General features: G+C 35.0%; 4 protein-coding genes and 1 non-coding gene across 8 annotated transcripts; 3 read left to right on the top strand and 2 right to left on the bottom strand.

Annotated features, from left to right (window-relative positions):
* Window positions 1-28654: 28654 nt before the first annotated feature.
* On the bottom strand, window positions 28655-28727 carry TRNAR-CCU. The gene has a single exon. It is a non-coding gene; the product is annotated as a tRNA-Arg (tRNA).
* An 854-nt stretch (window positions 28728-29581) lies between these two features.
* On the top strand, window positions 29582-32969 carry LOC122020960 (transcription factor bHLH18-like). 2 transcript variants are annotated; one of them, XM_042579021.1, is made up of 5 exons: window positions 29582-29695; window positions 31453-31492; window positions 31569-31955; window positions 32254-32640; window positions 32732-32969. In XM_042579021.1, the coding sequence occupies exons 2-5, from the start codon at window positions 31457-31459 to the stop codon at window positions 32795-32797; spliced, it is 876 nt and encodes a 291-aa protein (XP_042434955.1). In that variant the 5' UTR covers window positions 29582-29695; window positions 31453-31456; the 3' UTR covers window positions 32798-32969. The 2 variants fall into 2 exon arrangements, with proteins under 2 accessions (XP_042434955.1, XP_042434956.1); XM_042579022.1 differs by having other exon boundaries at window positions 29601-29695; window positions 31448-31492.
* Window positions 32970-34846: 1877 nt separating this feature from the next.
* On the bottom strand, window positions 34847-38130 carry LOC122020481. Its single transcript, XM_042578426.1, has 7 exons — window positions 37512-38130; window positions 36106-36246; window positions 35904-36017; window positions 35613-35786; window positions 35424-35539; window positions 35244-35325; window positions 34847-35149 (listed from the first exon to the last, which is right to left on the bottom strand). Exons 1-7 carry the CDS (start codon window positions 38031-38033, stop codon window positions 35123-35125), a joined length of 1176 nt encoding a protein of 391 aa, XP_042434360.1. The 5' UTR covers window positions 38034-38130; the 3' UTR covers window positions 34847-35122.
* A 633-nt stretch (window positions 38131-38763) lies between these two features.
* On the top strand, window positions 38764-41731 carry LOC122020482. Of its 2 annotated transcripts, XM_042578428.1 has the most exons (3): window positions 38764-39334; window positions 40664-40780; window positions 41344-41731. In XM_042578428.1, the coding sequence occupies exons 1-2, from the start codon at window positions 39035-39037 to the stop codon at window positions 40730-40732; spliced, it is 369 nt and encodes a 122-aa protein (XP_042434362.1). In that variant the 5' UTR covers window positions 38764-39034; the 3' UTR covers window positions 40733-40780; window positions 41344-41731. The 2 variants fall into 2 exon arrangements, with proteins under 2 accessions (XP_042434362.1, XP_042434361.1); XM_042578427.1 differs by lacking the exon at window positions 40664-40780 and having other exon boundaries at window positions 38779-39334.
* A 7269-nt stretch (window positions 41732-49000) lies between these two features.
* LOC122019825 (vesicle-fusing ATPase-like) lies at window positions 49001-61818 on the top strand. 2 transcript variants are annotated; one of them, XM_042577370.1, is made up of 21 exons: window positions 49001-49290; window positions 49464-49559; window positions 49642-49726; window positions 49809-49859; window positions 56302-56472; window positions 56601-56755; window positions 56850-56958; window positions 57071-57170; window positions 57250-57305; window positions 58198-58263; window positions 58337-58419; window positions 58542-58675; window positions 59420-59630; window positions 59790-59918; window positions 59998-60058; window positions 60140-60199; window positions 60424-60482; window positions 60622-60709; window positions 60845-60967; window positions 61240-61305; window positions 61473-61818. In XM_042577370.1, the coding sequence occupies exons 1-21, from the start codon at window positions 49103-49105 to the stop codon at window positions 61632-61634; spliced, it is 2253 nt and encodes a 750-aa protein (XP_042433304.1). In that variant the 5' UTR covers window positions 49001-49102; the 3' UTR covers window positions 61635-61818. The 2 variants fall into 2 exon arrangements, with proteins under 2 accessions (XP_042433304.1, XP_042433305.1); XM_042577371.1 differs by lacking the exons at window positions 49001-49290; window positions 49642-49726.
* The last annotated feature ends 3101 nt before the right edge of the window (window positions 61819-64919 follow it).

Here is a 64919-nt window from a genome sequence, read left to right as displayed (position 1 = left end):
TATGATATACCGAATATCAAATTATTAAATTATTTAATATGATATAATATTATATTAAAATTTTTAATATATTAGATTTTTAATATAATTCGGTACATTTCTGTATGATATACTTGAGATATATTAAAAATTTTAATAGTTTCCCACGTTTACTATTTCATCTGTGATTCAGTCAATTTATTTTATTCTTAACTTCTTCTCCGAGGGCATCTCAAGTTTGGTCTTTAATAATTTTTTTTTTTTAAAACAAATTCCACATCTTTTGTCATTTGGACGTGGGATTGACGACTGATAATGATATTTATTTTTTTTTAAATAAAATATTAATTTAAAAGTATAATTTTATATAAAATTTATTTTTTTAAGGTCTTGAGATATAAAATTATTAATTAAAATTTTATATTCAAATTCTGATAATAATTTTTTTTTAATTGATAAAATTAATTATTTAATATTTTTTGAGACATTGTACAACGCATTTAAAATTTCATTAATTTTATTTTTAAAAAACTTCTTTATCTTGAAGTTAGAATAATAGGTATAATTTTTTTTTATAATGTTGAATATCTCAAATGTGATTTTTAATTCTGAATTTATTATTTATTTTAAAATTTTTAATTCTAAAAGTAAATCTAAATCTTATGATAACATGTCATATGTTAAAATGTTTTTGAGATTTAAACATTTTATTTTTAAAAAATCCTCATCAAGCAATTTTAATTTTTATAAGTTATATAAAAAATTAAAAATGTCTTCGTATACTTTAAATTGATCAAATCTATTTTAAAGTGACCAAATAATATGGTCACTAATATAATTAAATTTATTATTTTTAAACTATTCTTTTTTTAAAAATTTTGCCTCATTAATTTTATTCTCATTAAATTGTTTATTTCTTCTAATTACAAGTTTTTCACAAAATGTTAGTTCTATATTAATTTTATTTAAAATCTCTTTGATAAAAATCATAACAATCCATTTTCTCTATAATCATTAAAAAAAAAAACAAGCCCGAATTTAAGATGCTTTTACTTTATAGATCAAATTCTATTATCATTTAAATTAAATTTAAAAAATTTTCATTATTATCCTGATATATTTTCAGTGGTGGTAACTTTAGGTAGAATTATAGAAGAATATAATAATTATAAATAATATAGAATTAATTAAAATTACCATTGTAATGGATAAATGAGGACTACTGTTGTGTTAGAGCGAAAATTGAATAGTCATGCACCAAATAGAGGCATCAACAACTATTATGTCAAATGGTAAATTTTAGTTATTAAATATATTTAATTTTGTTTAATAATAGTATATTTTAATTTTATTAGGACCCTAAGTATAGGTCTTAACCTGTGTTTTAAGTCGGACTTGCTTCTATAATTATGGGGAGGAGACTACAATGAGGATGGGGTGGAAGTAGAGGAGACTACGACAGTGGAGATGGGATCAATAAGAGGAGGCGAGCGTCCACATGGAGTGATGAGCATGGAGATCAAGTTAATGCCGATTTCTGACAAGAGGAAGTGTCATAGGTGGCATATGTTGCCCGTGGTGAGTCCATCCTCGCCGGCCTCTCTAAGCGACCTTAAGTGCAATGTCATCTCCTGCTACTGCAGCGTTGGAAAAAAAAATATAAAAAACATAATGTGTGAACAAATTTAAAAATTCATCAATCTACCTATTTATCCAGACTTAGGACTATGTGGAGTTAATTTATGGCAGAGTTTTTTTTATTTTTTATTAGAGGCTGAATAATCTTGTATTTTTATAAAAATAATATTTTTTTTTACAAAAATATTACTTGTTTTCTAATAAATTTTAGCTTATTTATTATTATTTTACCCTGAATCCTAACAGGTCCTATTTATCACACTCGTTCGTTCAGCTTTGCGTGCCACCTCTTAATCTCTTAACTAAGTGAATATTTGATTAAAATTAAATTGATCAATCAAAACTAAATCCATTAAAGTTTTCAAACTAACAAAGTCGATAGAATTTTCAATAAAAGTAAAATAAATCGAATCAATAAAATATTAATAAATTTAATTGAAAACTGAATTAAGTAAAAAACATAGAATCACAAGAGATTTAATTTAAGGATTTATAGGTTCATTTATTTAAGAATTTAATTATTAGTTTTTTATTTTAGTTTATTTAATTTAATTGAATATGAGATTTAAAAATCGAAATTGAATCAAATTAATCTATATAATTAATTTTTAAAAAAAATTGAAATTTTAAAATAACTAAACTAAAATTTTAAATTTGAAGAATATTTTATCTTTTTTTATAAAGTAAATCAATTCATTAAAATATTTGTCTTAGTTCATCTTTTCATAATTTTTATTTACATTCTCTCAAATAAACAGAGGCTTAATAATTTGTATTTTTTTATAAATATATATATTTTTAAAAATTACTTTTTAAAAATAAATTTTAGTTTATTTTTTATATATTATTATTTTTTACTCTAATTTGTAACGGTCTTATTTATAGCACTTCTATTCGTGTAACCATCCTAGTTCACTTTGATCACCTATTAATTCAGTTAAAAAAATTAAATTAACCTAAAAAAATAGATTTATAGGAGATTTATCAATTAATTAGGGATTGATAGACGTTTACTTAGGAATTTATGAATTAATTTTTATATTTCAATTTATTCAGTTTAATTGAATAAGAGATTTTAAAATTGGAACCGAATAGAATTAACTGATACAATCAAATATTTTAGGAAAAAAATTCAAAATTATGAAATAATATAACCAAATGTTTAAATTTAGTTGGTTCAATCGATTTGTTCAGTTTAATTGAACACATGCTCACCTCTAATCTTAACTATGGTGGACACTGACAGCGATGATCTTGCACTAGACATCTTCACCTATCGTGTATTTATTTCATATTTGATCGCTCGATTTGAGGATTAGGGGTGAGTAAAAGTTTAATTAAATTGAATAAATTAATTGAATTGATCAAATTTAAAATTTTAATTTATTTATTTATTTTAGAATTTTAATTTTTAATTAAGTTCGATTTTAACCAAATACAATCTTTATTTTCTGTGCTAGTTCTTGTTTATTTGTTTTTTTTATGTTTGCATTGCCAACTAGAAAATTTATTTTTATGTTTCTACAACTTATCATTAAATTTGTTAACAAAAGTTTTTTTTCAATTCCCCGTAATAATTTTCTCTTCTACCAAGAACAAAATATTATATTAATTTTTATGGTAGCCGAAATAACCTCATTTTCATTTTTTTTTATTTGTTAGCCATTAAGATAATACTATGTATCAATATTAAAAAATTGAATTAATTAATTAAATGATCGAATTTTTTAATTATTTTCAAATTTTATTAAAAAATATTTATTTGAAGAATTCAATTCAATTTTAAAACTACTCATTCAATTAAACCGAATAAATCGATATTATCAAACTAAAGTTGTACTACTGTGAAATTGATTTTCAAAAATACAACACTACTGATGATGATGTTGATTCTTGAAAATTAGTGAAAACCAACATAATAGTTTGATTTAATTTCTTCTATTTTTATTTGAAGGATGGGTTGGTTGATTTAATCGATTCAGTTATTTTGATTTTGAGTCTGATTACTCATCTCTATTCACTATAGGAACCTCTATCTTGATTCACCTAAATGAATTTTAAATCTCATTCATATTTATGCCTATCTTAATGGTTTACCTACTAATATTTTATAATAATTAAGAACAAAATTTATCTTTGTTGTGAAGAATTAGGCTTAAATTACTTTGTTTATTAGTTAGATGAACCTTTGTGTCCCTTATACTGAACATATCTAGTTAATAGATGATTCATTTTCTAGTTAGTTGAAACACTTATAATCTTCTGAAGTTTTCTTCCCTATTCTCACTTGTGGTTTTCTTATGCTTTGAATGTGGAAAGATTCTACCGTATGATAATGGTGAGTGGTGAGTAAAATTTCAGTTAAAATAACTGACCGGAACTAATTCAATATGATCAATTTATTTATTTTAAAAATATTAATTATTTTGATTAAATCAGATTTCAATTTTAAAATTTGAATTTTAAAAATTGATTAAAAAAACTAAACCAACTAATGTTTTCATTAAATAATAAATAATAATACCTTAAGATTTTAAATTTTTGCATTAAATTGATTAAGTTTTTATTTAAAAATCTTAATATTTTTTATTTTTTAAGAAAATTATTTAATTTTGTACCAACCGAATTAACTATTTTTAATCGATTCGTTTTTTGCAGTTTTAAAGAGTCGACATTCAAAACCCATCTAGTTAGTTAGAGAAATTGTGAGGGAAAAGGTAAACAATATGATACTTAAAACTTGATTTGGGTAGCAAATAAACATTTTCAAGTGGTGTGGAAGTGAGATTTTTTTTTCTATATGACCTCAGTAAAACCCAGATAGGATGGAAAACTTGGAAGCATCATTAGTTGTATTAATTGATGTGAAAATTTTCTATAATTATATTGACTATGTACATTGATAAATATCAACTAATTTTGAGTTGATTTTGGAGGTCGATTTTTAAATATTGTGTAAGCTATATTTTTGTTTTTTGTTTGATTGATATTGGCAATGATGCACGCTTGTACCCTCACTTGTTCATGATGTTTTATCTGATTCATCTTAATATAATTAAGGATTGGAGGCTTTAGGGCGCTATGAGGTGAGATAAACTCCTTAGCCAAGGAGAGTTTAAATTTTACCTAGTGTATATTACATATGGGAAGTTTGAAAAATTTATAATGTGGGATTATTCATCAGTATCCATATGTACTTTCTGATTTAATAGTTAATATAAATTTTTTGTTGGGTTAGATCAATCATTTTCAGAATTAGAATTAGTCAAATAAATTTAAAAAATTTGCACAGTGTAGTAGTAAGACATTGGCGACAAATAAGAGCATCACATCGGAAAGTATTTGCTTACTGTGGGATTATGAACCGTGAACGTCCAACAATGAGTGTTTGATGTGAGTGTTTTTTGAATTTACCCTAGAGTATTTTCATACAGGTGGTCGTCGATTTGATGAGCTCTATATTTGGATTAAAAAAAAAAAGAAAAAAAAAAGATGAAACAATTTCAGGGAAAAAAATTTGCATCGAATATATTGAGAATCTCAGTAAATCAAGTCATCTTCCAGGTGCTGCTCATCTACTAAGACATGTACCTAATGGAGACACCAAGCTGGTTCTGAATTCCTATAACCTTCTTCTGGCACGTGCCATTGAAATGAATAATTTCACTTTTCTTTTTTGAGCTCTTCAAGAGTATGCTGGTGTCTAAATTTTCTCTTGATATTATATCGTATAACAAAGTTGCAGATGTTGGTGCTGGAGTACACAACAAACCAATATTTTAACGGATTAAGTTTAAAGTTAGATTTGATTGTGATCAAGCAAGATTGTTAAATTTATAGGTTCAAATAACATAACCTGATACAAAGATTTTATTGGGAACTAGGGAATGATCAATACCTAGATTAATTAGATAATGAAAATCCTAATAGGACTAGATAATCTGGTTGTTGTGAATCAGATGGTGGAAGACCTAGTTAAAAAATGGATGGAAGACCTAATTGAAAACTATGTGAAAGTTCAAGAAAGAAGTTAAGGTCTTGTCAATGGAAATTTAGATAGATTAGTTGGGAACTGAAGTCTTAGTAATGGAAGTCCAAATAGACTAATTGGGAGTTTGTTCATATGGTAAAAGATGTTGAATTACATACTGATCCAGTGATAACCCAGGAGGGCCCATCTCCAAGGAAGTTCAACACTTGGGTGGTCGTCAAAGTCAAGAGATGATCAACTAAGAGACTAGCCGAGCCGAAGTCCCTACAATCCGATCGGCCGAGAGAGTTCGGAGAAGGTGGGCCAAGCCTACAACCCAATCGGCCGGCAAAGTTCAAAAAGGGTTGGCTGAGTCTACAACGCACCGAGACCAGGGGCACTCATGTCGATCGGTCTGGATATACTCGTATGAGGTCAAAGAGTTGGCCGGTCGGATCGATCAAGGGAAGTCCAATCAGACTAACAGCCGACAAATAAGATGGGGAATACGTGCCAGCATCCTTTTGGGCGGCGCGGATGGACAGAAGATCATACGGAAGAAGATTCCGCCGCCTTAGCAGAGATGCGTTCACCCCGTTATGGTAAGATATCAGGGATCCTTTCTTGATGTTAGCTTTTGGGGAAATTTTGGGGATGTGCATATGCCCGGGAAGTGTGTAGTCAACCCGTCGAAGCTCTACATAAGGAGGGAAGCAACCATCCGTGGAGGTACGCGCATACGCCCTCTGGAACCACTATTTGCTTCTTCTTTGCTGCCTCTGTTTTCTTCCCTTGCCGGTGTGTGACTTGAGCGTCGGAAGGCCGTCGCCGGGAACCCCCTCCCGGCTTGGCACTAACGACTTGTGGTTGTAGGAGCGAGGGAGCATCAGTGTAGACGAAGAACCACCTCAACGTTGTTCCCCGGTGGCCATCTACTCAACTGCAGGGCAGGATCAAATTGGTGTCGTCTGGCTTCCGGCCGATCAGCTAGCTCCATAAGAGGGCTCGCAATCGGAAGGTATCGGTTCTGGGAGATCGTCTGGCTGAAACCCTCGCTCGGCCAAAACTTCGACCACTATCTTGTCAACATCGGTAGTGGTAAGCTTTGATTGCCCGACCAAGCGCGCCCTCATCATGATGTTGGCTGCAAAATAAAGAAAGAAATCAGTTAGATAGAGAGAAAAGAGGTAAATGAATTGTGTACCTAAGTTGACCGGCTCATCTGGGATGATCGGACTAAGGCCAAAGAGTGTCAAGACTCCTTCCTCCAGCAACTTGTGAATGTTGAACTTCTGGCCAGCTAGCATGGAGGCAGCAAGCAAGTAGGCAGGAGTGTTCTTGTAGCGGGGCAGTGAAGGTTGAGGCCCCAGCGAAAGTTGCCAAGTGGTTTGGAAGGAGGGTCGATCGGGGAAGTGAACAAAAAAGAAGTATTCTCTCCAATGCTTATTAGAAGAAGACATCTTGTCAAAAAAGACTAGGCCCGGTCGGGCTTGCAAGAGGAAGGTGTCTGGCTGATCGGAAAGCTTTGGGTAATAAAAAAAGTAGAAAATTGAAGGGGTCAAGGGGATGCGATGTAAGCGGAATAGGATGATTACCCCGCACAAAAGGCGAAAGGAATTTGGGACTAGCTGGAAAAGGGATAAACCGAAGTATTTACAAACATCTAGGATGAAGGGATGAAGGGATGAAGGGATGAAGGGATGAAGGGGAAGCCGCAAGCCTGCAACAAATTGGTCGTGGAAAAAGCAGACACAGCCGGTCGGCGGAGTGGAAGGCCAATCGGTGGCTAGCGGGACATGGATCTCGTAGCCGGGAGGGAGTTCAAAGGTATTGGCTAGGGTTCGAGCATCATCCTTATCGAACCTGGACTCCATAGCATTGTACCAGGGGCTCGAGGCAGAAGACGAAGGTTGCGATGCACTGGCCATGGCCGAAGGAATGAAACGAGAGGAGTCGGGAAGAAGTGCAAAAAGAAAAGGGGGGCAAGGGCAAGAAAAGGAGCTCACCGGAGGAAAATTGAAGAAGATAGAACAGAAAGGAGCCACAGAAGAAGGTAATGGACTCACCCGAGACAGAAGCAGCAAGGGAAGTAGAGGGATTCGCTGGAGAACACGAAGGATGCGCCGGAGAACACGGAGGATTTGCCGAAGAACACGGAGGAAATCGCTAAAGAACACGGACGAAGTCGTCGGAAACAAAAGCACGGAAGAAGGAAGGCTGCATCGACGAGCTTATAAACATCAAGAGACCTCGCTTAGCCGCCCGATCGACAGCACGAACACCTAGAGGCAGATCGAGCTGTTAAAATTCAAATAACCCAAAGGTCACATCCTAGCCTGTCACTTCAAACGTGCGCCGACAGGTGGCAACTCACGGCGTGCATCAATAAGGCGGTTGTCAGAGTAATTAAGGAAGCATGCTTCACATCAATGTCTCGGGTTGGTGCGGGTTCCAAGAGATTTTGCGGAGAGCGCTGAGGCAACGGCTCCATGAGCCGACCGAGCAAGGATAGAAGGCTCGTGGTTAGACGATCCTTCATGCCGGCCGATCGGCTCGCCGGAAGGGCCCCTTCGAAAAGAAAATCGAGGCCAGTTAGCAGAGCTCTGACCAAGAGGCATAGCTGACCGAAACACCGGCAGGAAATCACATTTTTGCACCATTTTGTCCAGTCAATCGGACTTATAGCCTCCTTCAACTAGACTTAAAGGGGAGGCATGTGTTGGTGCGGTTAGCACTAACGGTCTAACTCAGATTTTGATGAATGAAAAATCAGGTTAAGTTAGGTGTGTCGTGATCTAACACTCTGATCGAGTGTGCAGGCTAAGTCCAGACAGGTCGACGGGCTGACCGGATGTCTGGCACGAAGTCCAAGCGGGTCAACGGACTGACCGGACGCTTGGTGAGAAGTCCAGCTAGGTCGACGGGCTGACCGGATAGCTGGCGAGAAGTCCAAGCGGGTCGACGGGCTGACTGGACGCTTAGGCATGAAGTCCAGCTAGGTCGACGGGCTGACCGGATAGCTGGCACGAAGTCCAGATGGGTCGACGGGCTGACCGGACGTCTGGCAGGTAAGTGAGGTAAGTCACTGGAGGGGAGTGACTGCGAGGACGCGTTCCTGGGAAGGGAACATTAGGCGTCGATCTAGCTTAGATCCATTTTGGATATCTAAGTCGAGATCGTGACTAGATTCCGGTCTCGGAAAGACGGAATCTAAGTCATACTCTATTTTGCTAATTCATACTCAATTTGTTTATCTATAAAACTGTGCTAACAATCTGTGTTGCAGGGTATATTTGCCTCGGACTAACCTTTTCTTGCAGGAGAAGGACTTTCTGGAGAAGAGGGATCCGGGCGCCCGGAGGAGAATTTTATCCAAGCCGAGTCGTCGCCACGTGGAGTTCGCTGATTAGACTTGCCACGTCGCACCAGGGCGCCCGGAGCAGCATATAAAAGAAGCCCCAGGGGTGGAGCTTCCATATCGATTCAGAACTCTTAGATTGCTTGCTCTGCTGCTTTGCGCTCCAACGACGCTAACGAAGCTCCGACAACGCGCTCTTGTCCTTGTAGTTTTCCTTCTGTCGGTATAGCTTTGTTTTACTTTTTATTAGCATCTCTTGTACTGTCTTTGTAATTATTATTTCGAATTGCTAGTAAATTGACCAACGAAAGTACTCACGGAGTACGGGCCTTCGAGTAGGAGTCGTCACAGACTCCGAACGAAGTAAAAACACCGTGTTCATTTGTCTATTGTTTTTAATTCCGCTGCCGCTATGATATTTAATGAGGATACAGAGGAGAACATCGTCCTATCATGTCGAGACACGTGTGCCAGCGAATCTACCGTGACGGTGAAGTACGGCGGGTACTTCCGACGGAGAGAGATTGGAGGATCCAGCGAAGCAAACGTTCACCGAGTGTCGAAGTAGGCGCTTAACTCTTTACAACGTGATTTTTCGAATCGATATTCACCCCCCCTCTATCGACGTTTCACGATCCAACAAGTGGTATCAGAGCAGGTACCGCTCTGATTTGGTGCAACCACCAATCAAGCAAAGGGGGGTCATTTTAAAGAAAAAAATTAGATATTGTTTGTCTTTTAAATAAAACTTTACGCCTTTCATTTTTTTTCCCTCCAAAACAGTTTTTGAAAAATATATCGCCATCTTTTCACCATTGTTTAGTATTTAAAAAATATTACATTTTCAAAATTTTGAAATAATATTTTTTAAAATATTTTATTAATATTTTATTATTTTTTTCTGAAAATAGTGAAATATTTTTTTTTTCAGCACTGCTAATCCAAGACCAAGTCTTGGGATTTTTTTTTCTGTTTCTCTGTGTGCAAGAATAATGACTCTTCAAGAAGGACGAAACCCCCACAAACTACCACCATACGATCAAGATTTCAACTATTGGAAGCGATTAATGGAATGCTTCTTAGGAAGCGTAAACTTTGATTATTGGCTGATATTGAGAAAACCTTCTCAGAACTCAGAACTAAACACAAATGTAAGTAAAATCATTTGTAATATTTTACCTAACAATGTTTTATGCAGAGTAAAAAAGTACAAAGATGCACATGAGCTTTGGACCCAATTGATCAAACTTCACGAGGAGCCAATGGAGCTCGAGGATCAAGTAAAAATCAAATCCGAACTCGGGTTAGATCCAATCGAAAAGCCTACTGAATTAGGGGTTGCGCTCAAGGTTAGTGATATTTACCAAATACCCCTGCTAATAGTAGTTTAAAAAATATGAGCATTGATCTGGTTATTTCTGAAAATATATGTGAAAATAATGTAATTGACAATAATTACAAAAATACCCTTAGGATATTATCTGATAAAACAAATCCAATTAATTTAAAAAATTCAAACTTGAACCTAAACAAATCTGAAAACTCAAATGATAGAGATGACAAGGTCAATATTGATCTAGATAAAATTAATAAATTATTCAATAATCTAGACAATATTAATCTAGAAAATCCTATCCAAACCCAAGATAATTTAATTAATAAAAAATTAAATTTTAATGATAAGAATAATCTAATAAATTCTACTAATTATATCAACTTAAAAAATAAAGAAAATATAAGAATAAAATCAAACACTTTGATAAAATCAAAACTAAATTTAACAAAATTAAAATTAAATGTTAAAAATAACATATTAAATAAAGATAATCTGAAAAATTCAAAATTAATAATTAATAAAAGGTTAAAAGATAAACTTTTAAGGAAATATAATTCAAACAATTTAATTAATTCAAATTTAAAAATGAATAAAAACTTAAACTTTAAAAATATTCTCTTAAAGAAAGATAATTTGACTAATTTAATTAATTCAAAATTAAAAACTTGAATCTAAATTACAAATTAAACATTAAATTTTAACCAAAACTTAACTATAATAAACCCAGAACTAAAAAATAAATTAATGACCAATAATTCAGGGGGAGGCTCCAGAATAGGTGGCACCTCCAAAACTAACCTACCCGACAGGGTAACCCTAACCAACCTACCCGAAAAGGGTAGCCCCAACCAACCTACCCGACAGGGTAATTAGGACTAGTTAAAGAGGGTTCAAGTTTAACTTGAAAAATGGTAATGGTGAAATTTTGGATGATAGTATGTTAGGGAAGCTTAGTCTATGCATGTCTAGGAAGATATGGCTTCGACCTGGTGCATCTGGCTAAGTGGAACTGACCGAAGCTACCCTTAATGAATCCTAACCAGTTAGACCAAGGTTTTGTACTAAGTCTAGTGGATAGGACTATTTGGAAAACCTCGAAAGCATGATTACTTTAATGATGTCCGAGTGACTCACCATAACCCAGAAGTTTATCCAAAAAACGCCTATTTGTTGAACCCAAAGTTAAACCGGAATCTAACACAAGTTAAAAACAAAACCTTAAAGTTGAACTTAATTCATCTCACAAAATTATAGGATTCCCTGATTGACAACATAGATCGGGTGAGATGACTATTAAATTAAAATTAAATTAAATTAAAATAAAATTAAATTAAATTAAAATTAAAATTTTTTTAACTTAAAAATCTATTTTAAAAATTAAACTTAAATTTTTTTTTAACTTAAAAATCTATTTTAAAAAATAAAATTATTTTTTTTAACTTAAAAATTTATTTAAAAATTAAACTTAATTTTTTTTAACTTAAAAATTAATTTTTAAAATTAAACTTAAATTTTTTTTAACTTAAAAATTTATTTTAAACTTAATTTTTTTTAACTTAAAAATTTATTTTAAAAATTAAACTTCTTTTTTTTAACTTAAAAATTTATTTTAATCTAAAAATTATTTTAACTTAAAAATTTATAATTTTAACTTAAAAATTTATTTTAACTTAAATATTATTTTAATTTAAAATTTTATTTTAACCAAAAAATTATTTTAACTTAAAATTTTAATTTAACCTAAAATTTATTTTAAATTAAAAATTTATTTTAAATTAAAAATTTATTTTAACCTAAAATTATTTTAACTTAATTATTTAAAAAAACTTTTTAAAATCACTTTAAAAATTCTTTTAAAAAATTATTTTAAAAAAAACCTTTTACAAAATCATTTTAAAAAATTCTTTTAAAAACTTTTAAAACTTATTTTAAAAATTCTTTTAAAAAATTATTTTAAAAAAAAACTTTTAAAAAATCATTTTAAAAATTCTTTTAAAAATTATTTTCAAAAACTTTTAAAAATCATTTTAAAAATTCTTTTAAAATTTCTTTTAAAAACTTTTAAAAATTCTTTTAAAAAATAATTTTAAAAAACCTTTTAAAAAATCATTTTAAAAATTCTTTTTAAAACTTATTTTAAAAATTCTTTAAAAAAAATATTTTAAACTTTTAAAAATCATCTTAAAAATTATTTTAAAAACTTTTAAAACTTATTTTAAAAATTCTTTTAAAAATTATTTTTAAAAAAAACTTAAAAAATCATTTTAAAAATTCTTTTTTAAAAAAAAATAACTTTTAAAATTTATTTTTAAAATCATTTTAAAAAATTCTTTAAAAAAAACACTTTTAAAAAATCATTTTAAAAAATTCTTTTAAAAAATTATTTTAAAAACTTTTAAAACTTATTTTAAAAATTCTTGAAAAATTATTGTAAAAATTCTTTAAACACTATTTTAAAAATTCTTTAAAAACTATTTTAAAAAATTATTTAAAAACTATTTTAAAAAAATTCCTTAAAAACTATTTTAAAAATTCCTTAAAAACTATTTTAAAAATTCTTTAAAAACTATTTTAAAAAAAAATCCTTTAAAAACTATTTTTGAAAAAGTCTTTAAAAACTATTTTAAAAATTCTTTAAAAACTTTTTAAAAAAATTCTTTAAAAAACTCTTTTAAAATTCTTTTTTAAAAAAAAATCATTTAAAAAATTATTTAAAAACTCTTTTAAAAATTATTTTAAAAATCTTTTAAAATTTATTTTAAAAACTCATTTAAAAATTATTTTAAAAATTCATTTAAAAAAAATTATTTAAAATCTCTTTTAAACATTATTTTAAAAAATATTTTAACATAAAAATTATTTTAACTTAAAAATTATTTTTTTTTATTTTAACTTAAAAAATATTTTTAAAATCATGTTAACTTAAAAATTATTTAAAAATTATTTTAACATAAAAATTATTTTAACTTTAAAATTATTTTAAAAACTTTTAAAAATCATTTAAAAAAAACCATTTTAAAAATCATTTTAAAACTATTTTAAAAATTATGTATAGTATTTTGAAAAATTATTCTTATTTTTTCACTATAATAAAATTCTGTTATCTTAAAAAAAATAGTAATAATAATAAATTATTTCTATAGATTATTTTCACTTTAAAAATTATTATTTTGACTTTAAACTCATTTTTAACCTTAAAATTATTTTTTAATTTAACTTAACTGAAAATTAAATCTTAAATTAAAACTTAATATTGAAATTACAATTAAAATTAAAAATTTTAACTTAAACTTAAAATTAAACTTAAACTTAAATTAACCACTAATATTAATTTAAATCTAAAATCAAAACTGAATCAAACGTATGTTAATTGACATAAAACATATTATAAAAATCATTTTAAATTCCTTTTAAATGCTGTTTTAGAAATCCCTTTAAAAAAAATTAAATAAATAATAATAATAATAATAATTATTATAACTAACACTTTCATTGACAAACTCAATCAAGTAATATGAAATTTAAATTATTTCACTAAGTATTAAATTATTAAATCAAGTAAAAACTAATCAATAAATTATTGATAATGCTTAACTGTTATTGAATTAATAAAATCTTATCTTATTTAACCTTAAACTAAAGTTAAACGCCTGAATCTAAAATTAATTAATAATTGATTAATCAAATTCAAATAAACAGTTATACCAAGGATACAGAGATAATAATATAAGTGTTACTAAATTAGACAAATGTGTTAGGGCTTTGAAATTTAACACAACCAAACCTTAGTATTAACTTAAGGGGGAGATATTAATTAAGGGGAGTAACCAATTCAGGGGGAGGTTCAATTTTTTCTTTTTAAATCCCCTAGAAAAATTAATAAATTAAAGGAGAGTAATAAATTATAGGAGTATCAAATTCAGGGGGAGGTTTTTTTTTAATCTTCTTAAGTGTTATTTTTTCTCTTTAAAATCTCTTTAGAAAATTCTACCCCAATTACTTTGAAAATCTTATATTAAAAATTCTTAGCAAATATTTTCAAAAGCTTTATTTTAGATATCAGGTTTAGGGGGAGGATTAAATCAACACTTAGCACCTAAATTATTTTCTCCATCTTAAACATATTCAAACTCAGTCTTGAAAAGTAAATTTATTCAAACTCAGTCTTGAAACTTTGAGTTTGAAAACTCATGGTTGAAAAGTGTTTCGAAGTTGAAACGTATTTTGAAAATTTAAACCTTGAAATTTTGGTTTTAAAAACACATGTTTTAAAAGTGTTTTAAAAGTTGAAACTTACTTTAAAAATTTGATCTTAAAATTTGTAACTTATAACCCTATGTTTGGAAATTAGAATATCTAAACTTAGTGTTCCTAAACGTAAACTTGAAAATTAGCTTTTAAAAATTTCTCTTAAGTTTACAAAGTCAATTAATTTTGCAGATATTATCTTTCAAAATTACTCAAAATGTACTAAATACTAAGTTATGTTGCTAAATTAGCTATTTTTAAAACTTAGTTATTTTACAAAAGTTAAAAAACAAAAGCTAAATTACTATTTAAACTCCCCCAAGTTACCTTGACATTTTTTTTGCAAATTTTACTTTATCTGAATTCCAAAATTACTTGACTTACATCCTTATTTGATGAATGCCAAAGGGGGAGGGATAGGTGGTTAAGTTAGAGAAATAAAATGTCAAATTTAAAAACTAACTTAAACCTTAAAAATCATGCTGGTTTCTTTTACTAGCATATTTTTCACTAACTTAACCAGGTTGTCATTCCATCAAAAAGGGGGAGATTGTTGGAGCGGTTAGCACTAACGGTCTAACTCAGGTTTTGATGAATGACAAATCAGGTTAAGTTAGGTGTGTCGTGATCTAACACTCTGATCGAGTGTGCAGGCTAAGTCCAGATAGGTCGACGGGCTGACCGGATGTCAGGCACGAAGTCCAAGCGGGTCGACGGGCTGACCGGACGCTTGGCGAGAAGTCCAGCTAGGTCGACGGGCTGACTGGACGCTTAGGCACGAAGTCCAGCTAGGTCGACGGGTCGACGGGCTGACCGAACGTCTGGCAGGTAAGTGAGGTAAGTCACTGGAGGGGAGTGATTGCGAGGACGCGTTCTCGGGAAGGGAACATTAGGCGTCGATCCGGCTTAGATCCATTTCGGATATCTAAGTCGAGATCATGACTAGATTCCGGTCTCGGAAAGACGGAATCTAAGTCATACTCTGTTTTGATAATTCATACTCAATTTGCTTATTTATAAAACTATGCTAACAATCTGTGTTGCAGGGTATATTTGCCTCGGACTAACCATTTCTTGCAGGAGAAGGACTTTCTGGAGAAGAGGGGTCCGGGCGCCCGAAGGGGATCCGGGCGCCCAGAGGTCCGGGCGCCCGGAGGCGAATTTTATCTAAGCAGAGTCGTCGCCACGTGGAGTTCGCTGATTAGACTTGCCACATCGCACCAGGGCGCCCGGAAGGGATCCAGGCGCCCGGAGCAGCATATAAAAGAAGCCCTAGGGGTGGAGCTTCCATATCGATTCAGAACTCTTAGATTGCTTGCTCTGCTGCTTTGCGCTCCAACGACACTAACGAAGCTCCGACAACGCGCTCTTGTCCTTGTAGTTTTCCTTCTGTCGGTATAGCTTTGTTTTACTTTTTATTAGCATCTCTTGTACTATCTTTGTAATTATTATTTCGAATTGCTAGTAAATTGCCCAACGAAAGTACTCACGGAGTACGGGCCTTCGAGTAGGAGTCGTCACAGGCTCCGAACGAAGTAAAAACACCGTGTTCATTTGTCTATTGTTTTTAATTCCGCTATGCTTAACTCTTTACAACGTGGTTTTTCGAATCGATATTCACCCCCCCCCCCCCCCTATCGACGTTTCACGATCCAACAGCATGTGATCCAGTGATAACCCAGGAGGGCCCATCTCCAAGGAAGTTCAACGCTTGGGTGGTCGTCAAAGTCAGGAGATGGTCAACTAAGAGACTAGCCGAGCCGAAGTCCCTACAATCTGATCGGTCGGGAGAGTTCGGAGAAGGTGGGCCAAGCCTACAACCCGATCAGCCAACAGAGTTCAAAGAGGGTTGGCTGAGCCTACAATGCACCGAGACCAGGGGCACTCATGCCGATCGGTCTGGATATACTCGTATAAGGTCAAAGAGTTGGCCGGTCGGATCGATCAAGGGAAGTCCAATCAGACTAACAGACGACAAATAAGATGGGGAATATGTGCCAGCATCCTTTTGGGAGTCGATGCCGCCGGCTGAAGGCGCGGATGGACAGAAGATCGTACGAAAGAAGATTCAGCCACCTTGGCAAAGATGTGTTCGCCCCGTTATGGTAAGATGTCAGGGATCCTTTCTCAATGTTAACTTTTGGGGAAAGTTTGGGGATGCGCATCCGCCCGGGAAGTGTGTAGTCAACTCGTCGAAGCTCTATATAAGGAGGGAAACGGCCATCCGCGGAGGTACGCGCATACGCCCTCTGGAACCACTATTTGCTTCTTCTTTGCTGCCTCTGTTTTCTTCCCTTGCCGGTGTGTCGCTTGAGCGTCGGAGGGCCGTCGTCGGTAACCCCCCTCCCGGCTTGGCACTAACAACTTGTGGTTGCAGGAGCGAGGGAGCATCAGTGTAGATGAAGAACCACCTTAACGTTGTTCCCCGGTGGCCATCTACTCAGCTTCAGGGCAGGATCACATACAAAAGCATATAACATAGGAAAGAATAGAAGACAATTGCTTCATGATTATTATTGATTAATTATCATAAACTAATGAGTCTATTTTATACATATGGTTAAAATAATATATGAAAAATATTATGATAAATATAATAATATATTACGATAACTATAATAATAACAAATATAGAAATAATAATAAATATGATTTGGATTATAATCCAAATATGATAAATTATCAATAATTGAAATTAATTTTTGAATCTCAACTACTGATATCTTCATTACTTGGGAGATTTTTGAATGTTGATTAGCAAAATCCACTATGTAAAGAATTAGATGGGCTAAACACGCAAACGTGCAGCGAAAAATACTAGTTCCTCCAGAAGATCCATGCAAAGGAAAGAGAAATTACTACATATACTAAGTGTAATACACCCGGTTCTGAGATTCTGGTTAAGTATGGTTTAAAAGGTTAGATGGTATTATCCATATTGTTTGGATCGATGATCGCGGCTAGAGAGGGGGGTGTGAATAGCCGACCCCAAATCGCGTTCGTTTCTTTCTCAATACGCGTCGATGTAACGAGGTTCGTGTTAGGACCAAAAGTAGCTAGAGGGGGGGTGAATAGCTCGTCGCGTTCGCTCGTTGCTTCGGCGTTGCTTGTTCCTTCAAAGATGTGCAGCGGAAAATACAGAAACAAATACAACAACGCTAACACGGTTGGTTTACTTGGTATCCACCTCACAAGAGGTGACTAGTCCAAGGATCCACATCACGCACGCACCCTCCACTATGAAAACACTCCTTTTCGGTAACTACCGAGGGCGGAGAAGCCCTACAAGACTCTCAGTACAAGAAGAAAGGAAAGGGAAACAAAATACAAGCTTACAAGCTTACAATGAGTACAAAACCCTAACCCTAGCTTCTCTTCTTGCCTTTGATCCGCCTCTTGACTTGGAGAGCTTCCAAGATCCTTCAAGAACTGGCGATCTGATCTTTGAGAGCGCTGTGGAAGAGTTGGCGAGAGCTCTGGAGTGAATCGGAGAAGAGATTTGCAGCCATCGAACGCCTGCAGCTATAAACGACGCCAACGGTCGGATCCCGATCGATTCGAATGTTCCCAATCGATCGGGGAGGCTTTGGATCGATCCACGGATCGATCCAGAGCGCCTCTGTGCTCTGGATCGATCCAGCGCTTATCGCGCGAAGTAGCCGCGTCCCAATCGATCCATGGATCGATTGGGACCTCTGGATCGATCCACGGATCGATCCAGAAGCTCTCTGTTCGCTGGGATAGGTCTGGATCGATCCACTGATCGATCCAGATCCTGGATCGATCCACGGATCGATCCAGCACTTGGTTTTTGTCCAAAACCAAGTCCCAAATATCCCAAACCAACATCCGGTCAACCTTGACCTGTTGGTATGTCATGCCTAGCATCTAGTCACTCCCTTGACCTGCTAGGACTCCCTTACCAAGTGTCCGGTCAATCCCTTTGACCCACTTGGACTTTTCTCTGTGCCAAGTATCCGGTCAATCCCTTTGACCTACTTGGACTTTTCTTTCATGCCAAGTATCCAGTCAATCCTTTGACCTACTTGGACTTCCCAGCACCAGATGTCCGATCATCCTTGATCCATCTGGATTTTCCCTTGCCTGGCTTCACTCACTAGGGCTTTCACCTAGCTTCACTCACTAGGATTTTCCATCTGCCTAGCTTCACTCACTAGGACTTTCACCTGGCTTCACTCACCAGGATTTCCATCTGCCTAGCTTCACTCACTAGGACTTTCTTCTGCCTGGCTTCACTCACCAGGACTTCCTTCTGCCTGGCTTCACTCACCAGGACTTTCCTTCTGCCTGGCTTCACTCACCAGGACTTTCATTTTGCCTAACATCCCAGTTAGGACTTCCCAGTCAAGTATCCGGTCAACCTTGACCTACTTGACTCTTCTTCAATCAATATCTTATTGTCAAACATCTAAACCCAAACCAAGACTCAAGCTTGGTTACTCAGGTCAACCTTGACCTGAGGGATATTGCACCAACAGTTCGGAGATGAAACTCCTACTCCTCGGCGTGTCCGTAAGGTGGACGAAGCCTACCAATCCGTCGGTGGATGAGTCCCCGGAGAACTGGCTAAAACAAACTCCTTCTGGGTGGAGAAACCTCGCCACAATACTTTCTTGCAAAAGCAAGATCAGAGTGTACAAGAAATACAAGAAGAGGCAACAATATGAATGTAAAAACAAACACGCTTGCCTTCGACTGGTTTCCGTTGATGAAGCAGCAACTTCACAGAAGAACAGCAGCAGCTGACCAGCCGAGAAGCTCACTCGAAGCTTCAGTGGAGTAGGGAGCTCAGCAGAGCTCAAACACAGCACCAAAGCTCAGCAAGAAGAAGATGAAGCAGTAAAAGCTAGCAGAAGCAGAGAAGCCTCGATCTCCTTTTATAACCTGCACGCAAAGAGGACAGCGAAGAAGGCGGAGATAGCCGTTATTACTCACAACGGATAGTTCTTGACCAATCAGGCTCCATCCTGATCGGTCCACAGAGCTCCTGATCGGTCATGGGGACCGATCAGGCTAAGCCTTGATCGGTGACCTTTCTGTGCTTAAGGTCTGGACCGATCAGGCATGCTCCTGATCGGTCCAGCTTCATCCTGATCGGTCCTGGGGACCGATCAGAGCTTTCTCTGATCGGTCCAAGAACCGATCCCCTTCCTTTTCTCCCGAGCTTCTTGCCTTCTGATCGTTGTTTCCTGATCGGTCTGCAGACCGATCAGATAACACTCAGTAGGCTACTGTTTGGTTACTGATCGGTCACCAGACCGATCCAGATACCCAGTGTATCACTGGATCGATCCACTGATCGATCCAGAGCTTGGGTTTTTGCCCAAACCAAGTCCCAAGCCTTCCACACCAATATCCGGTCAACCTTGACCTATTGGTATTTCATACTTAGCATCTGGTCACTCCCTTGACTTGCTAAGACTCCCCACCAAGTGTCCGGTCAATCCCTTTGACCCACTTGGACTTTTCTCTTCGTGTCAAGTATCCGGTCACTCCCTTGACCTACTTGACCTTCTCAACACCAGATGTCCGATCACCCTTGATCCATCTGGATTTTTCCTTGCCTGGCTTCACTCACCATGACTTCCAAACTGCCTGGCTTCACTCACCAGGACTTTCCTTTGTCTGGCTTCACTCGCCAGGACTTTCACCAACTGCCTGGCTTCACTCACCAGGACTTTCCCACTGCCTGGCTTCACTCACCAGGACTTTCACCAACTGCCTGGCTTCACTCACCAGGACTTTCACTTTCACCTAGCTTCACTCACTAGGATTTTCACCTAACTTCACTCACCAGGACTTTTCCGTCTGCCTGGCTTCACTCACCAGGACTTTCCACATCCGGTCCAGAGAACGAGCTACCGAGCCCTCTCTGACCACAGTTCGGAGAACGAGCTACCGAGCCCTCTCCGACTTCCATCCGGTCCAGAGAACGAGCTCCCGAGCCCTCTCTGACCACAGTGCGGAGAACGAGCTACCGAGCCCTCTCCGACTTCCCATGTGCCAAGCTTCCATACTTGAACTTCTCCGTGCCAAGTCTCCATACTTGGACTTTTCACCATGCCAAACTCCCTGCTTGGACTTTTCACCATGCCAAACTCCCTGCTTGGACTTTTCCCATGCCAAGCTCCCTGCTTGGACTTTTCTGAGTCAGGTCAACTCACCTCGGGTCAACCAGGTCAACCTTGACCACACGGGTTGCACCCACAATCTCCCATCAAAATACAACTCTTCTGTTTTCGTCAAACATCAAAATACAACTCGAGTCAGGTCAACTCGAGTCGGGTCAACCAGGTCAACCTTGACCTAAGGTTGCACCAACACATATCACTAAGGTGCACCTTCCTTTTCGGAAGCCCAAACTTAAGAACTTCAAAGTTAAGTGTGTTTGTCTTGGAGAAATTTGAGGATGGATCCTGGGAAGTTTTACAAGGTGCGTTCGAGTGAGGACAAAGCACGCTGAAAGGACTTCCGGTGGTCTGTGGAACTAGTCGTCAACCCGATGGACAATTCTGGTGGCGTTCCCGATTCGGTCCGGGTGGGGCCCGCCCAAGCCGGGGCATTACACTAAGTTTTCTAACATGATAGTATTATACCTTTGTAGCGTGCTCATGGACTCCCGACAGCTCGGATCACCGCACGATCTCACGTTCGCGCCTCTACAATATCCACACGAACAAGCGTTAGTTTGTCTCACAAACTCACAAGATGGAGATGAAACCACCTAAAGTTGTGCTAGCAACCTAGAGAAGGTTTCGGCCAAGAGGAGAAGGGAGGAAGAAGATAATGAAGAAGTTACAAAAAATGAGAGGAAAAATGGTTTAAGTATTTTCATCCAATGAAAACACTTAATGTGCATTAATTCCATTAATGAGCCTTAATGATCATTCACTCTCCATTAAGGACAAATTTGAAAACCTCTCATTTTAAATTTAAATTTCAAAAATTAAATTACATGATTCATTGAATTCGAAATTCAATGAATTCTTCATTAAGCCTCACTTGAGTCTAACTCAAGTCTCCTCACTTGAGTCTAACTCAAGTCTAATTCAATCGAGTCTTACTCAATTAATCTCATACAATTCAAATTCAATGAATCACATTTCATTAATTTGAATTGACTCATTGAATCTAGTTTGAATTGAACTTAATCCAACAATTAGATCCAATTGAGTTTAACTCAATAAGTCCAATTCGGATAAGACTTAATCCAATGATTCATCATATGAACCCATCTCCAAATCTACTTGTTCTTTGTGTGTGACCCAATAGGTTCTCGTAACGTTGGCAATATATCTAAATCAACATTTAGATACATAAGCAATGAGTGACATCTAGCAAGGCATCATTGCTACCCAAGTGACGAGAAAGTCGAGATCCGACCTAACCTGTCCATGGCTATTATCTTGTATGACTTGGTTTCTCTATCCTTGATATCTAGATTGATCAATGAGGCATAGACTGTGTCATCCTTTTATCAACCTTTGTGTTTCTTGATCTCTAAATAGACACACTCAATCAAATAAGCTCAATATCTCATATTGACTCATTTACGCATGATCATGCTTTCTTGTGTCTTAGTAATCAAGGGACCCATAGATATCACTTCCGTCATATGGAAGGGATAGATCTCATCTACATCACTCACATCCCTCCGCATAATTCATTGCATACCCAATGACCGACTTTATTGTCTACCTTATTACAGGTGACGTTTGCCGATACTAAAGTACACAACTCCTTATGTAGGGAACCATAGCGACTTCAGGTCTAAGGACTATCCATACCAATAGTCACATGAGAATGTTTATGACACTCATATAACGATCCATGAAACATTCTCATGACGGGTAATTCAGTATATATTCTCTAATATATACTCATGTGTCAACCTGATATCTCATATCCATGACTTGTGAGATTAAGTCATCCGTTGACCTACATGCTAGTCTCAACGCATTAATACTATCCTTGTATATTAATGCTCGACTAGGAATAATTAAGAGTAGTATTTTATGTATATCTATAATATCTCACTATCAATTCAACCAATTGATATGCTGTAGATAAAAACCTACTACCCAAGGATATTATTATACTTATTCAATTGACACTGAACCGAAATAAATATAATAATCAACTTTGTCTTTTATTAATAATGATGTATGATATAAAATGAGCTTTTTATAATCATCTACTAACACACTATAGGAAGATGAAAGAAACTATAAATTTATTGAACTTTGCCTATGATAAAAAATAAGACAATTAGAAAGACATCAGAAATTATTGTTTGAAAATTGTAATTAGATCGATCTGTTGTCAGAATAAGAGCAACGGATAGAGAGAAAGAAGACTGTATTTTTATTGCTGAGGGATCAGGGGATGGAAGAAGCTATTAAAAAAATGCAAATCACGTCAAGGAAAAAAATAAAAAAAGACCGAAATTTTATTTCTTTTACAAAGTAAAAAAAAACGATGAGAACCGTTGTAGGAAAAACAAAAAGCGTAAAGAAGAAATCTGATGCGCGTGATAAAGGAGAAAGAGCGCAGGTATCGGCGCGGTAGAAAAAACAAGGAGGTGGATTGGTGGAGGATCTGATATCATCTCCGAGTGAAATAACAACTAATCGTATTAAGACCATGCATCAATTTGTGATAAAATTAGAATGCGCCAAGAAATAATTAACGAAGACATTGCAACTTGCTAGCAGAAGGAACAGTGCTACTGCTATTTCTACATTCGGAAACCAAATACACCAGTATCTTGTGACTGGTTGGGCGATAAGCTCTGAGTGACGAAGTCAAGAACTTCCAGCCGACCAAAGCGATGTGCGAGTGACCGCGGTAGTCTGGGCAATCAAAGTAACTTTTAGGCGACCGATGTAGGTGTGATCGATTGATTCAGTGGAGATAATCAAGATAGGCATTTGACCCAGCTCCAGGAGTCTAGAAAGAGTCCAGACACTCTGAGTTCGCTGAATCATTATTGATGCGGATAGAGTTTACAGCCACGTCAACATACTCTAGGCAATCAGAAGGGTATTAATCGACTAGAAGGGCTCTAGTCGGCTGGAATAGTATTAGGTCAATGTTTTACTTGAATTCTATAAAAGAGGCTCGAACCACTTATTTCAGTAATCGAAATTTGTCATTCTCTGCTAAAGTGCTCTTGCTTTGTGCTGAGGTGCTGCGCTCGTTATCTTCAAAGTTGAAATGACAATTAGGGCTGGTAATTCTTCTTTCTCTTTCAGTTGTTGTACTTTCTTTATTTTTATACTTAACTTTACAATTTTTGTTAAAGGATTTATCTTTTGGAAATGGGATATTTAATAAGAATCATATTAATCTTGCTTAATTAGTGTTCTTTTAGATCTTACATGCAAATTATGCAAGTGTGTTATTAAATTTTGCATGATATATAGTACCTTAAGTGTTCGGCTAGATATTGCATGCTTAGTTTCTAATTTAATTAGTTCGGTGTATTGATTCTGTTTAATCAAGTTAGGATTTAATTTACTTGTATTATTTTTTACTGTATGGTCTGCGTATTTGTTTGAAAGTTTTTATCTATCAACTCTTAAATTCATATACGTTATTTATCCCTCCTTAGTTTGGGAATACCATTAAAGGTTCACACTGAAAATAGATGGCAACAATTATGAATTTAAATGATAATAATATCTTTATTGGAATAATAATTAATTTGGATAGAATCTAAAAATAAATAGATAAGGGATTAATACTGAAATGAACAATAGATATGTAAATTGTATACTGAAATGAATAATAGATATGTACATTTTTTTTTATCAGCTGATATCCGAGTCATTGTCCATCAGATATCATATGGAGGGGACTTGAACAAAGTTTAGGGGAGATCCAAAGTAAATCAAGAGTGGCAGAATGTTTATGGAGAGATCTGAAGCAAGTCAAGAGTGATTGGATACTTGAAGGAAGGTCTGAAGTATGTTAAGAATGATCTGATACTTGCGGAGAGGCGTGGAGCCGGTCAAGAGTGACCAAATATTTAAGAGGAGACTCAAAATATGTTAAAAGTGATCGAATACTTGAGGGGAGACTCAGAGCAGATTAAGAGTGATTAAATACTTCAAAAGAATCTAGGATCATGAGAATAATGATCAGGCGGGATCCTTTGTCCTAGTCCGCCCCTGGTCAGGGGCAATAATTGGAGGGATTGAATGGTCCCCATCTGTTTAGCAGATGGGGACCATTGAATATCTTCAATCAGTGCAATGGACCAGGACCTGATCCGTTAAAGTGACCAGAGGATCTTTGCTCAATAATAATTGTTCTTTATTTATGAGGAGAATTATTAAAAATATAATTAAAGTTTCACATTAAACATATATGAAAAATATGATAATTTAAAATTTTGAAAGATATTTTTATTTAAATGAGACCTCTATAAAAAGTAAAAATAAATTTAGGGGTGTTTAGTTCTTTCCTGAGAATAGAAATTTCAGAATGAAAATTATAATATTGTGGAATGGGAATGAGTATGAGCATGGATATCACTCTTAAAAGCAATGTTTAGTTAGTTGAATATTTTCTATCGGAATAAATTAAAATTTACTTTTTTACCCTTAAAGAAAAATAAGAGAAAAAAATAGATGTGAGGGAAAGTTGAATGTGAGAGAAAAATATGATGAGAGAGAAAGTATGATGAGAGAGAAAGTGCGATAGGAAAAAATGAAGAGAGAGAAAGTGTGCTGAGAAAAAATGAGGAAATAGAGTGTAATGGGAGTGAGCATGGTGATACAAGATGAGAGAGAAAATATGATGAGAGAGAATGAAGAGAGAGAAAGTGTAATGAGAAAAAAATGAGGAGAGAGACTGTGATGGGAGAGATTAAGGAGAGAGAAAGTATGATGAAAAAAATTAGGAAAGCGAATGTGATGAGAGAGATTGAGGAGAGAGAAAGTATGATGAAAGAGAAAGCGTGATGAGAGAGAAAGTGTATTGAGAAAAAAAAGGATAGAGTATGATGGGAAAGATTGAGGAGAGATAAAGTGTGCTGAGATAGAAAGCATAATGAGAGAGAGTGATGAAAAAAAAAAAGAATGTGATGTGAGAGATTGAGGAGAGAGAACGTATGATGAGAGAGTAAGTATGATGAAAAAAAGAAAAAAAGAAAGTGTGTTGAGAGAGATTAAGGAGAGAGAAAATGAGTGATAAAATGTGGAGAGAGAAAATATGATGAGAGAGAGTAACGAGAGAAAAAGTGATATGAAAGAAAAATTAAATAAATATATTTTGATATTTGATATTAAAGGAGAAAATTTTAATTTTGGGTCGAGGATATTTTTTGAATAAGTAAATATTTTGATGGTTGAAAATAGAGTAATGACTCATTGAAGGGGGGAGACATGAGAATGAGTCATTAGGATTTATTTCCTTATTTGTATTTCCATTCCTATAATCCAAATATCAACAATGACAATCAATGATTACTATTCCTATTCCCTACTTTTATTTCCCTAAACCAAACACTCCCTTATAAAAACTTCATTTTATTACGGAGGTTTTACAACGTAGGCTCTACTCATCAAAGATGTGCCTGACATTTCAAGTTACAGATTTGGAATAATTGATAAAACTTAATTAATTCAAAAATTCAGTTCAATTTGTCCAGAGTTGTATTTTTTTTAAAATATTGATTATTTCAGTTAAATCCCGTTTTAAATTTTGAAAATTAATTTATATTGACTAAATCAAATTTTTTATTATATAATAAAGACAAAAAATTATGTTTTAAATTTTTTTTATTAAATTGACAATTTTTATTAAAAACTCTTAGTATTTTTATTTTTTTTAAAAAATGATTAATTTAGTTACCAACCCCCAGTTACTAATTTTTTATATGTGCAATTTGTTTGTTTGTAATAATAAGAATCCATTGGTTTGATTGGTTGAAATTTTTTGAAGGAGCAGGATGAAGTTCACAATTGATACCCATTTTGTTATTTAGAAATTTATCGAGGAAAAAAAATAGACAATATGATGATAAAAAACTGATTTGAGTAGCAAGAAAAAAGTTCCGTGTGGAAGTTTCTAGTATTAAGTACCGAGTAAAACCCTTTGGTAGATAGAAGGCAAAACTTGGAAACATCTATTGTTGTATTGATTTAATTGAAGATTTTCTACAACTGAATTGCTTGTGTACACGGATAAATATCAGTTAATTGTGAGATTATTCTAAAGGTCGACATCCGAGAGTGTGTATAAATTAATTATGCTTTAGCTTTATCCGATATATGAACTCGAGGGGAAGGCTTAACATGTACAACTGTTTTATTTATTTATTTGGTAATAGTGCACCTTTAAACCCTCATTTATTCATGAAATAACCGCTAATAACATAGCCGGTCCTAGGATGGTCAAGGTGGGGCTGACGCATAAGGCTCTACCTCCATTGTTTTAAAAAAAGTTTTAATATTTTTTAATTAAATACTAGCATAATTTCATTTAAAAAATATATATATATAAAATAATGTCAGTGTTTTAAAAAAAAAAATTTAAAACATCTCATTATAAATTTTAAAATATTATAGATTTTGTTCTGTAAAAGTGTCTCTAAATTAGAGGACGATCCTTTTCTTCCTCCATCAAAATTTTGCTATTTCTAATCTTTCTAAATCCTAAAATCCTTAAACATAAATTAATTTATATGTTCTTTTAATAAAATTATTTTATAATAACGATTTTATTATTTTTTTTATATGAATATAAAGAGTCTATTATTATTATTATTTTTTTTTTTACATGACGCTTCAAAATTTAGGACCGTCCTGATTAACAGTAAGCTTCCTACACTGTTATTAATGGCACATTGCATCACGATAGGTGAATTTAATCAAACAAAAAAAATAAATAAATAAAATAATTAAAGACTTGAACGTTTTATAAAGATAAGGAGGATGATTTGAGTGAAGAAAATTTACACCGAGTATATATCGAGAATCTCAGTAGATCAGGTCGTCTTCCAGATGCTGCATCTACTAAGACATCTAGTACTAAAGACATCAAGTTAGGTTAGAAAAACCTATGCTACCCAAATTCATGCATTTGGACGTGCGACAAACGACGTGGAAGATGCATTCGGGATATTTGAAGAGATCAAATGAAGAAATTTCAGAATCCACATGTGTTTATCTGCCAAACGTTCAATTATTAGTGACTTAAAAAAGGTAGGAAAGTTTGAAGTAGCACTTCGTTTGTCTTCCCGGATGAACTCGAACATTACAAAGTTTGCTGGTCCGAAAATTTTAAATATAGTAGAAACCATTGATGAATTAAAAATCAAGTTGGATAAGATCTTGCATATGTTGTTTTTCTCAAACTTGAATTTGACTGCCACTGCAACAAGAAAATTTTAAGAACAAAGTTGAAAAAATGATTCATCGAAGAATCATAAATGGTGGAAAGTTTGGATAGAAGTGAGAAAATTTTGGATTCAACCAACCTAAATAACCAACAAAACCAAATTAATTTGAAATTCTGTTCGGTTTATTTGAAATTTCAATTTATTTAAAAAAAGTATCAGTTTTTTTGTTTAAATCAATTCGGTTTTGATTTTTAATTTTTTTTAAAAAAATCAATTAAACCGATTAAATTATTTTTTTATTAAATAATAAAATAATAAAAAAAATTAAGATTTTTAAATTTTTTATTAAACAGATTAAGTTTTTTAAAAAACAATATTAATATTTTTTAAAAATTAAAAATCTTAATATTTTTAATTTTAAAAAACAATTAATATAATAATTAAATCGAGAAGTACAAACTCTATAAATTTTTTAATGATAAAGTTGGCTAATTTAGTAAAGTAAAATGAGGTTTAATTGTGGAAACTTAAATAAATCCAACCAAATTAAATAAAGCCATTTTTTTACCATATTAGTTTGACGTAAAGGTTAAAATTAAAAGATTTTTTAATAAGTTTGCTAATTTAGTGAAATAAAATGAAGTTTCGTTATGGAAACTTAATTAAATCCAACCAAATTAAATAAAGCCAATTTTTTACTATATTAATTCGACGTAAAGGAATTAAAATATTTTTAATAATAAAAAACAAATAATTCGCGCCAGGTAGGGGTCGAACCTACGACTTTCTGCTTAGGAAACAGACGCTCTATCCACTGAGCTACAGGCGCTTTTATATCGATTTGAGGATATTTAATATTTTATTACATATATTAGAGCATTTATAATTTTATACTGATTTACTCCCACATAACATATTATATATATTCTTTGTAAACATAACGAATAAATAAATTAAACAGCAAACCGCTGGTATTCTTCTGAACATTCAAGTTAATACAAAAATAGAATAAAATCTACCATCAAAAAGTTTTTCAGAAACAGGAGAGTTTTTATGAGAATCATCAGTTTCTACTCTCCAATCCCACACACTGACCATTCATCATGCATCTTCAAACTTCTTCCTCCATGTCTTCTGGAACACATGCAAACCTTTTCTCCTTTCTTGTTACAATAATTCACAATGCATTAACACTAAAGTCCCCACATTCTTATTGTTTATGAAGTGGTTGGATATGCTTATGGATATGGATAGCTGGGAGCCTTGTCCTAATACTGATCACATGTCTAGCTCTTTCAATACGAAACTCATAATTAATATTATTGTGCATGTTTGTTGGCAATGATATGCTTCCAATACATGTACAGCTAGCTGCATTATTTATATCCTCCTAGTTGATGCATCTCTCTAGATCAGCACACAATCTTATCAGATACTGTCGATCAGTCACATGTGGCCATCAATCTGAGCAGCAATAAATGGATTCATTTGGCTGTTTAATCCTTGATGAATGAAGTATCATATCCGTGGCAGATTAGTTGCTGGTGATCAATCGTTATCGATGCAATATTTGCCTCTAGTGGTTTGAAAGGGAAAGCTCTAACCTTCATAGAGCTAGCTCGTGCATTTAACTTAATCTCAAACCGTGCACTGTACTTTAGTTATATATATGCCTAAGCAATGTGCAATTGTGTGCTCTACCCTAAAAATTGAGCTTTTCTCTTTTGATATATCGCATAGCCTTCTTGTCGTTGCGGTCATATTTTGTTGAGAAGCCTTGGAGTTGAAGAAGTATAGGTATGCCTTCCCAAACTTTGATTTCAAGTTGATAACAAGGGGCATTATTAGAGTGCTAATTGTGAGATGTTTTATGATGAGCTACCAATGAGTCTTTAAGAATATTTTTAATAGCTAGTTATGTTAACTTTAGTCTTAAATTAGCAAAGTTCAAAGATTAACAATCTAGGCCTCATCGAGTAAAAACATACATCAAGTAGTTTTAATATAAAACTTGAATAGAATGGAAGAATGGATTGAGTCCGATCACAATCAACTATCTCGCAAAGTTTTCTTAAAATCTTTAATGGCTATTGATAATTAATTTTGATATAGAATTGGGACATAAGGCATCAATGAGATTCACAAGATCAAGAATCTCACCTTTAGTAGGTGAAAATATCCATCAAGAGAATTTTTTTTTTTTTTTTGAAGAACTCCTATATATATCAATCTAAGACTAATTAATGACAATCTTGGTAATAAAATTAGGTATTAGTGGAGTCACATGATTAATAATTTAGGTCGTGTCACACGAAAACATCCATTAGAAAGATATTTATAATTTTTTTATGGCCATTTACATCTACTTTGTTTAAATTGACACAAAAGTTATATATATATATATATATATATATATATATATATATATATATATATATATATACTTAGGGCTAAAAGACATAAAAATAACCATCAAGGGTCTTTTTCTTCTAAAAACTCTTTAAAATAAGTCTAGTTAGTAAGTTAATGAAAGTGAGGTCCAAATATCAATTAGAAGTTTTGAAAAACTTACAAGTCATTACTTAATTGATCACCAAAGGTATCTACAAGAACATCTATTATAATCCATTTGTTTGGTAAGAAAGTAGTACTATTACAAATTTATACAAAAAGACTTTGCTAAAACTCATCTTAATTTGAAAGCAAATACTACAATAAATAAAAATAATTTCTTTTAAAAGATGATTAACCTTCTCTAAATAAACTCGAAGTCATCCTATAGTTAAAGAAAAATCGATGAACATGATGAGCAGGTTGTGAGGAGGGACATGATGGACGTTTAATACCGAATCATCGAGTAACATAATATTATATTATTTCTCGATTAAATCTTCTTTAATAATATTGCAAATAGTGACTCATCCCCCCAAAAGTTATGAGCCTCCAAGAGGTCTTCCATTAGCTCCTATTATTGACGATCATCCTAAATAATTATTCTATGTCCTCCACTAACACGGCACATTATTATTTTAATAAGATATCCTCACCAAATATTATTATACGCATCATCTCACCACTAAACTAATACCCTTGAAAAGCACTGAGGATCCCACCATTATTATTATTATCATTATCATCACCATCATTGTTGTTGTCCAATAACAACCATTTCATGAGTTTAATCGATTAATGATCAAATATTAATATTTAGCCTTGTGCACGCACGCTTGATCAAATAGTTATGATTTCGGTCAAAAAGTCAAACGCCATGTGTAACACAACCATTTACACTGTGCGATCGAGCTTTCATGCATCGATCTTCAGCCACAAAGTTTGACTCCACATTTTAGCCATGGAGTACTTTGGCCTCCAACTGAGCAGTAATGTGAAGGCCTCCCTCGGTTCACACTCCACTTTCCTTTCGCAGATCAGATCTGCGCAATTCCTTTGGCAGTGCTATATTCGTGTCCCTAGCTCTCAACTGCATGCATGTGCTTCATATATCATCTGATTTCTTTCAATCTCTAATCCTTTGATTATATTCTCAAGTGAAGCTTAATGGAGACTCCCTGGAACAACTGGTTCTCAGATACTGTAAGAGTATTGCTAGCTAGCTAGTTAATTAATTATATATTAATCTTGTATACTGAAAGATTAATTAATATTGCAGGATATGAGTGATCAGCCAGGGTTTCTTCAGCAGTGGGAAATAGGATCGAACAACACTAGTAACAACATGAATATTATGATTCCTCATCAGCCTTTCCATGGATCAGGAGTTAGTGTTCAGGAGAACATCAGCTGGAACTTTAACTTGGGCAGCAACAACCAGATGGAGCAGCTTGATCATGGGTCTTGCTCATCGTCAGGGATGGTGTCTCTTGACTCGCTGACCAATCCGAGTAAAGGTGTTGCTTTCGTGAAGAATTCGCCCAAGGAGGAGCAGAAGACGGTGCTGTCGCAGGCGCAAGAACATATCATCGCGGAGAGGAGCCGGCGCGAGAAGCTCAACCAGAAGTTCATTGCACTCTCTGCGTTGATCCCTGGCCTTAAAAAGGTAATTAAGCAGATCTCATGTTTAGTGGCAAACAATTTTAATTTGGTTTCTCTTTCTTAGGGTTTGTTTGTTTGTTGTACTTTTAATTAGTGAGACTACATGAAATATTTATTGTAGTCTTGAAGCATCAAATTAAATACAATCTATGAGTGAGAGATTATATCTCCTTTTATCTTCTATACATACATTTCTTTTATCTTTTATTTAAAAGATCGATATAAGTTTCGATAAACTTTCCTTCTAAGTAAGTTTTGATCATCATTTAAATTCATTGCATATGTAAATGTACATCTTCTAGGCAGACAAAGCTTCTGTTCTCGGAGATGCAGTGAGACATGTGAAAGACCTACAAGAAAAAGTGAAAGCCCTAGAAGAACAAAAGATGGAGAGGACCGTCGAATCCGTGGTCCTCATCAAGAAGTCCCACATATCGGTCACCGATGACGGTGGTTCATCATCGGACGAGAACAATCTCGATGAATCACGACCATCACAACTTCAACCTTTCCTCGAGATCGAAGTGAAGGTGTACGAGAAGACAGTGCTCGTAAGAATCCATTGCGAGAACCGCAAAGGTGTCCTTGTGAAGGTCTTGTCCGAGATCGAGAGCATGAACCTCATCATAACCAACACCAATGTTATGCCTTTTCTTGGCTCCTCTATCAATATAATCGTGACGGCACAAGTAAGTCATACTATCGATACCGAAACCCTAATTCTCATGACCTCTTTCAATATAACTAAGACAATTCCATTTTTTTTTTTTTGGTGTACAGATGGAAGTAGAGTTCTCAATGACTGTGAAGGATATTGTGAGGAAGCTAAAATCTTCTTTGGTTTAGCTCAAAATATGTTGAGTTAACGCACTTTATGACTTCTTATCATGAAACATTAATCCTTCTTATTAATTTTGTGGAAAACAACAAATTAAGTTAAACCTTTATGATCCTTGTTCCATGAAGTGAGATGTTTGCATGCAAGTGTATCTTATAGCAACTCCCTTTTTATATTTCAAATGGCTAATTAACTAGCAACTTGTTATTTGTTTATTAAGTATTAAGATCATAACAGGTTGGCTGAGGATTCTATCAGTGTCCATAATCAATTCTTTTACTCGTATTTTAATTATTTTTTTTCTCTCATAAATTAAGGTCTTAGTACTGCTTACCAACTAGAGATCGCAATCTTCTAAAGAACTATGCCTCGTTGTGCTTTAGCATATATAGATGATTTGTGTGATATATGTACTCACATGTCTAATTCATAAGTGAAGTATCAATGATTATTTTAGTCTATACTATACTACATACATTCTATGGTGATGTGAGAGTAACAATAATAATACAACTAAGTCTTATCCTATTAGATATGATCGATCGAATATATTGATCTTTCTACGATTATTGAACTCTTTCCCCTATTATACCATCATTTATCATTATTAATCAAGTTTTTTTTAGCCTTCCTTTTTCTTAATATAGTAGAGTATGTTTTTGATCACATATATAATCTTAAATACATCTCTCAAAATATTACATCAATATGTACTTAAAATGATAGCACCTGCATTGTCTACTTCCTAATACAGCGTCAATGATTATTTCAGTTTGTAATATGCTACATACATTCTATCCTATGATAGAGTAGTTTTATCTTAGAATACTGGCTATTAGAATGAACCTCTATATGTATTTTTTTGATTTATCGAGATGACTAGTGAAAAATTTCGGTAAAATCATGTCAGTCATTCCAAGTTTGATATTATCTTATCTGATTAATCACTTTTTTTTTATGATAGAGTAGTTTTAAAATTATAGTAGGTATTTGATTGCACTTGCCCAACTAAACGTTGCAATCTTTTGTAGGACTCTTTTAGGGGGTATATATGTATATTAGAGATAATTAAAATATGGAAAGGAAGATATAGTTATATCGTAAGGAAGAGTAGAGCATGTCCTTTACCTTGATTTTTAAAATGCTATGATGATATGAACGATGTATAAGGTGCCTATTGAAAAGAGATGAGCTTTTGCGTAAAAAGGTTGGTTGGAACGAAGATGTTACCTCTCGATAAAACTTATATCGAACAAGTGAACGTTAAAATAATACAACAATGAGTACACCAGTAGTTACTTCCGATCCATGTATAACTTGTTCAATATAGTGATTAATTTGCAAAATATAATGATATGATGTATGGACAAAGAACAGTTTAATCATGTGAAAAAAAAATATAGTTGACTCACTGATAAACATTTTTTTAATTCTATAGTATTTTTAATATGTCTTAAGCTAAGCCTAATCCTGAATCAAGATACCTGTATGATATGCAAAAGAAGTATTCAAGGGAAAAAAAACAAAAAAAAAAACTATTTCTTAAACTCCTAACAAACATATAAAAAAACAACACAGAAGTTCCATTATAAATCAGTTGGATTCTGGTGTCATTGGATCTTAATTATTTTTCATGAAAAAATTGATAATCTCAGTTAACTTCATTGACTATCCCTGGAATGATCAACTTGGTCATACAAAAATTTCCCACCGACCATCAAAGTAAATCGAGAAGCACATGCGACGACCAGTCCAGAAGCTCAACATTCTTTTGATTACACCCTTTATTTGGAGAAAATTTTTTTACAAATACACCGTAACTAAGATTTGAACCACGAGTGTCTGAGTGACAACCTAGATATCTTACCGCAATATCCTTTTGATTACGCCCTCCATTTGAAGAAATTTTTTTTACAAATACGTCGTAACTGGGATTCGAACCACGAATGTCTGAGTGACAACCTAGATTTCCTACCGTGACACCATGACCCCGGGGACACCTTAATCACTTTCCATGGCACCTTAAACAGATGATATTGCAGGACATTAAGACAATCTTCAATCAAGACTAATGACATTACTTTGCACAATTGCCATTACAAAGATAGGGAAATTGTGTGCAAGGAAGAAGGGAATTCAACCCAACACACAAAAAAAAATAAAAATCAAAATAAAAAACACAGTAAGATCCACCAATTGTAAACGTGTGAACATATGGCATTACGACTGCTAGTTCGAAACTAGATTCAAAGGGACTATATATACATGCGGAATATGGCTACGTAACTTGTTGCCTCAGCTGGTTATTCTGCCAGCATTCCATCCAACAACAGCTACCTTTCTTGACTTTTTGTCAATTCCTGCAAATAATTATGTGGGTCAAAGTAAAACAAACAGCATCGCAACCATCAGTGTAATGCAACTTGGAGTAACCCGAATGATAAGTCACACGACCTCAGGAACATGGGATGATGGTTCTGCGTTCAACTCCAAAGTCGCTTCAGAATTTCTTGCTTCAGACTTCTCATTCGAGTACCTAGATTATCAAGAAGAATATAAGCAAAGATAGGATTGGACGAGATGATAGATAAGAATGTTAAATGTGTTGATTGGAAAACTAATGCTTATGCTTACGTTGAGAGGATAGTCACCCATACTAGCTCCACGCAATCCACCCAAAGAAGTCTCTGTTCAACTGGAACAACACCATAAGTGATCAAGTGTGCAAAAGGCCAAAGCTTCCACCCTGCCTGTAAGCCAGAACAGTTAGCCATTGATGGTTGTGCCAACGCTTACATAGATAACATGGGGAAAGCCCCTTACAGTTAACATCGGCCAAAATGTAGCCTTCAATTCACTAAAGATATTTGCTGGTGATTCACGCCGCAAGAAGCCCAATACTATATAGTAGATACTATTCCATAAGGCAGACCATGCAGTCTGGTCAAACACCACCTTAGCAGGTACAACCCACCAGTCTTGGAAAGGAAAAAGTGCCTGAAATGCAGAATTACCACATTAGATTGGTGTTGCAACATAAGCAAAAGAATTGATACTCGTGGTATAAGAAGAAAGTATGGCTAACAAATATTTGATAGTAGAAGATTCAACAACCTCACAGAAGTGATAATAATAATGAGAAAGTGACCCATGAAGAGAAAATCCTACAAGTCCAGATCTGAACATGCGAGCTCGATCAAATTCAAATAGTGGTTTTCCTTCATAGCACTGCAACAATATTTATGAATTACATAATAGAGAAGGAATACATCTGAAATGACCTTTAACTTGTAAAACACTGAAGCATGAAATCAACCTGGGCAATCCAATCGCCTAGAGAATAAACAATACCACTTATCAGCATTTTGGCGAGAACTGGATGTGTTTTCAAAGATTGTTCATAAGCGACCCAGTTATGCAATGGTGCATACCTAAGTATCTCATATAATGTCCAACCCTGAAATGGATCAAGAAGGCAAGAGGCAACAATGAGCATAACTGTCATGAATTACATACATTAGCACAAGGAAAACCAATGGCAATAGATAGCACTACATTGTTTTTTATCTGAATTTTCTAACAACAAAAATCATGTCAACACGGTGAACTACTTTCTTCAAATAAGTGGTACATTAAACGTACAAACCCATAAATAAACTAAATATATAATCATTAGTACATGATATATTCTGAAACTTGTGTGACACTGTTTACTAAATGAACAAATCTATTCCTTGTTGATGATACATGATGTAAGAAAACAAAAACGCATATTGAACCACCAAATGGAACAGTAACCGAGTCTCAAGTACTGATTCACTAGATGGTGTTAACCATTAAGGCCATTACTGTCCAAATTATGTCCGGTTCTGTTGATTTGGGTGAAGATCGTATGGGAAGCAAGAATCGTGTATAATTGCAATACAAGTCCTCCTCTTCCATGTGCAACTGATTGCAACTTAAATCTGGCTAGAGATTTTTCAGCATTAGCTATACAAGTGTTCTAATAGAGATCACGGTTTTGATAAAGGAATATGGAAAAAAAAAATTGAAATTAACGAATCAATTGGTTGGTAATGGTACATGAGAATTAAATTATAAACTACAAATACAATCTTATATTCAAGTGCACAGGTTTTGTTTCTATTTTGATTGAAATCAGACAGGCAACCAAATTCCAAGCAACAAACAATCTTCTATTTAACAATTAAATTCTTCCTACAAAAGAGATGCTATGCACAAGGAAGAGAATTGCAATGCATTTCAGACAAATTCGAAGAACACCATCCCTCGAACATAAAAGACTTGTTATGAATATACACCATCCCTCGAACATAAAAGACTTGTTATGAATATAAAGTAATGTTAAGGAATTATTCATCCATCATGATCAATTGGTATTCTTAGTGCTTTTTTACTTAAGTTTCTGTCTTACTAAGATTGCTCCTACCATTCACTTTATCACAGAGTCTACTAGTTTCTTCTTCCGGACACCAAACTACGATTCTGTAACAGTAACTAATTAGGCTATTGAAAGGATAAAGAATAAGCATAACTTTCAGCAAACAATTTATCTAAGAAAACATTCAGATTAATTAAAATTGTCGTTTCCATCTGAGCACCAACAATCTCATGGTTCTCAGAATGTTCATCGAGTATAGTTAAGGAAGTTCAATCAAAATTCCATTCGACAAGATCAAGTCCCAGAGCAACTTAACCCACATGCCAATAGTCGCTGTCGATGGTGAGAAGCTTCGAGATGGCGAAAGTCCCAGCGGCAAGAACAATCGCAGCGTTGATAGCCCGGTTCAGCGACTTACCAATGTCTTGCTCATCCTCCAAAGAGGAAGAGAAGCCAACACCACCACTTCCACCGCCGCCAACGACTCTGCCGCCGATTTCGAGAGCCAAGGCCCGGACTTGGCTGCCAAGCTCCTCAAGGGGCTGCTCCTCCTGCTGCTCCCTCGCGGAGGAGGGGATGACCCCGTCCTGCTGGTCCGTCGAGTCGCTGCTCTGCACCGGGATGACATCAAGATCTTCCTCGGGCAAGACCGAGGCGGCGAAGAAGGAACCCCGGTTCCTTCTGTTGGATCTCTTGGGTAGAGAGATGCATCGACGGCGGGAGGGGCACAAAGGCAGCGATGGGACGGAGACCCTGGCTGGGGGCTTCGTCGAGGAAGACGAAGGGGAGGAAGTCGACAGGGAGAGGAAGAATATCCTCTGGGAGACAACGCCGGCAGCCATCGGAGTCGGCGTTGTTCGCCGGGCAGAAGGATCGGCGATCGATCGGTAAGGGGAGCAGAAAGGGTTTTATTTAACTAATTATTTGGCGTGGAATAATAAAATTAAGGAAGAAAATTTATTTACGTAGTCCAAAAAATTGGGAGGCGGAGGATGATCCACGTCCACCGCAGACACTCCGACCCAGTTGCAAAACCATAAAATAAAATATTAAAAACCCATTTTTATTTTTTTCAAGTATTAATTAAAATTATTTTAACATTAATCAAAATTGTATATATGAATTTTACATTGAGAATATCTGAAGTTAAGTCAAATTTATATCCAACTAAATTAATTATTTTAATGGCTTCATTTACTTTGATAATTGACTTCACTAGACTGATTAATGAGATTCAACACCTTAAACTTTTACCGGCCCGTTCCCACCAATTATCCGCTAATTTCGCCCTCCTCCGCCTCGCCGGCCGCGCTACTCTGCCGACCTCTTTTTCTTTTGTGCTTTTCTGGTATCGGATCCTCCACGCGTCACTTCAACGTCCCTGCAGCCAGCCCTCTGTCCCTACCCATCTAGCACTCTAATCTCTGCCCCTGTCTCTGACGCCTACTCCTCGACCAAATACCCAAAACACCCTCCCCTATCACCGTCGTACCATGCCATGTTAATGGCATAGTCGACATTAAAGGGAAATATGAAGGGCAGTAAAGAGAAAGCAGCAGTGCTGGATGAGAGAGGGCCCTTCGGCCTCACTGCGTGCCTCAGTCGAGGGACCGCGGCGGTCGAAGGTCGATCGTTGCTCAGATGCGCTCTCCTTTTGAGCCAAAAGTCGCTCCGCACTCTCTCTCTCTCATCTCCTTCCTTCTTTTGCCTCGCAGTGCAGGCAGCAGCGAAGCGAACCGAAGCTGGATCGAGTGGTGATGCGCACGGCGCTGTCATTTTGAGCCGGAGGAGAGAGGAATGGGGGAGCTAGGTTACTGCTGAGGGATATTTTTATGCGAGGGCGATGGAGAGGCGCGGGGGGCCGGCGATGGCGCCGCTGAGCGCGGCGACGGTAGTGAGAGGGGAGGAGAGGTGGCGGCATTTTGACAACTCGGTGAACGCCGTCTCGTTTGGGTTCGTGGCCACCGCCGTTCTCATCTCCATGTTCCTCGTCATGGCCATCTTCGAGCGCTTTCTGCGCTCGAGGTCGCCGCTAGCGGAAAACGGCAGGGGAGGCGGCGGCGATGCCGACTTTGGGAGGCGGATGTGGTCGTCGCTGGATCCGGAGGTGCATGCCAGCAAGATGGAGTACTCGTCCTCCAAGGTATTTACCGAACGCTACTCTCTTTGTTTTCTTCCTGTCCAAAAGCTGTCATGAAGCTTAATCTCTGCTTCGCAATATCTTCTTGTCCTTTCATGATTTGTTTCCCTCTCATCAACAATAATTTAAAACAACAAAACTAAGGCATCCACTACTTCTAAATTCTACTTTTAACATGTAATTGCTGAACAGTCGACACCATCATTTAAGATCCTTCGTTGGCTTCTTGCATTTATTCTCTCTTCTTTTGGTCCGATGACTCTGGAAAATGATTGAAAGGAGATATGTTTATCGTCCTATCCTTGATTCTCAACATATAGCTGACAATTATTATGTACAACAATAAATCCATTAAGGAAGATCCTTACTTGTTTGAAGGACAACATGGATTCAACATTCTGTGCTGCTTTTCATATCAGATGCAATTAAGAGAGGGGTTTTCACTAGTCAAGGACAAGACAGTGAACGCCATTTTGTCATTTCCAAACAAAGAGGAAAGCATCTTTAGAAAATGAAATGACCTCCAGTAGGGTCCAAAGTTCACTAACAAATAATGTTGGAAGTCTCCATCCTAAACTAATCATTCCATGGCTGAGGCATATGCATGGTTCGATACAACATGGTCCTACTAAAATCTATACATCAATTTTATGATTGCTATATTTATTATTTAACTTATGGACAAATATTTATTTTATACATTGGTTATACATATCGGAGTCCATCAACACAGGACAAGGAATGGGGATATTATGTAGGGAATTTGTAGTGGGAAGATAATTCCTACCACTTTGTTACTCCCCATGCTTTCTGCTGAGTGAATCTTGCCTACTATGACAGTACCTAGTTCTGTTTCTTTTAGTTTTGTTGCCTAATGCATTATGTCATATCTTCCTAAGGTACTGTCTGTTATGATCTGATATTGGAACGATGACGGTGATCTTTGGAGGTGATAGGATAACTCCATTTTGTTGTCCCTTTTACCACATGTGTTGGTGGTCCTAAATGCCATTCTCAAAAGAGTAATTCAATCACTTCAAATACATATTTATAAACTAAATCATCATTCTGAATATCATTGCAATTGCTACCCTTTAAATTGAAAGTTAAGTGTGCTAGCCAACTTCCAATTTGGTTGATTTTATCAGCCAATTATTGATGCTTGATAAGAAGTCTAATACGGTGTTCATTTCCATTTTTGGATAGTAATATTGTCGTAGATTAAGTTCAGGCCTTAAGATTAGATATATTGTTATTAATATTATTGCTGCTTACACTTGTTATAATAGAAGTGCTAATAAACACTATCCAATGTTTTGGGGATTGGACCAGAGAAGTCTAATTGATAAGCCTACAAAGGCGGGCGCATCCAAAATATTGTGTTACATGACAATTCAATGAAGACAATTTAGTTCATCAGCACAGGAAAAAGATTTGTTGAATAGGGAGGTAAAACACAAGCATAGCCTACATTGTTTAAGTTTTTTTATGGTTTGCATTTTACTTTTGTCGGTATGACATTATTCATGTTTTCATCGTGTCCATTAATTCAGTTGGAAATGATCCTTAAGTATAGAAATTGTCTATATAGAATAGCTATCACTATATACAGGTAATAATGCCCATTGCTCACTTCACGAGTGGATTCCTTTACTGTTTTTGAAGCAGTTTGTTTTTCCTTGTGTTACCTCCGAGTCACATGAGTGGCGTGTGATTTTCAGTTATGGTCTTACATTTTTCTACCTTAATATTTCACTGGCTAATTGTCAATTCTTAACACCATAAAACTTGCCAAGCAGAAACAAAAAAAAAGACATTATGATCTTGGAAATTCATCTTCTGCTCATCAATGTTAAAAAAAACAGTGAATGCATCTAATGTTTGTTAGTTCACAAATTGCAAATTGTTGTATGAAACTCTATATAGAACGCATTTACTTGGAAATTTTCACATTGTAGGAACTGAGATGTCCGCATGTAACTTTTATATGTGAAACTTCTCCATGTTTTCAGATTTCAATGTATTCCAAGGAGGTATCTGTGTTGATGCCTGGCTATAGCACACCGACTTTCATCGCGTATCCTGCTCCCACTCCCGCTCTTGCTCCCTGGCCGCCTTCTCACGAGAATTGCTAGCTCACCGAAAACCAGAGACCGCCGAGGCCTCAGAATCCAGCGAACATGAGTTCCACTTAGCAAATCTGAACTCTCTCGTGTCTGGGAGCCATCTTGATTATTTGGTAATGTCAGACATTGTGTATAGTTCTCTTTATGGACTTCGAAGAAGCATGCTGCTGCCCCTGTTGCTCTCACGGCAGCAGAGAGGTAGCTTTCTCAAGCATTGACTTGAATCTTTTAGAGATGACTTTAATTCTAAGCTTTGGTCTAGCTTGATATCTAACAGATACAACGTAGCACGTGGACTATGGCAGGCTCATGCATAGGAGTGTAAATAAGTTAAGTCGCTCGCGAGCTATTTGGATTTATGTTTGAAAAAAACTTTGTTTGAGCTTGTTCAATTAAGTTAGCGAGCCGAGCTCGAGCATGATTTTGAGTTTGAAAACATTATCCAGCCGAGTTGAAGCTTAACAGTATTTGATTCATGAGTTCACGAATATACTCATTTAGAGGCCGTGAATCTATTTGATAATTGACTTTGAATATGTTCATTAAAAGATTCGATTATCTTTATATATATATATATATATAGTATTAGTTATTATAATTAAATTAGTTTGAATTAAATTTGTTTAATTTTTAAATGAGTTTATTTTTTAGCCGAACTTAGCTGAACTTGAGGTATTTAATTAGCCAAGCTTGAGCTTAAGAATTACAGTTCGAATCAAACTCGAGCCGAGTTCAAGTTTAGAGATAATGAATTGAGTTTGAACTCAAGCTTTTTACTATTTGACTTAGTTTGACTCATTTATAGTTCTACTCATGCGGGTATCATTCTTGGTGGTAAAAGACAAATATGTTTGTCTCCAACATTTCCGTTAATTCGTCCTAGGGCTAATAGGATGCAAACAAGCTGAGTTGAGCCGAACTTTGGGGTATTCAAGCTTGTTTGATAAGGTAACCAAGCCGAGTCGAGTCGAACTTAAAATGAACTAAGCTTTTGAAATGAGTATTCAAGCTTGGCTTGGTTTACTTTTTATGAGCTTGAGCTTGTTTGAATCTTGGTTTGAGCTTGGTTCATTTAGATGTTATCAAGCTTAGTTCGAGCTTGGTTTGTTTAGATGTTATCAAACTCTCAATTCAATTTTGTTTGATTGTTTGAAATTTTTAGTTATTTGATTGATTATTGAACTTGATAATTTAAATTTATTTATTTATTTTATTATTTATTTATTTTATTTAAAAGAGAATGAATACGGTTCATGAACATTGTTCACGAATGTTAACGAATTGAACACATATGTGTTCAAGGTTATTTATTTAGCTTAACGAGCTGTTCAAGTTTGTTTGTTTAATTAATCTTATGTATATTGAATGAACATAAATAAGTTCTTATCAAGTCGAATACTAAATTTATTTATGAACGTCTGATTCATTTATAATTTTAATGGCCAATACGAAGAAAATAAATCATGAGCGATTATTAATTTTTGAAATATTGACGGTAACACAGGACGATATATTTGGATATCATTGAATTAAGAGATGGACGGTGCCATGTATTGGCACGGCCTTCTTGTCGGCATTGTCTTTACCTGTACTGGGACTCTGGGAGTGGTCGAGTTAAGTTTCCTCCTGAATGTCGTTTTAGTTAGGGGTTGGGTTCAACTGCAAGCAGGCTCAAATTTATTCTAAAATTTCAAAAGGAATATGAAGATTATGACAATATTATTTTTTAAAAATCTTAGAATAAGGGAAATTTCAATCTATGATCGGACGCTCCACTTTCTTGTCCATAATCCATGCATGATTAGCTCAATCGAATTTTTTTAATATAAATATATTCTATATAGTATTTTTGACCTAATTAAATTTTAAAAAATATTTTAATACCTTTTAATAATTATAGTAATTAATATAATTACATTGTAGCTCCTATGATAATATTAAAATAAAAATATTTTTAAATAAAAAAATGACAAGGTGTCCTTTGATTTTTTTAAAATGTCCTTTCGAAAATTTAGTAATTAAGAGTGTTCTTTTATTTTTTTTTCTTAAATTTTAAAGTTTTTTAAAAGAATTTAGGCTGAGTAAGGCACACAATGCCATCCCGACGCAACTTGGCCACCATCGTGTCATACGAGGCTGAGACGATCATTAATTATTTGTTCTTCATTTCTGAGATTATTTTTGTCTTTTAGACTCAATAATTTGTCTGCTGAAAGTGACATTAAATGCATGACACGATGTTAGAAAGCAACACAGCAGAATAAAAGGGCTACAAAAATAGAGAAATCAAAGTGAACATTCGAAACTTGAAGTTTACTTAGTTTAATGAAAATTGACAAGTCAATATTCATAGCCAAAGGAGACTCAATTATACAACTCTACCAAAAGAAAGTGGCACAAACTTATGACAGTGAAACCTTACAAGTTCCAGTTCAAGGTACATGTCCACCTCTCACATCTCACATGGGTTAAACTAAAGACCCTCATACTTGGCCAAGTTCTTTCTTTGTAGGCCAGAGTGAACCAAAGGGAAAAAGAGTAGAAACTTGAGAGGGAAGAAAAATTTAACAAAATCATAACTTAGCATATCGTTGAATTATTGGTAGATCATTGACTTGGATAACAATCTGATTTAGTTTTGCAAAAGTTCTTGAAAAGGTTCTTTGAGTTTACCTAATCCTATCCGAAAGCGATAAATGTGACTGGCTAAGAACATGACTATGAAGTTGACCAAACGAAAATTCCTCACTGTCCTGCTTGTCAGGGAGCGTTAGCGACCAGACCAGAGAGAGGGTCTTCGGCGCTAACCCTCTGACACTCAAGTCAATGATCGATTTTTAGGAAAGGAACAATGAAACGAATAGTAGTAATGAGCATGTAAAATTATGTAGCCTCGCGTACCTCCTCTGCCTGTGAATGAAGACTTTCTTTTATAATGTCACTGTTGTGTCTACGTATGAATTTCAAAGTATTCCAAAAAAAGGACAGGCTGGAAGGTTCGAAAGTACGATTTATCTGTAGAATATTCTCTATTCTTCGTGGCACAAAATGTCAAAAAAACATATTAATTTGTTGGGATGTGGGGTCTGCAATAGACTACTTTGACCAACCAATCGAATTAATAATATAATCCGACCAACCCTTACTCCCAAGAGGTACCCGATTGGTATTTATGAATACAGTTGGTGACTCGGCTTTCACTCAACTTCTTTATTTGAACCGCAAGCAACCAGGTATGTAGCATGTCTGATCATCTAGAGCACTCAGTCGGGATAAATAATACTTGGCTCCATGCTTCATCATTGTTTATGAAATCGGGCTTCGAGGCTTGACCAGTTGGATAGTCCGATCGGGCAAGCCCCTAGCTTAACACTCTGTTCGTGCACAAGATTGGAACTCAAGGCTCGAAGGTCTAGTTGGGTGTTCTCATATTTCGAATGATATTGATCACCCTTTGATTTAGACATCCATGTCAGCTGGAATCCTAGACTTTTATGTTTTTTAAGACATAATTGTAATGTGTGTGACTTAATAGGTTCCTAATTATATCGACTATTTATAATTAATCATTAATTATGAATTGATCATGAATGACACCTAGTAGTACATCATGATCTACAATTTATCAAAAATCATAGTTGATTTTAGAATATCTTCTAAACCCTGCAGTAACTACAGTTATTAGTGTCTCTGTTCCTTTCACTCATATACATTTAGTTTAGTTCAGGACATTATCTATGTGTCGTTCCCACTAGACTGACTATGTCACACCTTGCCCAAGTAATTGCTCCTTGTTCTTTGGATTCTAATTACTCAAAAACATATGTCCAAGAAGACTATCCGTAAGTACCCCAAGTTGATTTTAATGTGATCAACCGAGTTAAATTAGATCCTGTGTCTTTTTGATGTTTTGTGTCTAAGTGTGTAGGAATTTATGAACACAAGAAGTCGAGCGGAAGATGTGGTGAGCAAGAAGGGTGGCTCGGGAAATAAGTCGACGGCTCGGTGTATCCGAGGGATGAAAAACTATGGAAGAGTACACCAGTGGACGAGAAGGATGCGTGTACAGTGTTCAAGGGATGACAAGTCGGGGAGAAAGTTTGCTTAAGGAGAAGATCAGAGTTGAGTTTGGGTGAGCTCAACTCCAGATGATTAAAGCATCACCTAAGCAATTGGAGTTATTTATTCTCAAATGAACAGTGTTCGAGGCGCCTCAAAAATGCTTGGAGGCACCCTCACGTCTCTGTTGGAGGCGCCCTGCACCCTCACGTCTCTGTTGGAGGCGCCTTGGAGCTTCCATAGAAGTGCCTCTAATGAACAGTCATCGTTGGCTGACTGTTGAATAATGGATAAAACTTTATCCACTTGGAGGATCCCTAAATGACTTTGGAGGCGCCTTCAAGCAACGGTAACTTATTCCAGAAGGCTATACAAAGCCCCATAGAGCTAGGAATTAGATATCAATTATTGTATTCAACTTCCTAGCTATTTCTAAGCTTTTAAAGACTGTAAGAAGCTGATCTACCTTCATGAAGGAGATTTTGGATGGAACTTTTAACTGTCTTGGATTAACAACCACCTATATTATAATCAAGTAAAATACTTTTATCCTTTTACTTATTTGTTTATGTTTTTTGTGTTTAATTAATATTGTGTCCTTACTCTTTTCAAAAGCAAGCGATTATTCTAACTTCTATTCAGGGCTATTCACCCCCTCTGTCGGCTCAATTGGTCCTATAATTGTATCAGAGCCAAACTGTTTTAGAAGGACTAATCACCCACTAAAACAAAAAGACAATGGATGGATCGAGCATCTACTCGCCAAAGTTCGAGGGAAAGTTCGCACTATGGAAACACTGTATGGAGGTATTCTTCAAGATTTATTTTGAAATTCTTCTTACGATCAAATATAGTCTTGTAGCACTTAGATATCAACACAGAGAGGAAAAAAGAACACTTTTGGAGAAAAGGGAGCAAAACGACTTCATGGCGAACGACAAAGCAAAGTTCTATGTTGGTACAGTTGACACCAATGATCAAATCTGAGTTTTGATGAATAACAAATCAATTAAAGTTATACGTGTTATTGATCTAATCTTATTACCGAGTTCACAGGGTTGACTAACTTAACAGGTCAAGAGGACTCGAAACCAGGTAGGAAGTCCAGATGTGTGATTCTGGTAGAAGGTTGAGATGTTCGATTCCCCACGGGTAGAAGTCCGGATGTATGATTCCGGCAAGAAATTGGGATGTTTGATTCCCGATTGGAGAAGCTTAGATGTTCGATTCTCGATTGGAGAAGCATCAAAATGAATTGGGATGATAGTACGCCAAGAAAATTTTATCGAAGGCATGCCTAAGTTAAATTATATGGTTCTACCTGGTGCACTAAACCTAGTGGATCTGGCTGAAACTACCATAATCAAATATGAACTAGTTAAACTAAAAACTAGTATTTAGTTCTTTAGGAGGGTCATTTTTGGGAAGTTATCTTAGATATGGTTACTTTAATGATGTTCATTGTGACTCACCATAGTCTAGAAACTTACCCTATAAATTCCTTTTTATGAACACAAAGCTATGTTTGAATTTAACAAGGGCCAAACAACCTTTTTTTTAAAGACATCTTAATAATATATTCAAAACAATTTAATTAATCTAACTTCAATTGAAATAATCTTAATCAATACTCAAAACAATAATAAACTTTAATTAAAATTAGATAATTAATCAAATAATTACATTAATTAATTAAATTTGAATATAAGAAGTGGCATTAATTAATTAAACAAAATAGTGATTAATTCAGATAATAATAAAATTATAAAATAATTATTTAATAAATTCAACTAATTCTAAGCGTAAAAAATAAATAATAAATTATTTAATATTAACTTAAAATAAATAAATAATTTAACTCGAAATTAATTAATAATATTAGATTAATTAATCAATAAATTATTCTCATTAACTCAAGATAATAATAAACTAATTTTTTTATCAACTTTAAAACTAAAATTCTAACTTAATCTTTAACTCTTAATTAATTAATTCCAAATTGATTTTACCTAATTAATTTTGACTTAAACTTAATACCTAACCAATTAATTAAATCAATCCTTAATTGACAATAATTAATAATCAATTAATCCTTAACTAATTAATTATGAAACTTTAATCAACTATTAAACTAAAATTTGAACATAATTGTTAACTTAATACTAAACTCTTAATTAAACACAACCAAAAATTGAATTAATTCAAATAAAACCTTAATCAAATTACTTAACTTAATTCTAAAGTTAACTTAATCAAATTAATTATTAACCAAATCAAAAACTTTATATTAAACTTAATTAAGCTAATAATTTTAAAAAATAATTATTAATATATTCACTTAATTTTGCATTAAACTTTACATAATTTTTGACATTCTTTGTCATCTTATAATTATGGAGATTATGAGAGGTGATATATAAAGGAGGAATCCTCTCCGTTGACAGGGTATGTTCTCTGAACATATGAAGTTTACTCTCGCACACACGTTATTTACTATTCTTCATTCACCTGTCCGGATTTGTACTGACTTGAGTATTGAAGGGTCTTTGCCAGGGACTCCCCTGGTCTGGGCGTTGGCGTCTACAGAGTAAAAAGTCTTCTCTGAGTCAACAACCAAGTTACCGTTCCCAGTGCGCCATCTCTTTAATTTTCAAACAGGATCAGAAATCAAATATTCACCATACTTCCATCTACATAGTGTCCTATTTACCCCTACTCAGATTAAATAATAATTATTAGCATAATCCTCAAGGACGGGGATTTAATGCCCGAGGACGAGGATTTAATTCTTGGGGGGTGGGGATCTGCTCCCATCCCTGCTCCGTTGTCATTTCTGTGGCGGGGATGGGGACGAGATGGGGTTTAATTCCCGTGGATTCGAGGACGGTAATTCTCCGATTAAGTAGAACGGGAGATGAAAATGAGAATTTACTTCATGGACGAAGATAGAGATGACAAACTCATCTCCGATCGATTCCATTGCTATCTCTATGTATCAGTTCGAATAATCCTCAAGGGCGGGGATGGGAACGAGTATAGGGTTTAGTCCTCATAGATTTGAGGATGATAATTCTCCGATTAAGTAGAGTAGATGAAAATGAGGATCTACTTCATGGATGGAGATTGAGATAACAAACCCATCTCCTATTGATTTCATTGCTATCCCTATGTATCAGTTCGATCCGGTTTCAAGTTGCCTGTATACATTCTGGTGATAAATTTTCTATTGCCTAGAATTAATGTCAATCGGTTCGATCCAATTTTAGGGTCGCTCAGATACCTTCGAGCGACTAGAACATAGGGTCGCTCGGATCATAAGGTCGCCGTGAGTCGCACATTTATCATCTGATTGCCCGGAATATCGGGTCTCCCGGACATTTACCCGGTCGGATCATGTTGTTTTCACGTCTGACGTGTCCCCGTCTGTATGACTGACGCGTCCTGAAGTCTCGACTTCCTCTCCAAGAAGGCATATTTATATCCATTCATACAAGGCACCAGATCGATTGATGACCTATTTTATGCATCTTTTTTTTCTCCCCTTCTTCCTCCAAGTCTCGAGCAACCCTAGCTCACCTTTGATCTCATGGCGGCACGGTTCGGACTCGGCTCCTCGTCGGCGGCAGATCTCTTGACCGTGGTGAGCACTCCGAGCCAAGATCTCGCACTGACCAACTTCGCTTACTGCGCCCCGGCAGATCTGAACAAGTTCGCCTCCCCTGGATCAAGAGACATCTACGTCCTCATCGGCGATTCCATCGTGCTCACGCTACGATATCCTTCCATTTATCCGTTCGACAGTGTTTTCTTTGAGACGGACACTAATTAATTCTATAGTTCTTTCTAAACAGCGTTGAATTTCTATGTTACATTTCTTTGGTTGGTATACTCTTACATTTTACAAGAGGAAAAAAGATCATTCTGTAATAGCCTTAACATAGAAATACTGCTCATCAGAACATTCCTAGCAGTCATGTAGCTCTCAATGCAATCCAACGTCGGCATATAAGAGTTTCCTCTGGTGATCAAATCTCAGTTAGCAGGTATGCACTCTTGATCGTTTTCAGTAAATTTTCGTTAATTGTTTTGCTACTATACCGTCTTAATTGCCCATATGTTTTTCAGATTTGTTACTCCTGATAACTTTAATCTAGCATTGCTTAGGCTTGATCTGGATTTTGTTAAAGGAAAAACCAATAGAACTGAGCAAGTATGATTTTCATTAATTTTGGTGTTTGGTGTTGATTGTACTTCTTGTTTGACTACTTATATATATTGTTTTCATGTCGTAGTTGGATGCTGTAGTTCTTGCACAGAAAATTCAGGAGAAGTTCGTTAACCAGGTAGAATATCTCAACAGCCTCTGGAATCTGCTTATTTTACTAGAAATAGTCCCGTGATCTTTTCTATGATTACTATTTTTTGCATGAAGGTCTGATTTTTGACCAATTTATTCATTTTGGTTAGATGTCAATACAGTTTTCCCATTGCAGAATATTAAGTTAATTGATTCTACAAAATGATTGTCTTATTTTAATTTGCTGCCAGTTTGTATAAATTAAACTAAATCGTTCTTCATACTGATTGTGTCTTCTCAACTTTTTTAGATAATTATCTGTTCGGGAGAATAATGGAATATGTTAATATCAATATTTAGTAATTTGTATGCGAAATTAAAGGACTTACTGATGATTTTGAATGTTACCAAGTTCAACTTTAGATGTCATGCTGTATTTTCTCACTAGTAGTTTTGATTACATCATGAACACTATCAGGTATGTGAAACATTCTTAAATACTCAGTATTTCAACTCAACTATTTTTTTTTGTGAATTAAATGAATTGGCTATTCTCGCCTAGGGTAAAAGGATGCAAGGCATTAGTTTCATGGCTTGAGTCATCTTACTTTGGGAACTATGTAAATGCTCTTGCTCCACGGCCTGCCCATTTTTTAAGAGTCTATAATGCAAATGTTACACTATTGCTATATTAAGTTTGAAAAATGTTCCGCAAGTCATACTCGTAGGACCGAAAAGCGCAATTTGGGGGGGAGGGGTGGTTGAATATTACTCGTTTGAAATCTTTCTTTTCTTTTACGAAAACAATCACAGAGTTGTAGTAGAAAGCTAAAAACAAAAACACGGTCGATTACTTGGGTTCATAGTCTAGTGACTGCTATTCCAAGGCCCATCCCTTGGACCGTTTTCAAATGGGCAAATCACTAATATTCTCGTCTTCGAAAAAGCTTTCAGTGAAGGAGGAAAACATACAAACGATGAAAGTGATAGTAGCAAACTACTATCCCGTTTAATGTAAGTCAAGTAATAAATAATACTGACAACTTGGAGAGCCTCTCGGCGTAGTAGCAGCAAGAGAGAGATGAATCAATGAGAGAATTGATTGCTAAGTCTCGGATCTCAAGGCTTCTTTTGTAAACTTTTCATTCGGTCGATCAAACCACTTCTTTAGAAAAAGTCCGGGTTTGAGTCAAGGTTCTAAAATTCGCTAAGTGCTAGTCGGGCGCCAGACCAGCGCTTAGCGCTTAGGCCGCTTAGGCAAGGGCTAGGCGAATTCCACGGTATCAACATAAATTACATAATAAATTACGTTTTATAACTACAACACAATAACATCAAATTTAAAATAAGTTTAAAATTATACAACTAATAAAACATCATAAATTTATTTTACTTTTTCTTCGTAATTTTCAATAGGTCTGTAAACGAGCCGAGCCAAGCTTTGGGGTGTTCAAGTTTGTTTGATAAAGTAACCAAGCCAAGCCGAGCCGAGCTTAAAATGAACCAAGCCTTTGAAATGATTGTTCAAGCTTGGCTTGGTTTATTTTTTATGAGCTTGAGCTTGTTTGGAGCTTGATTTGAGTTTGGTTCGTTTAGATGTTATCGATCTCTCAATTCAAGCTTGGCTTGAGCTTAGTTCGAGCTTTGTTTGTTTAGATGTTATCAAGCTCTCAATTCAAGCTTGTTTGATTGTTTGAAATTTTTACTTGCTTGATTGGTTGCTGAGCTTGATAATTTAAATTTATTTGTTTATTTTATTTTATTTTATTATTTTTATTTATTTAGCATATTGATAAGAATTTTATTAATGAACATGGTTTGTAGACATTGTTCATGAACGTTGTTCACGAACATTAACGAGCTGAACACATGTATTCAAGCTCATTTGTTTAGTTTAACGAGCTATTCAAGCTTGTTTATTTAATTGATCTTGTGTATATTGAACAAACATAAACAAGTTCTTACCTAGCCAAATACCAAGCTTGTTCACGAATGCTTGATTTATTTACATGCCTACTTTTCAACAACTTGTTTTTCATCGAACACGAACTCAATATTATCATTATGATCCTCCCATTCTTCTTTGGATGCAAAATCATCCTCGTGAAGTTCTTTCACTCTAGTTTCTTTAAGGTTGTTTGATGAAATGATATTTCTAAAAGATGAGGCTTTGGCCAACCGTCAATTCAATTGCTTCCATGTCGCTTAGTTGAGGAAAGATCAGACAATAAATTTTTCTTCAAATCAATTTCTTCAGCCTTTTAACTATCTGATTTATCAGAAATGTCGGCTTTTTCATTTGCTCTAATTTCTCCAGCTTTGGTTACTTAGTATGATGAAGATAAAATTTGGTGCTAACCGCTAGGGCAAGCCAACAAATTGATTTTTTTGTTAGACCAAAGTTTAGAACTTCTAAACCTTAAGCACAATACAAAATAAAAGGTTACATTTCCGATTTTTTTAATTGGGCTTTAAATTTAAAAGCCCAAACTAAAAATAATCATGAAAACCTTGCACTATTTCCGTCGTGCTTGGATGATTTGATCGGTTAGTTGGTGCCTAGGGTCGCCTAATCCCGCCTAGACGCCAAGGCTGCCTAGGTTGGCCGACTAGCATGTTTTCGGTGCGGTTAGCTGACGCCTAGCACCTAAGCGGCGTCTAGGACAATTTTTAGAACACTACTTTGAGTCCAGGTTCACAATATACCCAGATCGTATTTTCCATGAAATTTGCTTGATCGGTCGACTAGACTAGATATCGGAACTTCCTTTCATGCTTGATCCTATCTTAATCTGATTTGCACTTACCATATATATTCGGTCGTTCAACCCCATAATTGGTTGACTGAACCCTTGAGTTTCCTTTGTTAGCTAATTTGAACCCATCGAGTTTCCTTTATATAATTTAATTATATCTAATTTCTAGTTACCAAATGACAAGTGTGTTCTGTGATCAACTGATCTATGCCTATCTGCTCGACCAAACCCTTTGGTCAATCAAAATTTTGTTTTATGCAAAACAAAGTTAGCACAATGAAGGTTTATCAACTTTTTAATGAGTGGTGGAAGAGATATTTTCATCAACTTTTTAATGAAGGTTTAAATAACCAACTTAACTTAGGTAAGCATAGAAATTTTATTTTTTATCATAGAATTCAAACTTCAGAAGTAGAACAAACTTTAAATTAGATGCAGAGAAGTCGTTGGACCAGATGATATTCCGATAGAGGTATAGAAGTGCCTAGGGAAACAAGGTATTGAATGATTTACAAAATTATTTAACATGATATTGAAAACGAAAAAAATGCCTGATCAATAGAGGATAAGTACTCTGGTTTCCTTATATAAAAACAAGGGAGATGTACAAAATTGTGCAAACTATAGGGGTATTAAAGTAATGAGTCATACTATGAAACTTTGGGAAAAAGTAATAGAAAAAAGATTAAGGAAGGAAACCACAATGACCGAAAATCAATTTGGATTCATGTATGAAAGGTCGACAATAGAAGCTATACATCTTCTTAGACAATTAATTGAAAAATATTGGGAGCAAAAATAAGATCTACACATGGTATTCATTGACTTAGAAAAACTTATGATAGAGTTCCAAGAGAAATTATATGGAGAATTTTAGAAAAAAGAGGTGTTAGCATAACATATATTGAACTAATTAAGGATATGTATGAGGATGTAACGACCAGACTAAAAACTTCAAGCGGAGTAATTGAAGCATTTCAATAAAGATAGGGTTACATCAAGGATCAGCTCTAAGTCTCTATCTTTTTACACTAATTATGGATGAATTCACTGCGCACATTTAAGACACAGTACCGTGGTGCATGTTGTTTGCAGATGATATTATTTTGGTAGATAAAACACGTGGAGTAAATCCTAAACTAGAATCTTAATGAGAAATATGAGATTTAAGTTTAGCAATATTAGAAGTAATGAAACAATTGTTAAGATAGGAGAGGACGAGTTGTCTAAAACTGAGAGATTTAAATATTTAGAATTATTTTTGCAAAACGATGGAGGGATTGAGAGAGATGTCTTACATAGAATACAAGCATGATGGTTGAAATCGAGGGGAGCGTCGAGTGTATTATGTGACTGTAAAGTACCTCTTAAACTTAAAGGGAAGTTTTATAAAATCGCAATTAAACTTGCTATGTTATATGGAGCTAAATGTTGGGCTATGACTCGAGCACATGAGCAGAAGATGAGAGTTGTAGAGATGAGGATATTAAGGTGGATGTGTGGATATACGAGGATGGACAAAATAAAAAATGAGAGCATTAGAGAGAGAGAGAGTCAGAGTTGCATCTATTGAGGAAAAACTCCGAGAGACATGTTTAAGATGGTATGGACATATACTTAGACGACCAATAAATGCGTTAGTTAGGCGATGTGAAACTATGATAAACATGTATATTTAACGAGGAAGAGGAAGACCAAAAAAGACTTGGGTAGCAACAATAAAACAAAATAAAATTTTATTTATATATAGATGATGATATAGTAGGAGATAGAGCTCAATGACGTAAAATGATTCATACAACCGACCCCACCTAGTGGGATAATGTTTGGTTGTTGTTGTTGTTGTAAAGTTAGCACAATGATAACAATAATAATTGTGCAAAACAGAGTAAGAAACAGATAATATTCATAAGTTATTTAGATAGTTAAGACTATTTGATCTCGACTTAAAAACCTTCGTTGGTTTCTTGAGTCGGATCACCGCCTAAGGTGTCCCAACTGGGACACATCCTCACTGCCTTCTAAGATTGAAAGGTCTCTCTAGGACTTACCTTACTCGCCAAATATCTATTCCTTCAACCTATTTGGGCTTTTTCTTCTCAGTGGCTAATCGTTCTGATACATTAAGACTTTCTTGCAAAATCGAATTAGCACAATATACAATGCAAAACATATTATCAACACTGTAGTTCATTTTACTAAATACGCTGGTCCGGTCGGAACCTTGTTTCAGTCACACTTGCTTAGAGTGCATTCCTCCAAGACTTTTTACTATTCACTCTCCTAAGGTTTTCTCTTTGCTTGAAATTTTCTACTCCAAGACTTCTCACTATCTAGGGTTTACTCCCGTAGGATTTTCCCTTTGTTTAGAGCTTACTCCTCTAAGATTTCTCACTACCTAAGGTTCACTCTTTTAGGATTTTCCTCTTACTTGAAGTTTGCTTCTCCAACGCTTTTCATTATTTAAGGTTCACTTCCTTAGGATTTCTCTTGCCAAGTATTTAGTTACCCTTGACCTGCTTCGAGATTTCTTTTGCCTAGGTCAATCTTGAGCTGTCATCACTTCTACCTTTGTCTAGGTCAATCATGACCTATCAGGACTCTTTTCTTGCTAGCCTTGCTAGTCACTTGGTCAATACCTGACTAGACTTCTCACTTGTTTAGGTCAACCTTAACGAGACTTTATTTAATATATTGTCAAACAAATATCAAAACCCTGGAGGTTGATTGCACCAACAGTACTTTCTTAACCTATCTATTACCCAAAGTTGATTTGAGTATTGTTCAGATCAGGCACAACTCGATCTTCTTAGAATTGGTCTGAACATACTTGTTGCGATATGGTATGTCTATATTTGACTAAATTGTAATAACTCTGTCTATTTAGTACCCAATATCTTACTATTGCTTGTAGATTTGATATCTTCTGGTGGAATTTGTGATAATTGGAGAAAACCATTAGAAGTTAGAAGGTGGTATTCAAAAAATTTTCAACTTTAGGTATATAAGTCTAATGGGTCAGCTTTAGTGAATGTCATATTACTCTAGAAAAGGAATCTCTCATTTCATATTAGAAATTTACTTAATACAAGAGGCTAGTCAAAATTGGTAACTTTTGATACTGAAAATTTTTGTTTTTCAGTTTCTTTCGCTTCTCTTCTAGAATTGTGTAGGTATTTGCTCCAACAATATACCTTGAGCTGTTATTGTAAGCCTTAACAGGTCAACACTTACTAGGTAGCTTTAGTGACCAAGTTTACTGGATGAACTTTCTTCACATGGAATATCTAGATTGCATGAGAATTCTAGTTTTAGTTCCGTATGACCTCTGTATCTCCCCAACAGCTAGTTGTTTCACTTTGTTAGCAAATGCTTTATAAGTTCATGGTGATGCCAATTTACTGAAGTTGTTGTTCTCATGAAGTGTTACTACAATTTACTTATGAAACTACTGATATTGCATAATTCAACATATCCTCTGTTTTCTCCTTGAAAGTGTGGGATGTGGTGCTTCTAGCAGAGTTCCATTATGCCAAATAAAGTTGCCTGATTTGAGCAACCAATTTTCAAACCTTTTAAGATTACAAACTTGCAGAGAAAAATATCCCAATAGATAATAGGCTTTTTCACTTTTGGTTATTAGAAGTCTGTTCCTTTCTCTTATGCCTCAAGTTTTTCTTGTTTGGTTTATGTATTTTTTAACTAGGAGCTATTTACAAATTTGTTATGCAGGTTATGACAACTGGGCAAAAGGTATCATTTGAATTTTGCGGAACAAATTATATTTTTACAGTTAATCAAGCACTTCTAGAAGGCCAAGATGATGCCAAAGGATTAGACAGAGGAATAATATCTACTGGAACCTATTTTGTGTTTGAAGCTTCTCCAAATTCTGGCATTAAGGTTCAATTTCTCACACCTTCAAAGATTTTTTAGTAATTCTTTAAGAGGAATTAGAAGTAATTTTTTTACTCTAACTAAGTCAAAATTGGTTAAATTTGACTATTTGATGATTTGTGTTTTTTACATAGATCATTAATCAGCGTGAAGCTGTTGGCAGTAAAATATTCCGTGAAAAGGAGTTTGATCTTAAGAAGCTGGGAATAGGAGGCCTAGATACTGAATTTATAGAAGTTTTTCGAAGAGCATTTGCCTCTCGAGTTTTTCCTCCCCATGTTGTTAATAAGTAATTTCAATTTTACATTAATTAAACTCTTGAATTAGTCATGAAAATAAAATTCATGAATCTGGAATTCCTTTCTTACTGCTATGATATGCAGATTGGGTATGAAGCATGTTAAAGGGATGTTGCTCTATGGCCCCCCTGGTACTGGAAAAACACTTATGGCTCGTCAGATAGGGAAACTATTGAATGGAAGGGAGCCAAAGGTTTGTCTTTGTTGTTCAACATGTTACTCTTGTTTACCTACCCATTTGAGAGAGATAATAACTAGTCTGATTGGTGCATGTTACTTAAGAGAGACTATTTTTTGAACTTTAGATTGTCAATGGTCCAGAAGTCCTAAGCAAATATGTTGGAGAATCAGAGAAAAATATTAGAGACTTGTTTGCTGATGCTGAGCAGGAACAGAGTACCAAAGGTAGCACATTTTGTTTATTTCTATGCTACATGATTTTATTTTGTATCTTCTAAACATTCATATATTTGGCTGCTTCCAGGTGAACAGAGTGACTTACATGTTATCATATTTGATGAAATTGATGCTATTTGTAAGGTACACTCTTATAGTTGATTCTTTTTAGAAAAAAGGGAAAACAATATTTTATGATCATTTTGGAGCATGACATCTGTCATAAGCAAATTTTGGCTTCATAGGCTACAAATGCTTCCACAGATTATTTTGTTAGTCATCTTTCGAGTATTTTAACTGAATTTATCATATGTACTGTTTTGTTCTACTTTTTAATTGCTTGAAATTTTATGAATGCTATTTTCTTTTTCTTTGTCATTCATACAGTCATTTCTAACTTAATGGCATTAGATTCTTAGGTGAGTATAGATTAATATTATATTTTTTTATTTCTCCAGCAATCTGAAAATTTGTGCATGGTGGCAATTGAATATAAGATGCATTCCATGCACTTCTGTCTAATTTTGCCCGTGGTTAGACTAATATTTTACTGTTTGTAATTACGTTTTTTTTGCAAGCTGGATCTGATGATTAATGGAATGCCATCTGTTTAGTTCGTGGTTGTGGAACCAGAATATTTTTTAATGGTGCAATATTGCACTATGAAAAATATATAAGTTCTATTGGTCTGTCAATACATGGCATCGATTATGTATGAATATGAAGTAAAAAAAAATCATTTCATTCTTGGGGTCAACTATTTAGTTGTTAAAATACTTGTGGGGTCAATTGACCGCACATTTTCCAATGTGTCTCTGTCCCTGATTAAAGAAGTGAAACAAATTTTCATTTTCTCTACTCCTTGCTTCAATGGGGTGTAGACTTAACCTGGTTCCTTGTCCTAAGCTGCCAAGAGAATATATCACATAATTGTGGTTGAATCAGATGATAACTTTACATACATGTAAAGGTTTTCCCAATTAGGTTCTTCTCATAGTAGATATTGTTGCTAATATTTCTGGAATTATGATTGCAGTCAAGAGGTTCTACTAGGGATGGTACTGGAGTTCATGATGGCATTGTCAACCAGCTTCTTACAAAGGTGATTCTTTTAATCTTACAATGTTTCCTTGCAGCCTAGCACTGAATGCTAACCAAATGTATTCACATTCTAGATAGACGGCGTTCAGTCATTAAACAATGTATTGCTTATTGGAATGACCAATCGGAAGGATTTATTGGATGAAGCTCTACTAAGGTTCATTGCTTAAACTGTAATTACTTGTTTTATTGCCTCTACTTAATTCTGCCACTTATGCTCCGAGTATTGTATTGATTGTTCAATTTTGTAGTTAATATATGATATACTCTTTCTTCTAGGCCTGGGCGATTAGAGGTTCATGTTGAAATCAATCTCCCTGATGAGAATGGCCGTTTCCAAATTCTTCAGATACATACTAGTAAAATGAAAGAAAATTCTTTTCTTGCTGCTGATGTAAACCTTCAACAGCTCGGTATGTGCTTATTCTTTTCAGATGTTATTTGGTTTATGCTAACGAACTAGGCAATACCAAGTACATATTGCTTCTTCGATCATTCTTAAGACATATCTGACCACATAAAATCTCCTTGATTATATGAAGGCCTATATACCCCTACTAAATCATTTAAATGTCTTAAATGGTTTGCATTTTCAACATACTTGGATCTGGATGCTTCTAGAAAACTTTGCAGGACAGTAGTATCTTTATTTGCTTGACTAGTCGGACAATGATGAATATTCTCTGTGTTCTTTGTTTCTTCTTTTGGAGTTCAGTTGTTGCCGTAAATGTGATATTTGTTAGAGAATGTCAGCATCCTTGTGAAGAGTTTGAGTGTTTTGCTTACTGAAGGAGTGAAACTGTTACAAATGGATAAGAGAACCTGCCAATGTTTTTAAAATCTCATTGTTCAAACAGTTTGAGACTTCATAGGCTATATTTTGTTGCTGATTGATGTCTTAATTTTTAATAACTTTTATTCTTGTAGTTGTTGCCTTCTGATTGGGTCTCTTATATTCAATTAGAGGCAAACTTTTCTCCACGCTTTCTTTTGTTTTGGATACTCAGATATTGCAGTTTTTGTTCTTGTTTTGTTCATCATCTAGGTATTCCAGTTTGATTTTTGGTTGCATACATTTTCAGATCATTTGGAGGTTAAATGACAGACTTGTTAAGCTGCATATTTCCTTACATGTAGTTTTTATGTACTTACTGCAGCTGCACGAACTAAAAATTACAGTGGGGCTGAACTGGAAGGTGTTGTTAGAAGTGCTGTCTCATATGCCTTGAATCGACAGATAAGCTTCGATGATTTGACCAAGCCCTTGGATGAGGAGAGCATAAAAGTCACTATGGATGATTTTTTGAATGCTCTTCATGAGGTTGGACCAGCTTTTGGTGCATCAATGGATGATCTTGAACGACGCAGGTATGTTCAAGTTTGACATTGTCTCGGTTGAAGCTGATTCCACATCCTTGAAAGCAATTCTACTTGGGGATGTTCAGGAGAACCTACAGATTTTTGTGCTCTGAATTTTGTTAATGTTACATAATGTGGCATTATCTTTAATGTGCAAATGGCTTTTAGGCTTAATGGGATTATCGATTGTGGTGAGAGGCACAAACGGATCCAAGAGAGAGCCCTGCTTCTTGTAGAGCAAATCAAAGACAATCAGAGCCCACTTGTTACATACCTTCTGGAAGGTCCAAGTGGCAGGTAAATTTACAACCAGCTTTCTAATTGATTAATCTGACTTTTTTGCTGATTCAATCTGCTATTTATTCTTTTATGTCAGTGGCAAAACTGCAATGGCAGCTACAATTGGTATAGAGAGTGATTTCCCATATGTCAAGATTGTAAGTTGTGATATTATTGATGAAAGAAAAATAATTACCTCAGTACCATCATGTTAAATGATTAAATCCTCTCATTATTAGATATCTGCAGAAAGCATGATTGGTCTCGGTGAAGCAAGTAAATGTGCACAAATTGTCAAGGTGAGTTGAATGCTAGAACAATTTTAGTAAAAGTTCTCAATTTATTAAATTGTAAATGTGAAAACATTTTAAGTATTTATCCTACTAATTTTGTCCATGCATTAGTAATATCCTATTTTTGTTTAGAATCATTTGAACTTCCATCTACCTATTTTTTCTTGCCATCTAAGCTGATCCTTCAATTGTGTTGTCCCATTTCTGTAACCAAGTATTGTCTAACACAGGTTTTCGAGGATGCTTACAAATCTCAACTGAGCTTTATAATTCTTGATGATATTGAGAGGTAACTTCTAATCTACTATAATGTCTCTTCAATTGGCTTGTATTCCACTTGAGTGGTTCTTGGTTGGTAAGGAACACCTGTTGGCCTTGTTCTTGTTATCTCGTGGCATGACACAGCTTGCCATGTTTCCATGTTTCAGGCTGTTAGAGTATGTACCTGTTGGGCCACGTTTTTCCAATTTGATTTTGCAGACATTGTTGCTCTTTCTTAAACGGCTTCCTCCAAAGGTTTTCTTCTTTTACTAAATTCCTAGAATTGTTGGAGTGGTCTTTGATAAAAACAAAATTGCACAAGCTACTAAATTGAAATTTCATGCCGAATGCATAGATAACTGCTAGTTTTTCCTGTGTTGTATTTGACAGGGTAAGAGCTTGATGGTGATTGGAACAACGAGTGTGATGGATTTCTTAGAGACTGTTGGTATATTTGGTGCATTCTCAATTTCAGATCATGTTCCGAACTTGGACAGGGAAGATGTTAAGAAGGTAAAAGGCATTTCTGTTTCTCGTTTTGGAGTATCAAGCTTAAGAATCATAAATTTGCACCTTGTGAAGCTATTTGTTTATGAATTAACTAATTATATTACTATTCTCTAGAATTTTATGGTTTTGGTTCATCGAGTCCTTTTTGTTGGAAAGGATGATGTTCTAATAAAAACATTCAGTATGACAGATGCTTTAAAGTCATGCAATATTATAGATTTTCAAATGTGCCATTTGGAGTATGCTGTTCGATCTTACTTTCAGCATGTCTGCAGGTGCTGAAACAGCTCGACGTATTCTGTGAAAATGAGCTTGACTATGCTGTTGAAGAAGTAAATGAGGTAAGTTTTTCATCCTGAAAGGTGAAACTTTCTTATGATTCTTTGAACCTTGAATTCTTTTGGTTATATGATCATACCAATTATCGATTGTAATCTATCTCACCTCGCCTTAAAATATGCTACTCCAAATAGATGAAAGAAGGTAATTTCTGTGTATCTGGTTACAGATATCAATCAAGAAGCTATATATGCTAGTGGAGATGGCCGCAGTAGGTCCAAAAGGAAAAAGTGCAAAAGCAATTCAGTCCGGGCAAGAGAAGATTGATCTTAACTTTTTCTCGAGTATACTGCGTGACATATGCAAGAACCATGTTTTCTCTTCCTTTTGACCCATGTTTATCTACTTGCTCCTAAGAACAACAAAAGATATCTACTTTTTTTTTTCCTCATTTAAATTTGTGGCAAGATCTTTGTCGGGTCTAACCATACGATCAAGTTGAAGTTTGTGTTTATGGGTCAGTATTGCAAAATTGATATCTATTTTTTTTTGAGCGATGATGGTGTCTGAATGAATCCTGACCTCCAAAGCAAGTATTCATATGTTTGCATCATTCTTTTTGAGGGAAAAAGAAGGCCAAAAAAAGCTCTACCCCTGTATTTGTTTATGCGTATCTTCATATTGTGGAATGGAATGATTCTTTGTTTCGAGTTGTTTATTTTGATGGGGAAAAAAAATTCCATTTTGATTGATCCGTCATATGCTCCTCTGCGTATTTTCGTTGATTGGTTGGTGTTTTGGCCTTGTGCCCATCCATTTCCATCACAGTGAATGACTATCCTGTCAAACTTAAAGTTGTTTGAAGTTTGTTGATTATTTTATAGGGGAAAAAAAATGGAAAACCTTCATAATTTTTATTAATCAAAATGTTATTTATATAAAAGCAAAGTTTAAAATGATAAGGAAGAAAAAGGGTCACTGGCACCATCAAGGAAGAACAAAGTTGCTAGCACTGCATTCATGCCAATCCAATAGGACCTTGACGCTTATCTTATGTTCTATTGTACCGTAGAGAAGAACAAAAAGTCCTTATTTTAAAGGATAAAAAACACAATCAAGATGGAAAGAGTGTGAACTGATTTAGGGAATTATGAAGACGCACTTGAAACTGCGTCACGGCACTATTATGGGCTTCTCAACCAAGCATCATCAAAAATGGCTTTAAACATAACCAACATGAAAATTAACTTGACATCAAAATTTGATATAGAGCAAAGTGTCAAAAATAGGCGACGGTTAAATGCGAAGAGCAGCGAATATGAGTTACTGGGGTTATCACGTTCGATGCGACGGTGGATGGGTATAGTAGGAACCAATCGCTGTCCCTGTCATGGTGGTGCATTCTCCGGAGGGGATTTGGTCATTGGAATGGAACTATAGAATGATAGTGACCTAGGCCGTGATTAAAGGGCTCGGTCCAATGATGCACTGATTTAAGTTTTGAGCAATTGTCTAAAAAGAATCTTGATTTTGGCAAGATAACTAAATAGGACCCTCATGTTTCAAATCACACCTCTTGTTTTTGGACCAAATTACTCTTCCTTGTTATACGAAAAAAGTCTTAATTCAATATCCATTGAATTGAAGATTTTGTTTCCTTCTATTTTATAAAAATATTGTCTATTCAAAACGAAGAAGAAGAAGCCAACTCTCATTTTATAAAATTAATGGACTGAAATATATATTTTTTAAAAAATATAAAGGTAAACTTTTATTCAATTTTATAATTAACCATTTTTTAACTTTTGAAAATGTCATGGCATATGGTTAAATAATCAAAATCCTCATTCATCATCTTGTATGATCACATAAATAGCCCGAGAGTAGAATATCGTGATTAGACCCTCTAACGATATATCAGGTATTTGAAGTTTGAAATTTAGTTACGGTGTATTGTGATTTTTTTTTTTTCTGTGGATAGTGATCCAAGAATTGTTAGGATGAGTCTATATGTGTGTTTTCTTGATTTATTTTGATGGTTAATAGAAAATTTTCATAAAATCGAAACGATTATCCTAGGATTATTGAGTGGATAACTGATGCCAACTAAACAAAATCACATGCATAGATGATATATCATAACTATATTAACAGCTTCCGTTCAACAGATCATCCAAGTTCTCAACAAATCGACAATAGAGTTATAGACCGGTGGAACAGAGCATTCAAACTTTGAGAAACCTGTTTGGAACTTTGAGCATAATAACTATCAGATAGTCTTGGAAATACATACCAACTGAACTAGAACCAAATGTTTGGCAATTACTGAGTTAAATTTCAATATGATTAAACAACATACCTAATGAATGTTATGCAACAATGAATGACTTGGGATTGTAGTTTACTAGAAAATACAAGCAGATGGAAAATGCGGTTGAGTATTATTATCATGAATCCATGGGAACGTAACAAAATCATGCAGCATACAAATCCAAAGATATTTTTGTGAAATCCAATGAGACTATTTTGCAAATCTTTTAATATTTTTTTTCTATTCCTCGGTGCACGAAGCTCCCGTCATGTGGGGTCCTGAGGAAGGATCCATTGTACGGAACCTTATCCTATTTTTTACAAGAAACTGTTTTCAGAATTCGAACACGTGTATATATATATATATTGGGCCCTAGGCATAGGTCTTAACAGTATATGGCTAAAGTCGGCCTTGCATCAGATTATGGATTAGGAGTTAGGGTTCAGCAGAACAACAGTTGGAACTTTAACTTGGGCAGCAACAACCAGATGGAGCAACTTGATCATGCGCGCGCGCGATGGCTGCCGCCGCAGGCGGAAGAGCATATCATTGCGGGAAGGAGCTGGTGCGAGAAGCTTAACCAGAAGTTCATTGCACTCTCTGCGTTGATCCCTGACCTTAAAAAGGTAATTAAGCAGATCTCATGTTTAGTGGCAAACAATATTGGTTTCTCTTTCTTAGGGTTTGTTGTATTTTTAGTGAGATTACATGAAATAGTAGCTAAGGTGCGTGGAAACATAGAAATATTTATTGATTTATTGTAGTTTTGAAGCATCAAATACAATCTATGAGTGAGAGATTATTATCTTTCTTTTATCTTTTATTGAAACCATAAGTTTCGATAAATTTTTGTTCTAAATAAGTTTTGATCATTTAAATTCATTGCATATGTAAATGTACATCTTTTAGGCGCGCAAAGCTTCTGTTCTTGAAGACGCAGTGAAACATGTGAAAGACCTACAAGAAAAAGTGAAAGCCCTAGAAGAGCAAAACATGGAGAGGACTGTCGAATCCGTGGTCCTCATCAAGAAGTCCCACATCTTGGTCACTGATGACGGTGGTTCATCATCGGATGAGAACAATCTTGACGAATCATGACCGTCACAACTTCAACCTTTCCCCGAGATTGAAGTGAAGGTGTACGAGAAGACCATGCTTGTAAGAATCCATAGTGAGAACCGCAAAGCTATCCTTGTGAAGGTCTTGTCCAAGACTGAGAGCATGAACCTCATCATAACCAACACCAATGTTATGTGCCTTGTCTTGGCCCCTCTATCAATATAATCGTGACAGCATAAGTCATAGTGTTGTCATCATAAGATCTGGGGTTCGAATCTCGACAAAGCCGAGATAAATATCTCCCTT

This window comes from Zingiber officinale, chromosome 9A (genome assembly GCF_018446385.1).
Source record: "Zingiber officinale cultivar Zhangliang chromosome 9A, Zo_v1.1, whole genome shotgun sequence".
NCBI lineage: Eukaryota > Viridiplantae > Streptophyta > Magnoliopsida > Zingiberales > Zingiberaceae > Zingiber > Zingiber officinale.
The sequence above is the reverse complement of the archived record's forward strand: the minus strand, read 5'-3'. Positions and strand labels throughout refer to the sequence as shown.

What these genes read in the sequence shown, in the direction of transcription:
- LOC122020960 (XM_042579021.1), top strand. Translation starts at nt 31,457, where the DNA reads ATGGAGACTCCCTGGAACAACTGGTTCTCAGATACT. An exon ending in ACAACTGGTTCTCAGATACT is followed by an intron (nt 31,493 to 31,568) that starts GTAAGAGTATTG and finishes TTAATATTGCAG; the next exon opens with GATATGAGTGATCAGCCAGG. An exon ending in ATATAATCGTGACGGCACAA is followed by an intron (nt 32,641 to 32,731) that starts GTAAGTCATACT and finishes TTTGGTGTACAG; the next exon opens with ATGGAAGTAGAGTTCTCAAT.
- LOC122020481 (XM_042578426.1), bottom strand. Translation starts at nt 38,033, where the DNA reads ATGGCTGCCGGCGTTGTCTCCCAGAGGATATTCTTCCTCTCCCTGTCG. An exon ending in TGGGTGACTATCCTCTCAAC is followed by an intron (nt 35,326 to 35,423) that starts GTAAGCATAAGC and finishes TTGATAATCTAG; the next exon opens with GTACTCGAATGAGAAGTCTG. An exon ending in CATCATCCCATGTTCCTGAG is followed by an intron (nt 35,150 to 35,243) that starts GTCGTGTGACTT and finishes AATTATTTGCAG; the next exon opens with GAATTGACAAAAAGTCAAGA.
- LOC122020482 (XM_042578427.1), top strand. Translation starts at nt 39,035, where the DNA reads ATGGAGAGGCGCGGGGGGCCGGCGATGGCGCCGCTGAGCGCGGCGACG. An exon ending in TGGAGTACTCGTCCTCCAAG is followed by an intron (nt 39,335 to 41,343) that starts GTATTTACCGAA and finishes CCATGTTTTCAG; the next exon opens with ATTTCAATGTATTCCAAGGA.
- LOC122019825 (XM_042577370.1), top strand. Translation starts at nt 49,103, where the DNA reads ATGGCGGCACGGTTCGGACTCGGCTCCTCGTCGGCGGCAGATCTCTTG. An exon ending in AAATTGATGCTATTTGTAAG is followed by an intron (nt 57,306 to 58,197) that starts GTACACTCTTAT and finishes TTATGATTGCAG; the next exon opens with TCAAGAGGTTCTACTAGGGA. An exon ending in ATTTCCCATATGTCAAGATT is followed by an intron (nt 60,059 to 60,139) that starts GTAAGTTGTGAT and finishes TCTCATTATTAG; the next exon opens with ATATCTGCAGAAAGCATGAT.